The sequence below is a fragment of the Gossypium hirsutum genome, chromosome D11 (assembly GCF_007990345.1).
Source record: "Gossypium hirsutum isolate 1008001.06 chromosome D11, Gossypium_hirsutum_v2.1, whole genome shotgun sequence".
Taxonomy (NCBI): domain Eukaryota; kingdom Viridiplantae; phylum Streptophyta; class Magnoliopsida; order Malvales; family Malvaceae; genus Gossypium; species Gossypium hirsutum.
This window is the reverse complement of record NC_053447.1, coordinates 23501239-23564210: the sequence shown is the minus strand read 5'-3', so window position 1 is coordinate 23564210 and position 62972 is coordinate 23501239. Positions and strand designations below refer to the sequence as shown.

Below are 62972 nucleotides of genomic sequence, written 5' to 3'. Positions count from 1 at the left end.
GTTTTGAAAAAAAATGGGTCATTTTAAGGGTTATGCCAAGTTATAGTTTTGAAAAGCAAACGATGATCGTTTTTGCTACAATGACAATACACAATTTTATCCGAAAACATGTCGGTCAAAATGATGCAGATTTTATGGAATACGAAGACTTTAACTGGGCATAGGAGAATATTATTGATTTAGAAAATACACATGGTCAAGAAAGTGATAATGATGACGACGACGACGATGATGGTGATGATGACGATGAATCAAACAATTCAAGTGGTTTTGAAATGGAATTAATAAGAGATGCTATAACTTTTAGTTTAATGAATTCACTTTAAATTGTAAATGCTATTGTAAGATTTTTAGTATTTATATTTGGTATATAAATATTATCCCTTTTTAAAACTTTAATCCAAATATATGTAATATTTTAATTTTTTAGGTTTATGTTTTCTATGTTATGTTAATATCTAATATGAGTTATATATTTAAATACATTTTAAAATAAAATAATACAAATGTGTTAAAAGCATTAATTAAAAATAAAAAAATAATTTTTATAATAATACAATTGTGTCAATATCTAATTACAAATATTTAATTATTATATTTAAATATTTAAATATAGTTTATATATTCTAATTAAATTTAATAAATAATTAATATTAATTACTTAGAAATATTTAAAATTAATATTATATATTAAAATATTAACAATAAATTATAATAATTATTTTTAATAAATATTTACGAAGCTAGTTGTGTAGTTAATTAGGTTTCGCTTAAGCGAATTTACTTGAATTAAAAGTAATTAGGTATAAGGACTAAATTGAGTATGGGGTGAAAGTTGCATTATAGATTAAAAATAAATTAAAGGGGCCAATGTAGTAATTATACCTATGTTATAAAAATATGCTAAAATATGTTATCTTAATAATTAAGTAAATGTATATATATTATATAATAATAAATTAAAGTATAATAAAACAAAATTAGTATTAAAAAAAAAGAAAGAAAGAAAAAGACATACAAAATTTAGAAAGAAAAAGAAAGAAGGGGAGAAAGGAGAGAACGCGCGGCCAAGGGCTTCAATTTTTCAAATTTCAATTGGTTAGTCAATTTAGTCCCCTTTTCTTGTAATTTTTATGTTTTTGGAATCCCGGTATCTAGGGCAACCCGACCCATGTTGATATTTTAGCAATTATTAAAATTTTAAATATTGTTATTGTTGAATAGTTTAAGTATTAGGGATTAAATTGATAGATTTTTAAGCTAGAAATGAAAAAGGATTAAGTTGTAAAATAAATCATAAATTTTAAGTAATAAGGACTAAACTATAAAAAGTAAAAATTTAGGGGTTTAAGTGAAAATAGGGAGTTAAGTTTAGTTTAAAGTGAAATTTGTATGAAAATATGGAATTAATTGTAAAGAATAAAAATTATTCTCGGTTTAGGGACTAAATTGAAATTTAGGCAAATATTGAGTAAAAATTTAAATATTTAATATGAAATTGAGTTTTGTTGTATTGATGAATTTTAATTGTTTTAATTTTGAAGCTAACATCGTACTGAAATCCTTGACTAAAAAGGGGAAGGATAAAATCAACGTCGAATAGCTCAAAATTCATGATTTGTATTTCTATAATCCGAACTTAGTTGTTAATTGTTATAATTCAATTTAATGCATATGGTAAGTGTTGAGGTGAGTAATTGACATTTTGATAATTGATTGAAATTGATTTATGTGTTAATGTGAAAGTTGGGTATTGATTATTATAAATTGAATTTAATTCATGTGTATATATGTGATTATGTGAAATTAAACCCTATTAACTGTATTGGGCTGAGTCGGCTATAGATGGCATGCCATAGGATAGGAAGAGTTCAGAGATTTCTTTGACTTCGAGTCGATGAGGTACTGGGTGCCAATTTACTTCGACTTAACCGATGAGACACTAGGTGTCTATATAGCACTAGGCGCATATTACTTCAGATTTATCCGCTGAGGCACTGGATGAAAAACGGGTGTGTTAGTTGGATCTGTGTATCCGTCCAATCCCGAGTCATGTTAATAGGGGTAATTAAATAAAACAGTACTATGATTGATATTGGATGATATTGTATGTGAATTGAAAAAGGGATAGTGATTTGAAACATGAAAATGAGATTCATGAGTTATGTACTCATGAATTGGATATTGAATGGATAATGTTATTGTTTAAATGATATGTGGATCAAATTGTGAAAAGCTATTATAGAGCAAGTGATGAGAATTGAGTATGGTATGAAATGATGTATTCATGAGTTGAATATTGAATGACTAATGTCATTGTACAAATAATTCTGGTTTGATATGTGAATAACTATTTATATAGCAATTATGTGAATTGGGACATAGTTTAACAAATGAAATATGATAGCATATGATAGTCATGATACAGGACATTAATATGTGCTTAAAATTCAATTGTGCATATTATATTATCTTGTCTTTAAATATTCGGATTATGGAAATACCATTGAGTTTTACTCAACATACGGTTTTATTTTTCATGCGCAGATTAAGTACTTCACTTTTTATCGTTGATTCAACATCCAACAACGATCCCGAACTCTAATGTGGTGATGTTTATCTTTTGTGTTGGTATGTACCTAGGATGTCTAAATGATAGTTATTTTGTGGATGGATTATAAGTGTAATGTTGGTTTGGTATATACATATAAACATGTGTTTGTGTTTGAAGTCATATTATGGCATGCTAAATTGAACCAAATCTAGATATGTGCATGTGAATTTAAGTTAATGTTTTAGGTAGTTTTGAGTTAGGACAAATTGATGAATTTTGACATGTTTATAATTTTAATTTGGTTGATGTTTTGATGATATAAATGTGGTACCAATGAGGGTACATTGGTTAGGCACCTAGGATGATTATTTTAGCATGTTTTGAATGTGTTTAATCATGTTTTGGACAGGTTAAACAAATGGTTTTCGAGTTGTTTAATGCCCAAGCATGGAGGAATTGGTAAATTTGTTGGTAAAGGCACATTTTAGGTCTATACGGCCAAACACACGGGCGTTTGACTTGGCCATTTGAGACACATGGCTAGCACACGGGTGTGCGAGGTCAATTCAAAGGGTACACGGCCTGGCACACGGGCGTGTGCCTTAGCCGTGTGACCCAAGTCAAAAGTTACATGGCCACAGACACAGGCTGGGGCATGACCATGTGTCCCTACTTTGAATGCCCACACGGCCAGATACACGGGTGTGTGAGGCCTGACCACACGTCTGTGTGAACCCTGCAGTTAAAAGTTTTCTAACTTTTTCCAAAAATTTTCACATGTTCTCTATTTATTCTCAAATCATTTTTAAAGTGTTTTCAAACTCTCAAAGGCTTAATAAGGGACACTATGCATGTTAATGATGAATCATTTTATTATTTGTAAAATGTTTGAAATAAATTATTAGAGTACAATTACTCGGTAATATCTCAAACCTTATTCCAGCGACAGATACGGGTTAGAGGTGTTACATTTAGTGGTATCAGAGCTTGCAAGTTTAGCCGATTCTCAAACTAAATCAAGCTTAGAATTGAGTCTAAAGATACATACCATAATTGAGTCAAATTGAGTCGGGATTTGGATGCTGATCTATATTTTTCTATTTTATAGTTGAAAATGTCAGATGATTATAATGACGATGTTGATCAAGAGATGTATATAGGAGATGATGTCTCCAATAAGTTAGATCGAACCGAATCGGTAACACCAAGTGTTAATCTAGTTAGTACTCAACAACCTAATGTTGAACGAGATAATACTGAGGGAGGAGGTGATTCACAGTTACTTAGAACTACCGTTGATGCTCTTCAGCGTGTGGCGAGAACCACATCCGCTACGGCATCTATACCTACTGTTTGTCGAGCTCCGATTAAAGAGTTGCGTAGATACAGTGCGACTGAATTCTTAGGATTAAAAGGAGTTGATCCTTCTGCAGCTGAAGTTTGGATTGAATCCACTAAATGCATCTTGCAACAACCTGAATGCAACTCGCGTGAAAGTGTAACATGTGATGTTTTCTACTATAAGGAGAAGCATATACCTGGTGGCAGTCAGTGACACGCCATGTATCTGCAGATCAGGCTAATTGGGAATTATTCCAAAATGAATTTCAAAAGAAATATGTTGGTGAATTGTATATTAAATATAGAAGAGAAGATTTTTTGATGTTGAAATAAGGTGGAATGTCCGTGGTTGATTATGAACAAGAGTTTTCGCAACTTAGTAGGTACGCTGTTGAGTTTGTGCCGACTGAAATTGATAGCTGCAAGTGATTTCTGCGTGGTTTACGCGATGAGTTGCAAGTACAGTTAGTATCACACAAAATTACTAAGTTTACTGATCTAGTTGAATGGGCAAGAATGGTAGGACAAGTTCTGGGTTTTGATAAAAGACTAAAAATACTCGTACTGTTGGAAAGCATCCTGGAGCTGCGAGTTCAAATTCACAACCGAAGAGATTAAAAGAATTTCGTGGTAGCTGGAGATCAAATTTTAAGTCAGATAGAACTAATAGAAATCGTGATAGAAAACTGATTGTGTCTACGGGTAGTGTGCGAGGTCGATCCAGGGATACCGATATTTCGAATTGTGAGCAATGTGGGAAAAAAACACTATAGTGAATGCTAAAAATTATCCCGAGGTTGTTTTCGCTATGGATCTACGAAACATTTTGCTAGAGAGTGTCCAAAGAATAAGAAAGCTACAACTGTTACTTCTTAGATATCTATGCCTACTCCTAGAGGTTGCGAGTTGAGTCGAAGTGGTTCATTTTCGAGAGGGGTGCTAGAAAGGGAAATGATGTTGTTACTCATCAGTTGGAGGTCAGAACGCCAGCTTGAGCTTATGTTGTGTGGACTCGTGAGGAAGGCGATGCTAATGACATTGTGACATGTATCTTTTTATTACATTCAGAACCTGTTTATGCTTTGATAGATCTGAGATCTTTCCATTCGTATGTTAATACTGAATAGGTTAAGTCAGGAAGTTTAAAATCTGAGACGTCTAGAGTATCGATAGTAGTGTCTAGTCCATTGGGAGAATCTGTGTTAGTAGATCAAGTGTGTAGGAGATGTTTGTTAGTGATACAAAATATAACCTTCTTTGTTGATTTGTTGATAATGCCGTTTGGCGATTTTGATATGATTTTTGGTATGGATTGGCTTACGGAGCACGGGATGATTCTGGATTGTTGTAAAAATAAGTTTGTTGTTCAGAGTGAAGGCGGTAGTATGATTGAGGTGAATGGTCTTCGAATGAGTGGTTCAACTCGTATCAATTTAGTAATTCGAGTTGATAAACTTCTCAATCAAGGCTCTGAAACTTTTCTAGCCTATGTTATTAATTTGAATTCTAATGATAGTCAGTGCAGTAAAATTTGAACTGTTTGTGATTTCTCTGATGTGTTTCCCTAGGAATTACTGGGATTACCACCAGATCGGGAGGTTGAGTTTGCAATTGAAGTGTTTCTGGCACGGCTTTTGTGTCAATGTCCCCCTATCATATGACACCCACAGAGTTGAAAGAATTAAAAATACAATTGCAAGACTTATTGGATCGTGGCTTTATTCACCCTAGTATATCGCATTGGGGAGCTCCAATGCTTTTTGTCAAAAAGAAATATGGTTCGATGTGACTTTGTATTGACTTTCGGCAATTGAATAAGTTGACGATTAAAAATTGATACCCTCTACCCCGTATTGATGAATTTTTTGATCAACTAAAATAAGCTTCTGTCTTTTCAAAGATTGATTTGAGATCGGGTTACTATCAGTTGAAAGTGAAAGATAGTGATGTACCAAAGACGATATTTCGTACGCGTTATAACCATTATGAATTCTTAGTGACGCCTTTTAAATTGTTGAACGCTCTGGCAACATTTATGGATCTCATGAATCGTACTTTCCAATAGTATTTGGATCAATTTGTGGCAGTTTTTATTGATGATATTTTGATCTATTCGAAATCTGAATCCGAGCATGAGCAACACCTCAGAATTGTGTTGTAAGTGTTACGAGAAAACGGTTACACGAAAAGCTTAGTAAGTGTGAATTTTGGTTACCAGAGGTTGCATTTTTGGGTCATGTTATCTCGGAAGATGAAATTAGAGTTGATTCGAAAAAGATCGAGGCAATTGTTCAGTGGAAAGCACCAAGGAATGTTTCAGAGATTCGTAGTTTTCTTGGACTAGCTGGTTATTATTGAAGATTTGTAAATGGATTTTCAAAGATAGCTTTGTCGATGGTAAAGTTGTTGCATAAGAATGTTCAATTCGTCTTGGAAAATCAATGTCAAGAAAGTTTTGAGAAATTGAAGCAGATGTTGACTGAAGTGCCTATGTTGTTTATAGTGATGCTTCTTTGAGCGGTCTTGGTTGTGTTTTGATGCAAGACGAAAAAGTGACCGCTTATGTGTCTCGTTAGCTAAAATACATGAATGTAATTATCTGACGCACGATTTAGAGCTAGCTGTTGTGGTTTTTACTCTAAAGATTTGAAGACACTACCTGTACGGCGAAAAGTGTCATATCTATACTGATCATAAGAGTTTCAAATACTTCCTATCTCAAAAGGAGTTGAATTTGAGATAACATCATTGGGTAGAGCTTCTGAAAGATTTTGATTGTGTTATTAATTACCACCCTGGTGAAGCTAACATTGTAGCAGACGCATTGAGTAGAAAAGCAGCGATTGAATTACGAACAATGTTTACTCAACTCAGTATCGATGACGATGGAAGCCTATTGGCTGAATTAAAGATCAAACCAGTGATGTTTAATCGGATCAAGTCAGCGCAATTAGATGATGACAAGTTGTCGAAGAAAAGAGAAATAGCTCAGAATGGTATATTAGAAAATTTCAACATTGATGATTGTGGTTGCTTGAGATTTCATAACCAAATCTATGTTCCAAATGTTTCTGATTTAAAAAAGTTGATACTTCATGAAGCTCATGATAGTCCTTTTGTTTTGCATCCTAGAGGAACGAAAATGTATCTCGTTCTACGAGAATCTTATTGGTGGTCAGGAATGAAATGAGACGTGGTCGAATATGTGGCTAAATGTTTAACTTGTCAGCAAGTTAAGGCAGAACATCAGGTTCCTACCGGATTACTTCAGCCTATTTCTATTCCTGAATGAAAATGAGATCGTATCACGATGGATTTTATAACAGGGTTACCTTTATTGGCAAGTAAGAAAAATGTTGTATGGGTGATTGTTGATCGACTTACGAAATCAGCTTACTTCATTGCGGTTAGGATTGATTGATCACTTCAAAAGCTTGTTGAAGCTTATATTCAAGAAATTGTGAGGTTGCACGGTGTCCCTATATCGATAATCTTTGATCGAGATCCATGGTTCACTTTGAGATTTTGGAAACAGTTGTACGAATCTCTTGATACGCGACTTAATTTTAGCAGAGCTTTTCACTTGTAGACTGACGAACAATCTGAGCGTGTTATTGATTTTGAATCGGGATGGGAGTGTTACTTATCTTTGGCCGAATTTGTATACAATAATAGTTTTCAATTGAGTATTCAAATGGCTCCGTAAAAATCTTTATACAGTCGTAGGTGTCGAACACCTGTTTGTTGGATGGAATTGAGTGAAAGAAGAATGATAGGGTCAGAATTAATTCAAGAAACGAAAGACATTGGTAAGAAAATTCGAGATAGATTGAAGACAGCTTTCGATAGATAAAAATCATATGCAGATTTGAAACGTCGAGATATCAAATATTCTGTTGGCGATAAAGTATTTCTTAAAGTTTTGCCTTAGAAGAAAATTTTGAGATTTGGCTGAAAAAGGAAGCTGAGTCCTCGTTTTATCGGACTGTATAAGATAACGGAAAGAGTAAGACCAGTTGCGTATTGTTTAGCTTTGCTTGCGGAACTACAAAAAGTGGATGACGTTTTTCATGTTTCAATGCTTAGAAGATATTGACCGGATCCATCTCAGGTTATTTTGACAGAAGATATTGAGATTCAACTTGATTTGTCATACGAAGAACCGATTGAGATTTTGGCACGTGAGGTGAAAGAGTTGCGTAATAAGCGAGTTCCATTAGTAAAAGTGCTATGGCGTAGTCATAGTGTTGAGGAAGCGACTTTGGAACCGAAAGAGACGATAAGATCTCAGTACCCTCACCTCTTTTCAGGTAAATTTCAGGGACAAAATTTAATTAGGGGGAGAATTGTAACGACCCGATAGTTGTGTAGTTAATTAGGTTTCGGTTAAGTGAATTTACTTGAATTAAAAGTAATTAGGTATAAGGACTAAATTGCATATAGGGTGAAAGTTAAATTATAGATTAAAAATAAATTAAAGTGGCCAATGTAGTAATTATACCTATGTTATAAAAATATGTTAAAATATGTTATCTTAATACTTAAGTAAATGTATATATATTATATAATAATAAACTAAAGTATAATAAAACAAAATTAGTATTAAAAAAAGAAAAGAAAGAAAAAGACATACAAAATTTAGAAAGAAAAAGAAAGAAAGGGAGAAACGAAAGAATACATGACCAAGGGCTCTAATTTTTCAAATTTCAATTGGTTAGTCAATTAAGTCCCCTTTTCTTGTAATTTTTATATTTTTAGAATCCCGATATTTAGGGCAACCCAACCCATGTCGAAATTTTAGCAATTATTAAGATTTTAAATGTTGCTATTATTGAATAGTTTAAGTGTTAGGGATTAAATTGATAGATTTTTAAGCTAGAAATAAAAAAGAATTAAATTATAAATAAATCGTAAATTTTGAGTAATAGGGACTAAATTGTGAAAAATTAAAAATTTTAGGGTTTAAGTGAAAATAGAGAGTTAAATTTAGTTTAAAGTGAAATTTGTATAAAAATATAGAATTAATTGTAAAGAATAAAAATTAGTCTCGGTTTAGGGACTAAATTGAAATTTAGGCAAATATTGAGTAAAAATTTAAATATTCAATATGAAATTAAGTTGTGCTGTATTGATGAATTTTAATTGTTTTAATTCCGTAGCTAACATCGTACTAGAATCCTCGACTAAAACGGGGAAGGATAAAATTGACGTCGAATAGCTCAGAATTCATTGTTTGTATTTCTATAATCCGAACTTAGTTGTTAATTGTTATAATTCAATTTAATGCATATGGTAAGTGTTGCGGTGAGTAATTGACATTTTGATAATTGATTGAAATGAATTTATGTGTTAATGTGAAAGTTGGATATTGATTATTATAGATTGAATTTAATTCATGTGTATATATGTGATTGAATTTAATTCATGTCTATATATGTGATTATATGAAAAATTAGTATTGGATATTGGTTATATCTGAAATGTGAAATTAAACCCTATTAGTTGTATCGTGCTGAGTCGGATATAGATGACATGCCATAGGATAGGAAGAGTTCAAGGATTTCTTCAACTTCGAGTCGATGAGGCACTGGGTGCCAATTTACTTCGATTTAACCGATGAGACACTAGGTGTCAATGTATATAGCGCTGGGCACATATTACTTCAGATTTATCCGATGAGGCATTGGGTGCAAAACTGGTATGGTGGTTAGATCCGTGTATCCGTCCTAGTCCGAGTCGTGTTAATAGGGGTAATTAAATAAAATGATACTATGATTGATATTGGATGATATTATATGTGAATTGAAAAAGAGATAATGATTTGAAACATAAAAATGAGATACATGAGTTATGTATTCATGAATTGGATATTGAATGGATAATGTTATTGTTTAAATGATATGTGGATCAAATTGTGAAAAACTATTATATAGCAAGTGATAAGAATTGAGTATGGTATGAAATGATGTATTCATGAGTTGAGTATTGAATAGCTAATGCCATTGTAAAAATAAATGTGGTTTGATATGTGAATAACTAATTATATATCAATTGTGTGAATTGGGACATTGTTTAACAAATGAAATATGATAGCATATGATAGTCATGATACTGGACATTAATATGTGCTTAAAATTCAATTGTGCATATTATATTATCTTGTCTTTAAATATTCAGATTATAGAAACACCACAGAGTTTTACTCAGCGTACGGTTTTGTTTTTCCGTGCGCAGATTAGGTACTTCACTTTTGATCGCTGATTCAGTATCCAACAACGATCCTGAACTCAAATGTGGTGATGTTTATCTTTTGTGTCGGTATGTACCTAGGATGTCTAAATGATAGTTATTTTGTGGATGAATTATAAATGTAATGTTGGTGTATATACATAGAAACATGTTTTTGTGTTTGAAGCCATATTATGGCATGATAAATTGAACGAAATCTAGATATGTGCATTTGAATTTAAGTTAATGTTTTAGGTAGTTTTGAGTTAGGCCAAATTGATGAATTTTGACATGTTTGTAATTTAATTTGGTTGATGTTTTGATGATATAAATGTGGTACCAATAAGGGTACATTGGTTAGGCACCTAGGATGATTATTTTAGCATGTTTTAAAAAAGTTTGATCATGTTTTGGACAAGTTAAACGAAAGGCTTTTTGTTTAATGCCCAAGCATGGAGGAATTGGTAAATTTGTTGGTAAAGGCACATTTTAGGTCCACACGGCTAGACACGCAACTAGTACACGAGCATAGGAGACCTTTTCAAAGGATACACGGCCTGACACATGGGCGTGTGGCTTGGCCGTGTGACCCAAGTCAGAGAGTTACACGGGCACAGACACGGGCACAGAGTGTGACTCAAATCGTGTCTAAAGTGTTTTCAAACTCTCAATGGCTTAATAAGGGACTCTATACATGTTAATGATGAATCATTTTATTATTTTGGATTTGTTTGAAATGAATGATTAAATTACGATTACTCGGTAATGCCTTGAAACCCTATTCCAGCGACGAATAATGGTTAGGGGTGTTATAGAACTGCTACTGAAAAATGATGAAATGTGAATATTACATGTCTACTGTCACTATCTCTCTGATGAATTGATATTGTTCGTCTTACCTTTGTATTAATGATTGCATGCCTATTGTTACTGTTGAACCGGATACATGTTAAACATGTCTATTGTTACCGTTGAGCCGAATACATGATAAGCATGTCTATTGTTACTGTTGAATCGAATACACGTTAAGCATGTCTATTGTTTCAATATTGTGTTATTACTAGTATGTTATACTGCATTGAACGAGGTGGGACGATTGAAAGGAGGAAGTACTGGCAGTTTAATAATTGGCAACATTGGTGGTTTATCCACGAATTTACTAGCAGCTTTTATCTACAAATTTGTTGCGCACTCACAACCTACTGACAGTTTATTTACAAACATTGGTGGTTCATCCACAAACTTACTTGTAGCTTTTATCTTCAAATGCGTTGTGCATTCACAACCTACTGGTAGTTTATCTACAAACACTGGTGGTTTATCCACAAACTTACTGGCAGTTTTTATCTGCAAATACATTGTGCATTCACAACCAAGTGGCAGTTTATTTGCAAACAATGGTGGTTCATCCATAAACTTAAGTGTTCGGGTTAAAAGAGTTCTAGGGAACTGTTACTATGGAGTGTAGCGGTGGGGTAGGACTTTTTCTGTTAAACTGAAATTGCATTGCATTGAGACTTATAAGCTTGCTCGAATGAACTATTAACTTCTGCTATACTATATGTATGCTATTGCACTGAAATTTGTTATTATGTATGCCTAATTATTATTGAGCACTGATTTTCTTGCAATTGAACTAAGATTGAGCTTCGTAGTTTACCTTTTTTTATTTCCATCTCTATTGATAACCCACCAGGTTAGGACGTAGGCACGACATCTGGAGGATCTCAACTCGGAAAGTTTTTGTTATTTAAAGTATTTTAGGTCTATTATCCACATTTTCTATTATTCAGAGACTGTATTGTTTTATTATTAAATCGTGGTTTGGAACTTAGGTTTTGGTTTTATTTAGCATGCATGATATTTAATTTGTTTTTTTAATGTTGAAATATTTATTTTAATTAATAATGCATGAAATGTATATTTTATTAAAACTAAGCAAAAATCACTTTTCCGCTGCTAAATTATAAATAAATTTTGAGCATTGAATGAATTAGAAATTAACTAAATTTTCTACTAAAATGAACAAATGTTTTAATATGACTGTTTTAAAAACCCCGATAGCTTATTGGGCCATTTCGGTGGCCAATGTAATCATTTGAATTCAGGTCTAACGTCTAGACCGAGTTGAGGAGGTTACAAAAATAGAGTAAAAAAGAATAAATAAAATAAATACTATAATTTAATAGAAAGTAAGAGTTATTAATCAAAAGTAGAGCTAAAGTAGATACCGAGAAAAGAAATATGTGTAGTGAATTTTTAGTAAGGACTAAAAGTTAATTTTTAGTAAGGATTAAAATTGAATAAAAAAAAGGTGGTGTAATAATAAATTACTTGAGATGAATGAGAGGCACAGAAAACATATAGATTAAATCGAATAAAAATGAAAAATATCAAGACTAAAGCGTAGTTGTGTCATTTTGCAGAAAAGGACCCATTTGTAATTGAACCATGATTAAATAAATATCATAAGATTTAATGATTAATTTGGAAAAATAAATATATTAATTGTTCATTTAAGAAAAATGAAGAAGAAAAACTTCATGATTAAGGGTCTGTTTGTTAGGGTGAAAATGTTTTCCGGAAAATATTTTCCAGATTTTATGGTGTTTGTTTTGTTGGAAAATGAATTCCTATAGGAAAACATTTTCCAAAACGCGAGGAAATCATTTCAGCCTTTCCGGAAAATGTCTTACCGATTTCTAAGCTGTAAGACATTTTCCACAACCCCTCTCTTCACTCTCTTCACCCTAATGAAGAATCCCTCTTCGTTTGTCACCTCATCATCTCTGCCTCGTCTTCTCTGCTGGTTCACCTCTTCTTGTTAGCTTGCTAAAAAATTACAGCCTCTTTTGTCACCTCTTCTCATGATTCATCGAAGGTAGACTTCTACTCACATTCTTGCTTGATTGCAAGCTCTAGGATTTAATTGTTAGGGGTTTCTACATATTTGTATTAGTGTTCTTCTGCTCGAGTTTGGTTTGTAGTGGATGTGTTAGTTTCTGCAAGTTTTTGAAGTTGGTTTTTGAAACTGGTGGATAGCAAATTATTTGAATATGATATTAATATTTTTTTTAAATTGTTCATTGATAAAATATATTTTTTGAAAGGAATATAAACTTAATGAAGACAACAAAAAACCAAAATCACAATCAAGCTCACCCAGATCTTTCAGTTTTTCAAACAACCAAGAATTCATGAACTTCTAAAGTTTTTTTTAATTAAAAAAGAAATTTTGGTTTAGGCAAATGTGGCTGGTTTACTCTTTCTAGTCTGCTTGTGTTTGGCTACTCAGACAAATCTTTTTCCTTTTTTGTTTCTATTCCTATTCTTTAGGTCCTTTTGTTCAGTGAAGAAGAACTCTCTCTATATATAAAAGAGATATTTTTGGTTTTTTTAATATTTATTTTTGGGGTTGAAGAAAATAAGCAGCAGGTTCTTTTGAAGAAGGTTGGTTTCTTTTCTTTTTGGTATAAAATATGTTTTTTTTCTTTATTTTTAAAGCTTTAGAATTTTAAGTTCTTTTGTGTTTGAAAGTGGAAAATATTTTAACTTTTTGATTGTCTTGAGCATACATTGAAAATTTAAGGTTCTTCTTTTTTTCCCTTGTTTGAATAGAATGGATAAGGCTTTCGTGTTATGGATTCTAAGTTGATAATAATCCTTTGGAGGTGTTGTGAAAGGAGATAAATTAAAATTCTTTTTTTGTTAAGTTTTGGCATTAATTTTGGAATTGAGCTTAGAAAAGATCACTTTAGTTATTTTCTTTTTCTGCTGAAATGAAGCAATTCTAGTGTAAAAGAGAAAGAGAAAAAAGAAAAAGACCTTGACTTGTACTTGATAAGTTATTAAATAAACTTGAAGTTTCAGAATTGTTAAAGCATGTTTCATTACCTTTGGTGTAGACAAGATATTCCATATTTTGAAAAGAGGAATTTAACTTTAAAAGAAGTGGTGGATGACAAACCATACTCCGAGAAGCACATGCTAGCCTTTATGCCATGCATACTAAAGGAAACAAGATGTATTGGGATGTAAAGACATTAAGCACTGTGTCAGAGATCAATTTTTCTTGAAAGTGTCCCTATGGCGAAAAGTGTTAAGGTTCGGAAGAAAGGGCATGTTAAGTCCTAGGCTCATAAGACCTTATAAAATCCTTAAAGAAGATAGTACAATTGCATATCAATTAGAATTACCTCCAAAAATGGACTGTATACACGATGCTTTCCATGTCTCCATGTTAAGACGATATCGATCCGACCTTTCCCATATTGTACCAATTGAAAAGATCGAAGTGGGACCGAAATTGTCCTTTGAGGAAGAACCCATAAAAATTCTAGACTGCGATGTCAAGGTTCTAACAAGGAAATGAATTCCTCTTGTCAAAGTTCTATGACGAAACCATGGCACAGAAGAGGCCACATGGGAACCGGAGGACGTGTTTCGTCAACAATATCCTTATCTGTTTGAATAAGGTAAATTTTGAGGACGAAATTTCTTTGAGGGGAGAGTTGTCACACCCCAAAATATAAGGGGTTAATTGAAATGATTAACAAAGTAATGACCTAGGCTAAATGGTTAAGTAGCTAGTGCACTCCCTAAGAGGTCCTAGGTTCAATCCACTCTTCTCTTATTTCTTTTTTTTTTTTTAATTTCAGCAAACTAAGATAAAAACCACTTGGAATAAATATTATTTGGAGTAGAAACTTAAAAGAATGGGTAGCAATCCAATAGTTAATATTTCACACCCATTTACTTACCCAAGTTCGAGCCACCATTTACCCAATTCCATTTCTTTTTTTTCAACAATAGAGGTAAATTACTAAACAGCCCCTCAAAGGTTGAAAATCCTAGGTATTTAGCCATATTCCTAATTGCATTATAAATTCGCTTTCTTTTCCAAATCCAATTCAAGTTGTTTTTCAACCAAAATCGTAATCGCCATTAGAAACATTCTTTAATCATTGTCAAGAATCAATATGTACATCTCAATCCTGATGTTTGATCTCAAATCCTTATAAAATTTATATCTAAGGAAAATCTTGCAATCAATTAAACATTCTTTAACAGTTCTTGCCAAAATCTTTCATTAATATCGTTGAATCTTGATACCCAATGTTAATACATGTGAAATTTTTCGTTGAATAACCTAATTTAGGCGAATTGAACCATTCTTGATCACGAGGAACAACGTTTGAGCTCTTGGTTAAAGGTGTTTGTTCTTTTACAAGCAAATCGGGGCATATTGTGCCTAGGATTAGGGTCACATGGCAAGCCACACAGGCGTGTGGACCACATGGCCCCTCACACGATCATGTGCCACTAAAACCCTAGCCTAGTTCGAATCTCACATGGTCAAGAAATTTTCACACGACCTGCCACACTGCCTAGTCTCCCTTGTAGCTTAATTTTGTAATTTGCACAAACACAGTCTGTTACATGACCGTATGCCCCCTATTTATAGTTTTGCCCAGAATTTTTTGAATTGTTTAGTTTAGTCTCTAAATTGTTTTTAGTGTTTTATCTCATTCAATTGAGTCTCTAATATTATGAATAATATTGGAATCCATGATCTGATTGACTAAATTGTTCTTGTATATGCATGATATGTAATTCGTACACGTTTACTATCATTGAATCATTGATAAATATTGTATTGTTACTCGTACCACTGTGTTTCCAATTGCATGATCAGCATGACTACTATTACTGATAAACTGAATACATGTCATACATGTCTACTACTACTGTTAGTCTGACGACATGCTAAGCATGTCTACTGTTTCTATATTGTACTGTTATTAGCATTTCATACTGCATTGCATGGGGTGGGACACTTTGAAAGAAGGAAGTACTGGTAGTTTATCTGCAAACACTGGTGGTTTGTCCACAAACTTATTGGCAAATTTTATCTGTAAACCTGTTGTGTATTTACAACTACTGGTAGCGTATTAACCAGCAAACACTGGTGGTTTATCCATAATTTTTATTGGCAACTTTTATCTGCAAACCCATTGTATACTCACTACTAATGGCAGTGTATTAACCTGCAACACTAGTGGTTTATCCACAAAACAGAGTTTTTAGGATATAAGAGTTTTGGAGAACTCTTTCTGTGGAGTGCGATAGTGAGGTAGGACCTTTTATTGTTAAACTGAAATTGCATTGCATTACATCAGCACGCACAAGCATGCTTGAATTAAGTGTAAGAAATTCTATCACATTGTATGATTATTACTATACTTAAAACGATTATTATGAATGCTTGGTTTATTATACATCTACACTGATTTCTCTTGTGATGGAACTCACACTAAGCTTTATAGCTCACTCGCCTTTTATATCTATCTCTACAGATACGGACACGACATTCGAAAGATCTCAGCTAGATTTTGATTTATTAAAACACTTTAGGTTTATTACTTGATATTTTTATTATTCATAGATTGTAATGCTCTATTTTTCGAATTGTGGCATGAGATTAAAAATTTAAGGTTTTCTTTTATTATACCATGCATGACATTTAATTTGTTTTTTATAAAATGTTGAAACGCGGGTTTTAAATTAATTATGCACGAAACATATATGTTATTAAAACTGAATAAATATCACTTTTTCGGTACTAGGTTATAATTTAATTTTGAGTAATAATTAAATAATAAATTAACTAAGTTTCAAAGGTACTCACCGTTTGTAACGGTCCGTTTTCAGTGAAATCAAAATAGTAGTTTTGGGACCACAAATCTAAAGTAAAAAATTTTATTTTAATATTATATTAATATCTACAACATGATAATGTGATAGTATAAAAATTTCGTTAAGAAATTTTAACGTTTACATGCTCAATTTGTGAAAAAGGACTAAATCGCATAAAGTGCGAAAGTTGTGTTCTAATAGCTAAATGTATTAAATAGCTATAAAACTTTAAATGAGGTCCTGATATGGTAATTAGACCATTAAATGAGTTAGTGGATGTGCATGACTTGGTAAATATGAAATTATTAAAGTGAGGTAAGGGTAATTTGGTAAAAAGGCAAATAAAGATCAAATAAACAAAAAAATTAAAGTTACCATCTTTATTCATCTTCCCCAACCGAAATTTACAGTAACAAGGAATGATTTGGGAGCTTGAAACTTTTGGTTAATAAATCTCTTTCATGTAAGTGATTTTTAAGCCCGTTTTTGATGATTTTTATGTTTTCGGGATCGTTGTAGCTTAATCTAGCTAAATAAGGGACTAATTTGCGATATGATTGAAATTATAAGGTTTTTCCATGAGAGAATTTTAGTTGCTCTTGAAGTTTAATGGAAGAAATGAACCCTGTTGTAACACCCCTTACTCGTGTCCGACGCCGAGATAGGATACGAGGCATTACCAGTCTTAAACACAAGCAACCATACAAAATCGGGCCATAAAATTTCATTCAATTTAAAACTATTTATACACATGCATACCGTCCCTTATAAGGGCCTACGAGGCTCTAAACATACGCCGGAAGTGGTTCGGAACTAAACCATAAACTTTGGAACACTAAGAAAATTTTCATGTTTTGGAGGGTCACACGCCCATGTAGCTCGGGACACACTCGTGTCCTCAGCCCGTGTAACTCTTTGCTTATGATGTCATCAACAAATGAGGGTCCCACAACTCATATCACAAGAATTTTACATATAATTAACATATATATAGGCTTACAACCAATTAGCCAATATAAGCCAAGTTATGCGGCTACACATAAATCAAACCTTTAACCAGTACAAGCCAAAACATTTGGCCAAAACATAATAACTCATACACAAAATGACTGAGTCCCTATTCATTCCATAAACTTAAAATGCTTGAATACGTTGATACCGATCAATAGCTTGATAGTGTGATAGAATCTTCGATGATCTCCAACCTGAGCTAGTATCTGTGACACTATAGGAAAATCAAAGAAAGGGGGTAAGCTATATAGCTTAGTAAGTTGATATGTAAGTAATAAGAGATCTGTTAATATGCTTTTACCAATCCTCACAATTTGTTCTCAAGATAATACAATCATCATTGCACATAGTTCCACTATTTACTCATGTTCACATCAAGTTGTCTACTCGAGTCATAGTCACTAAATTATTTATATCTTGTTCTACAGAACTCCAAATTAAGATCTGCTTAATTTTTCCAAAACTAGACTCACATATCTTATTACCATAAAATTTTTAGAATTTTTGGTTTAGCCAATAAGTACAGTTAATTCTTCAAATTCATCCTTGTTCTGCTGTCTAATAGTTCCGACCTTTCTTCTCTGAAAATTTATTTTATCTCTTAGTACGGGATTCAGATGATGTTCCTGATTGTTTCTCTTGAAAACAAACTCATTAATAATGTTAATCATATAAATTCTAACCCATAATTTTTTTTATACAATTTTTAATGATTTTCCAAAGTCAGAATAGGGGATTCTGAAATCATTCTTACCTTATCTCACAAAAATTCAAATATCTCATAATATGAGATTCTTTTGCTTACACCGTTTCTTCTATGTGAAACTAGACTCAATAAGATTTAATTTCATGTCTTATTAAGCCTCTAATGTGATTCCCACAATTTTTTGTGATTTTTCAAAATTATACAACTGCTGCTGTCCAAAACTATTTTATTGCAAATTTTACTCATTCATGATTTCTTTGTATTAACATTTATTTCGACACACATAACACCAAAGCATATCCATAACTAGTCATTCCAATAGCTAATCATTATCATATATTCACATGTCATTCATTTCCCAATTTTACCTATACATCAACAACAAAAACTTAAACATATCATGTCTCAATTTAATTTGGCCTAAAAGCTTCACACATTCATCAATCAAATTTACCACATATTTATACCTCATAAGTATAGACCTATAATCACAAGGTTATCACAAGATCATTCTCATAAGTATGACTTACTCATTTACATTCTTTCCAAAATGTCCAATATGCATCGAGTTCATTACTCATGAATTTTTCGTACATACATGTATCCTTTCAACATGATCATACCTTGTCTTTTCTTTGACATAATCTTTGGATTACCCGTCGAACCACTTGGAACACTAAGGATACTTGGGAAAACTCATACATAATGTATCGTACCAATGCCATGTCCCAGACATAGTCTTACATAGAAATCTCGTATCGATGCCAATAGCCTAGCTATGGTCTTACACAAAATCTCAAATCGATGTCAATAGCCCAGCTATGGTCTTACACGAAATCTCAAATCGATGCCAATAGCCCAGCTATGGTCTTACACGAAATCTCAAATCGATGCCAATAGCCCAGCTATGGTCTTACACGAAATCTCAAATCGATGCCAATAGCCCAGCTATGGTCTTACACAAAATCTCAGATCGATGCCAATAGCTCAGTTATGGTCTTACACGAAATCACGCATCAGAAGTCCTAATATCATGAAATCAATATCCAGTACATTTACTAAGGTTCATTCGGAGCTTTTGACTTCGTAATTAAATCAGGGCTGAGAATGGGTTAGCAAGTAAAGACAGTTTTAGAAGAGATATCAGATTTTTCTGAAGATCATTCGGATTACGCAATATTGCTATTAAAGAAGAAATTAATCTTGACTAATCGACTTATCCAGATATGATATCTAAAGAAGGTATTAATCAGAATTTCTTCTAATTTGATTTCGTTAATGAATGGAATAATGTAGGATATCTAAAGAAATCAAATTAGAATATGACAAAATCAAATTGTAAAGATATCTGAGAGCAACAATTATTCTATTATGTTCGGTAGAAAATTAGAAAAAATTTGACTAATCTACTTATCCACATTATTCCATTCATTAACGAAATCTAAAGACAGTTATTGGAATAATGCTTTAATTGTAAAGATATCTGAGAGCAACAATTATAGTTGAGTAGAATATGACGATCTCTTCTAGGTATTCTAAGTGTTCAATTATTCTCAGAGGTATATGTAGTTGTTCATTTTTAGATGTAATTCTTATCATTTCAGAATGCTAGCTGACCATAATGTTAGTCGAAAGCATTAATAGTCTGGTTGGTTTATGATCGGCATTGCTCTATTTTTCTTTGGCATTCTATTCCATTATGTTCGGTAGAAAATTCGACGGTAAAATTCATATGATGATATTATTCTGTTTCTACTGGTTGTTACTCTGTTTTATATATATGGAAATTATAGTCTTTATCACAATTGAATTCCAATGAGTATGAGCGGTGTTTTTCTTCTGGATTTTTCTCTAAGGAATCAACAAGATCTTTATCATTCAATATGGGATGTGTTCTCGAAAATCCAGTATAGCTTCACATCTTGGATTTCATTATCTCGGTTCTCTCATCATTCTTATTGGTTAAGTTATCAAACATGACTCATCTGTAAAGGATATTCATTGGCCGAAGATAATTATATCTATTATGGTTATAATTTCTGTTCTATTAGCTAAAGGAATTAAACAGCTATAGAACTTTAAAGTGGAGGTCCTTATATGGTAATTAGACCATTAAATGAGTTAGTGGATGTGCATGGCTTGGTAAATATGAAATTATTAACGTTAGGTATGGGTAATTTGGTAAAAAGGCAAATAAAGATAAAATAAACAAAAAAAATTAAAGCTACCAACTTTATTCATCTTCCCCAACCAAAATTTCCATCAAAAAGGAAGGCTTTGAGAGCTTGAAACTTTTGGTTAATAAATCTCTTGCATGTAAGTGAATTTTAAGCCCGTTTTTTATGATTTTTATGTTTTCATAATCGTTGTAGCATAATCTAGCTAAATAGGGGACTACTTTGCGATATGATTGAAAGTCTAGGGTTTTTCCATGAGAGAATTTTAGTTGTTCTTGAAGTTTAATGGAAGAAAATTAATCCTTGTTGTTAAATAAACAACTTTTGTTGAGTGAATTTTGATGAAATTGTTAATTAGGGGTTCAATTGAGAAACATGAGAATGATGTGTTAAATGTGTGAATTTGTGGAATATATGGGCTACTATAAGCACATATAAAATTTGGCTAGGCTTGGGTGTAGTGAAATTGCATGAATTTCATTTTACGAGCCTAGGAACTAAATTATAAAGAAGTCAAATGTTTAGGGGAAAATGATAATTTTTCCATAACATGAAATTAGATTGAATTGAATTGAATTGAATAATGATTAAATGAGTTAAATTTTATTATATAGATCAAGAAAAACGACATACGAAATTAGATCGAGGGAAAGACAAAGTTATCGATTAAACGATCGTTTTCTATCGTACGAGTTTGAGGTAAGTTCATATGCTAATAAGCACTAAATTATATGTGTTTTAAATGCTTTATAATTATAATTGTGAAGATACAACTCTAGGGAAATGTTCGACGAAGTATCGACGACGTAGATATCCCGGTTGAACCTTAGGAATCGATAGGATACAAATGACAGTCATTAGGGGTTACCGTGTTTTGGGTGCTAGTTTCGTACATCCTACCAGTGGCTGAGTTTTTGGCATGTGTTGCGGTTACTTTATAGCTAGTGTGAGCAGCACCGTGTAGCTACGTCTTGACTAACAGCTTGTGTGAGCAGACCCAGTTATGGCTCGAGAGTGAGCATCGATATGAGATGTGTGATAGAGGTGGTTTTGACCACGTATTGGCACTTAGTGTGCGAGATACCCGAGTATCCGATAGTATTCCAAGTGATTCAACTGGTACAGTGATGATACGAGGTTATACAATTTCAATACGAACTAGTACAGGTATTTACATGGAAATGGTTCGTACACGATATATGGATATACGGTATAGATGCTACATGTACATGAAATTTGATAACTGTTGATTTCATACATGATTCACAGTTTTTATATGAATACATGGTTAATTTGGATGATTGATATATGTTTAGCCATATGTTTAAATTATAAATGCACATAAGTAGTGTGTACTTATGTCATGATATTTTGAAATAAATTGGCTAGTTATTGTGATATTTAACATTGAGAGGTTATTGTTGTTTAGGCTAAAGCCAAGACATGTTGGATTGACTTAATGGATTATGCTTATAAATTGAAGTGGTAAACTTTCTTTTTGAGTTACGAACTTACTAAGCATTAGATGCTTACTTTGTGTTAATTTCTTTGTGTACCTAGATATCAGAAGCTCATTCGGGTTGGAAATTGTCAGAGATTTCATCACATTATCTATTGGCTATTTTGGTGCTTATGGTTTTATAATTTTGGTTATTATGGCATGTATAAGTTATTTTAGCTAATGATAGGCTATATGTTTTGTTGTGTTTTAGCCATTTGATTGGCTTGAATTTGGTATATTTTGTAATGTAAATATGTAATTAGCATTATGGTATTTGATATATGGTTGTCATGTGAATGACTTGGTTGTAAAATGGTGTTTTGAATACCAAATGATTGATTTTGATAAATGGCATACATGTTAAGTTATAGGCACAATGATGCATATATGTGTTTGATCATATAGGCATGTTTGAGATATATATAGTTTGCATGATAACAAGTGGTCAATTGAAGTACTTATGGTCATTGTGTTGTATGTGTGGATATTACATGATTCAAGCTTGATATTGGTTGGTTTGAATGCCTAATTATGCCATGGTTGTATGCATATGGTTGTGGTTAGTTTGGTACCCATTTGGGTGAGAAATGTGGCTTGGAAAATGGCCTATTTTTATCCACACGGGTGTGTGTCTCAGCCGTGTGTGACATATGGCCAGGTGACACAACCGTGTACCCCTTGATACTTCTTTAGAAACCAAGTAAATAGCTTAACACGGTCTAGCACACGGGCGTGTGGCTTGGCCATGTGGCGCAAGTTAGTATACCCACCAGTTTTCACATTGCTTAGAACACGGCCTGGCACACGGGCATGTGAGGCCATTTCGAAGGGTACACAGCCGTGCACACAGGCGTGTAGGTTGGCCCTGCGACCAAATTCAGTGAGTTACACAGGGTCGGACACGAGCTGGGACACAACCGTGTATCCCCATTTCGAATGCCCACACAGCCTGAGACATGGGCGTGTCTCTTGGCCGTGTGAAACACACAGCCTGGTCACACGGGCATGTGCCCCTTGTACTTTGAAAAATTTTAGTGTTTTCCTAAAAATTTCTTGAGTACCCGGTTTAGTCCCGAACTATTTTTAATGTTTATTTTGGGCCTCGAGGGCTCGTATTAGGGACCTTATGAATGGTTTTTTTTATTTGAATGAGAATTGTACATGAAATGTTTGAATGATTGAGGTATAAGTTCGGTAATGCTCCACAACCCTGTTTCGGCGTCGGATACGGGTTAGGGGTGTTACATCGTTACGAGAATAATGTTAAATTACTTGGTTTTTATTTTCTTCTGAAAATAAACTAAATTTTTGTCTAAAGATAAACAAACATTTTTAAAATGACTGTTTTATAAAGCTTACTAGGCCATTTCGGTAGCTAATATAATCTTTCGAATTCGGGTTTAACATTTAGGCCAGGTTTGAGAGGTTACAAAATTAAACTAAAAAATCAATTGAACTAGCAGTTGAACTGATTTTGAACTACTCTAACCAATTGGTTCCCAAAAAGATTGGTCAAACTGGTTTAAAGCAAATAAATTATTAAAAATAAATTAAAAATTATAAAAATCAGTTCAACTACTAGTTCAATTGGTTTTTTAGCCCAGTTCAACTAATCTGTATTGATTCGTGGGTTGACCAAATTTTTACCTCTCATCGAATTGATACCTCAGTTGGTTCTTGAGCCAATCAGTTTGGTCTAATTCAGATAAAATTGAATTTTGGAAAAATTTTATATTTTTACAATATTTTTTTAATCTTTTTTATTTTTATTTTTAAAAAGTTTTTATTTTTCATATTTTTTATGTCTTAAAAATTCTAATTTTTAATTTTGTATGTTTTTTGTTTAAAATAAGAAAAAAAATTTATGTACTTTTAAAGGGTATGGACCAAATTGACAAAAAACTATAACTTTTAAGGGTTAAAAAAGCTTACAAATTTTAGAAAATCCGATTAACCCGCAAACCAATATGGACTAGTTGAATTGGGCTAAAAAATCAATTGAACTAACAATTGTACCTTTTTTAGTATTTTTTTTATTTTTTTAATTTGGACCAGTTGGACCAATCATTATGGGAACCAATTGGTCAAACAAGTTAAAAATCGGTTCAACCGAGTTTTTAGATTAGTTCAAGTAGTCTGTACAGGTTTGTGGGCCAATTGATTTTTTTACCTCTCACTAGACTAGTTTAGATAACATTGAATTTTGATTTTTTTTTATATTTTTAAAATTACTTTTTATTTTTATTTTTTTGAATTTTAAAGGGTTTTTATATTTCATAATTATTTTAGTTTTAAAAGAATTACAATCTTTAAATTTTTATGTTTTATTTAAAATATGAGAAAAAAAAATTTATGTACATTTAAAGGGTAAGGATCAAATTGATAAAAAATTGTGAATGTTAAGGACTAAAAAAATTATTTTACTTTTGATATTGTTTACTTTAGCAGCAAAATTTAAAAGAAGTAGAGTGACTCATCCTCTCAACATTAAAATATAAAGACTAATTTTAAATTTTAAAAATTTGTTAATTGAACACAAACTTCTGTTGAAATCAGTAGTAAAGTTTATTGGATTAGAAATTTGAAAAACAATTAATGTAGTGAAATAGTAACAGACCTACTAATATGCATGAGAAACCTTTTTAGTTGTACGAAATCCAAGCGAGCTTTTTCTTTAACATTTTTTTGTTCCTTCTATTTCTCCTCTCCACTTTTTTTTTTCTTTTGTTTGCCTTTAAATGGATATGAAAGTACAAGGATAATTGAAGAAATTATTTATAGCGTTCTTCGTTGTGATTTATGAGCAAGTGGCATGTTATTTAATAGCAAAGATATTCGAAGTCATATTTGAAGACAAGAAAATTACTAAAATATGATCTTCACTTCCATCACTAGTTTAAAATGACAAATTCACAGAAAGAAAATCGCCACTATTACGGACTTGGCTACACATAAGTATTTTATTCATTGTTTAACATATCCTATTACTAAAAGTCATTTCCTCTTATCCTTGTAAGGAGAACGACAGCCCTGGGAAGACTCAGGAAACACAGCTTCTCAGAAAGAAGCTTTAGATTTGTAATTACAAAGTCTGTTCTGCAACACCCACCTCTGCCAAAGCTCATCTGAATCTTCTAATGGATCCTCTCCTGCAGTACCTCTTTAGCATATGTTGCACCCTTTTTGCCCTTTTCAGTTGCATATACTTTTATCAGTCTTCAAAGAAACCAAGCAGAAGCTGTAGTGCTCCACAAGCCGGTGGTGCTTTACCTATCATTGGTCACATGCACCTCTTTGGTGGTCAGCAGCTCACACACAAAACCTTAGGTGGCATGGCTGACAAATACGGACCTGTCTTCTCCTTAAGGCTAGGATCACACGAAGTGTTGGTTTTAAATAGTTGGGAAATGGCCAAAGAATGTTTCACTGTCCATGATAAAGTTTTCTCCACTAGACCAAGCATTACTGCTTCAAAGATTCTAGGCTATGATTTTGCTATGTTCGGGTTTGCTCCTTATGGACCTTATTGGCGTGAGATTCGCAAGATAACTACGATTGAGCTTCTATCTAACCACCGGATTGATATGCTCAAACATATACGAGTTTCAGAGGTAAAGAGTGCAATAAGAGAATTGTACAAGTCATGGCTTAGCAAAGGTAACGGAGGAAGTGGACTATCCGTGGATATGAAGCAGTGGTTTGGGGATCTAACTCATAATATTGCTTTGAGAATGGTTGGGGGGAAAAGATACTTCGGACCAAACGCTGATTGTGAGGAAGCTGAAGCACGAAGATGCGAGACGGTAATGAGAGATTTTGTTCATCTGTTCGGAGTGTTCGTGTTGTCTGATGCAATACCATTTCTTAGATGGTTGGATTTCCTAGGATATGAGAAAGCCATGAAAAGAACAGCAAAAGAATTGGACAGTATTGTAGGAGGGTGGCTGGAGGAGCATAAACAAAAGAGGCTCATGGGTGGAGGGGTGATAAAAGAGCAGGATTTCATGGATGTGATGCTCAACATCCTGGAAGACGCCAACATTACTTGTTACAACGCCGACACAATCAACAAGGCTACTTGCTTGGTAAGAACTCTCAACACCCTACCAAATTAATCTTGTTCATTACACAAATGTCAAAGCTGTCCTTTTTATAATTCCTAATCACATTCATCTATCTGTGAAAATGGGATCTTAAGAAAAACCAATTCTAATAACTATATCTTGTTCTGGCAGAATTTAGTCTTAGCAGGGAGTGACACAACCATGGTCACTCTCACTTGGGCCTTGTCTTTGCTATTAAATAATCCGCACGCGCTAAAAAGGGCCCAGGATGAGCTAGACATGCACGTCGGCAAGCACAGACTGTTAGAAGAATCTGATGTTAGAAACATGGTCTACCTTCAAGCCATTGTCAAGGAAACATTGCGCTTATACCCACCAGAGCCAGTCATTAGCCTTCGGGCTGCATCGGAAGATTGCAATCTCTCAACAGGCTACCGCATTCCATCTGGTACACAACTGATGGTAAATGCCTGGAAGATTCAACGTGACGAGCGTGTATGGCCAGAACCCCATGATTTTCAGCCTGAGAGATTTTTGACCACCAATAAGGATATGGATTTTCAAGGCCAAACTTTTGAACTCATCCCATTTGGCTCAGGACGAAGATCGTGCCCTGGGGTGTCATTAGCCCTCAAGATGCTGCACTTTATCTTGGGCAGCTTCTTGCACAGTTTCAAAGTTGCGACGCTATCAGAGCTCAAAGATGTAGATATGACAGAAAGCCCTGGGTTAACAAATCTGAAAGCAACACCTCTTGAGGTTCTCATCACTCCACGTCTTGATTCCAAGCTTTACGTGTGATAGGCAAAGAATTCATATATTTAGCTGAAAGAAAAAAGTATACACTGTGCGACTACTATGGTGAAATAGATGCATGTTTCAAGCATCTTGTAGACCTGCACTCTGTTATTATTGTTATGTACTTATGGCTTTCCCACTTGTCTATGATTCAATCTGAGTAGCACTCCATCTAACAATCAAAAAGTCTTAGTATCCACCAAGTCATAATATCTTAGAATTAGAGCATGAACAAGTTCATAAGCTACATAGAATACTACTGTCATGTGTCATCATCAACAAAATATTGATGATTCAAGAACTAATTTTCTCGAAAATATGGCCTATAAGGTGCTTCAGAAGATCTTGAACAGTATCATCAGAGAAATCCAAATCCTAAAAATCTCAACTACTTCCTACATACATATTGTCAGAACTCAGAACCAAGCAGTGCGAGTCTGTGTCCGCGAGAACTTTTTCAAGGGGACAATCTCATCCAAAACTCGAAATATGTATGTAGTGCTCCACAAGTATCATGAGATCCCAAGTTGTTATCCAAGACAAATTTGGCCCATCCTCTGGTGAATGCTGTTCCCCATATGGAGCTTCTGATTCTTACATCCCATACCTTGTTTTGAGGAGGGACTCTCAACAAAGTTCTTCTAACATCACCAAACATGTACCTCTGATGCCATCTTTTAGGAATTGTCTGCATTGAAGGGATTTCGATCAGATTGCTGATCCAAGACAAAGTTCAAGATTGAATAATTAAGAAAGATGAACAGCTAGACATAGTTGATTGCTGTAATAAACTTTTAATCTTGATTTTGAACGGCTAGGCATAGAAAATGGGTCAAGATTTTACTACTTGAAAAGACTTGTAAACATGAGAATCCTTCATTACAAGGGTAAACGAGGGTCTTGTTGATGGATACTGTCTGGACAATTTGCGAGGTCTTTGCTTCTCCTCCTCTGTTATCTCTCGCCTTTTCAATATGAAATACAGACTATATGATCCTTGCAAATCTTCCGGTACCAAAAATGAAAGCAAATGTGAGTTTTAGCATATAGAAGCAGAACAAACCAAACTACATCTACAATATTTTTATTCTAAAGCTATCTACTGGAGGCTCCTTACTTTGTTCTACACAGTCCTCCATTGCACACCCTGGGGCTCCATCCAGTTCATCGATCGATACTTCCCCTTCAACAGCAGATTTTATAACTCGAGGCCGCTTTTTCTCTGTTGCCTTAGATTGATGATGGTTATTAGTGTCAACAGCTTTTGAGCTCGGTCTTCCTCTTCTCGTCTTGATCTTTTTTTGCTTATGGATTTTCTCCAAATCTATAATGTCTTCATAGTCATCTCCATCAATCAATACTTCCCTCTCGACAGCAGATTTGCCAACTTTTGAGCTCGAGGCTGCTTGTCCTCCCTTGCCTTCGATTGATGACGATTATCAGCGTCAACAGCTTTTGAACTTGGTCTTCCTCTTCCCTTCTTGATCTTCCTTTTCTGTATATGGGGTTTCTCCAAGTCTATAATATCTTCACAGTCTTCTCCATCTTCCTTGTCTAACACGCATCCGTCATTTGAACAGGCATTGGTGTGTTCCCTAACAAAGTATGATCCTTCTCGCACACACCCACTTGAATCAAATATAACTACATTGAACGCCGAGTTGCCAATATAGCGGAAAACAAGCAGATCAGCCTTTTCCAACCTATGCTCCTCTACAAAAGTTGGCCAACCATTTTGAAAAACCACGTGGTTAAACATTTTCTCGACTTCCACAGTCCACATGAATCCGCTTGGACCTCTACGGTGGATTGTTCCCAACAATTTCTCTCTGAAATTTTCCGTAAACTTTTTGGGTACCCTCTGCAAAAACATTAAGTAAAAAAAGTTGGCAACCAAAAGACATTAACAGGGAAGCAAGTATCTAATTTATGTTGAAGGGTTCATTATTTGTCATTTACCAGATGATTTCTAAAATCACCAACCAATATTTTGAAAAACTGGTGCCTGTTGGATTCGAATTCTTTCCAATACTTGTTTTTCTCCAACACCCTGCACTTTTGAGTCGTTGCTGCCATTCCTGATATATACATGAAATGCAGAGTAATGATGAGATCAAACTTGGGTTTCTAATTTCTATTACCAAAACAAAAGATTGAATTAATGTAACTTAACTGGTGCAAAAAAAAAAGGTCTAGTTAGTGGTCGTTGGTACACAAAAAAACAAGAACAGCTTCTTGAAAAAAGAAAACACAAGAGATCTTTATAAGAGGATCTTAAAAAGAGATTAGGAGTTAAAACCCTTATACTAAAAGTTTAGAGCCTTCTTACTTGGAGGAAAATGTTGCATAAACTTAAAAAGGCTAACACAAATTTCAAACTCTCACAATCTTCCTTAATAAAATATAGTAGCAGAACCCTTTGTTTAAAAGAAAAAAGTACATATGATATGAAAGTGACGAGAAAAGAGAAAGTAAGAACTTGGTTTTGCATTAAGCTTGAAGATTTAATCTTTGAGCAGCATTGAAGAAAGCTGAGTTTCACCTTGTTCTAAAGCAAAAGAGAAAAGTTCTCTTGCAATGTTTAAAAGAGAGACCAAAACCCATAAAAGGCAAACTGAAAAAAATTACCAGTACGGAGAGAAAAGGTAAAGACAGGTTGTTTAGCGGGTTCTTTTCACATCTTTATTGCAGAATTTATTATTTATTAATATAAATATGTAAAGAAGTCTTTTGGAGTAGGTTTTTTCAAGGATTAGATTGATATTCACGGTATGGATTTCAGAAATATAAATTGATTATGAAATAGCTGAGGATAATATTTAATCTAAAGATGTTTAGTTGTGAATAATAATTTTTTCAAAAAAAAATATTATATAATAAAAATTTAAATGAAAAACGACACATTTAGATGATAAAATCTTAATTTTAAAATATCATTTAATTAATATATATAATATGACACAAAATTAAATTATAAATCTAAAAATTCATCTTGTCTCTAAAATGTCAATGAATCAACAATACCTAAATGTGCTCAGATATGAACTTAAGGATACCAATCTGAGAAACGATAACAGAACCAAAAAGATTGGCCACCAAAGCAACATCACGAACACTCAACCTATGAACCCATCCGCCAACAAATCCACCTAAAAAGCTATCTCCGCCACCTGTTGGATTAATTTGGTTAGCCCCAAATGGCTCTATTTTTGTTGGGTTTTGAATCGAATTAAATAACTTTGAATCAATTCAAACAACAAAAGAATCGAATCAATCAATCAATTCAAAAATGGCTATAAAAGACAAAGAACAAAGAAAAAAAATGAGAAGCTAAAAACATTTTTCATCGTCCATTTCAAAAGGAATTATTACTTTAAGTTACAAACTTTATCAAATACATAACTCTCACTAACAACATTGAAACTTACAACAAACATTACACGTATACTTAAACATACTGACTTATTAATCAAATCAATACCTAAACACAAACTTATCAGCTAACTAGCCTTTATACATCATCAAAACAAGTTACAACTGAACTAGACTAGTTTACCATGTAATTTTATCCTACTTGCATGTAACCATGCTTCAACTACATGGTTTTGTGTTAAGAAATGGCTTACATGCAGCTAAGTTTTTTGTTGCATCATGTTGTAGCAGGATAACATTGCTAACCTTGTTTGTATTTTGTTACTTAGTACATTTCAACTAAGTTAGTAATGTGTTAGTTTTTTTGTTAGGTGCTGATTGACTTGATTAAATCAACTTATCTATGTCTACAAGTAAGTTTTATAAGTTTCAAGATAAATTAATGGTGTTAGATATGTTTTAGGTGATTTTTTTGCTTCCAATCAAGTTGATTGCTTGTTTAAAAGCATGTAAACTTCAGTTATCAAGATGATGAACTTTTCAGCATTTTTTCTTTTCGCTTTGGTTCTTTGATAAGCAGTTTCATTTTAAGTTGAAAGTCTGACTCCTTTGTTGTGTGCTACAAGTCATTGAAGCTTGTTGCTTAAACATTTTCTTTGTTTTCATCTCTATTTCATAACACCAACAATTGGTATCTAGAGCCAACTTCTTAGAAGGCCTTTTCTCTTTTCTGTTCTCAAGTCAACATGTCTTTATCCAGTTTCTCTCAAACTCCACCACTAGTGTTTAATGGTGAAAGCTACCACATTTAGGTAGTAAAAATGAAGACCTACCTGCAAGCATTTGACTTATGGGAGGTTGTCAATGCTAATCTTGGACCACCACCTTTGAGAGCTAACCACACAATAGCTCAGATCTGGCAATACTCTGATGATAGAACCAAGAGGTACAAGGCAATGTCATGCCTTCAAAACAATGTGTCAGACTTGATTTTCACAAAGATTATAGCCTGTGATACTCCAAAGCAGGCTTGGGACAAGTTTAAAGAGGAGTTTCAAGGCACTAAAAAAACAAGACAACAACAACTTATCAACTTAAGGAGGGACTTTGAAAACTTAAAAATGAAGGAGACCGAGACAATTAAGCAATATTCAGCCAAGATCATGGTTGTTATGAACAATATAAGACTACTTGGGGACCAATTCAGTGAAAGGTTATTGCAACCTTACTTGTGAGATATGAAGCCAAGATTTCTTCCTTGGAAGACTCGAGAGATTTGTCAACAATCTCCTTAACTGAGCTAATTAATGCTCTCTATGCTCAGGAACAAAGAAGAGCAAGCAAACAGGAGGAGCATCATGAAGGTGCATTTCAAGCCATGAGAAAACCAACCTCGAACTCCTCTAGTTACAAAGGGAAGAAAAGTTGGGCAGACAACAAAGAGAAGTCTAAAAGAGATGGAGGAAGGAGAAAATATCCATCATGCTCTCATTGTAAAAGGACTACTCATTTAGAAGCATACTGCTGGTACAGGCCTGATGTGCAATGCAAAGCTTGTAAATAGTTAGGCCATGTTGAAAAAGTTTACAAGAATAGGGGCCAACAAAAACAACAGCAAGTATTTGTTGTTTCTTGTTTAGCAATCAGGAGAAAGAACACAAAAAGATGGTTGATTGATAGTAGATGTACCAACCACATGACTCCTGATGCTAGTATCTTCAAGTGGATCTGATACGGAATGCGCGCGGACCAAGATCGAGTTGCCAAGTCACGAGAAACTCCTACGAAAGCTCTAAACGAACAGATCTGAAATCAAACAAAGAACGAGATTAAATCTGGAAAAATTAAAATCTGGAATAAGAACCCTAAAAATCAGCAAGATCTAATCAAGGAACGAAACACTTATGAAAGAGGTTTCTTGAAACCAAGAACACGAAATTGATTCCCAAGAATGAACTCCCACAGGCCGAATCTGCCAAGAACACCAAAACCGTAAGTAGATTGAAACAATCAGATTTTTAATTGGAAGATTAGGGATTTGGGCGGCAAAAAAGAAAAGAAAAGAAAGAAATAGGTGAAATTGAACAGTTCAAGAAGTGAATTTAAGTTGCGATTCGGTCCAATTGAACACCCAATATGAATTGCCCAAATTTCAGCAGCCGAATTTCACCCAACAAGAAGAAATAGAAAACGGCAAGAACCCTAAATTTTGGGGAATTTTGAGTCGACTATATGTGGCCAAAAAAAAGAACCGATTAAATGAAGAGTTCTTGGAGTTTGAATCAAGGCTGAAACACAAACAAGAACAGCAAAATATTAGATGATGAATCGGCACAAGTAGGAATAAAGAAACAAATCGAAACAGCAAGAAATAAAGAAAAGTCCTAAGAACCCTTGAATTCCCGAAAGAATTCACAAATTCCTTCAAACGGCTCTAATCTCCCCTCCAAAGAATATCGATGGCAAGAAGAAGGTTGAAGATGGCTCCCACAATCAAAAGATTGTTAAAACAACTTCTAAAGAAAACTCAAGAGAGAATTCTTGGAGAAAACCCCAAAGAAAATTCTGCACTCAACAAATCTGAAATTTGATAGAAAAAAATAATAATAAGATGTTTTTACAAAGGGTGGCTGGCCAATGCTTATATAGGCCTCCAACAAATCCTAATCTCACAAGTAACTAATAAAAATTAAACCTAATTAATAAAATAACAAGGTAAATTCGGCCATGCACTTATATGGGCTGTTTTGGGCCGAATTTTACATGTAATTCTCCTAAAGATTAAAAAATTAAATTAAACAAGTAGGATGTTTACGAATTGGGCCCTTTGACATTTTGGCCTGATTTTCAACTAAGTATGAAGAAATTTCTTGATTGGGCTGGATTTTGGTTATTGGGCCTCGCCTTCAAGAATTTGGGCTCGTGATCCATCTCCTACCAAAATTGGGTCGTTGACGCTCGTAATGGAGATCCAATGTGTTTTGGCTGCAAGATTTGGTTTCTTGGACCAAGATTTCCAAGATTTGAAATCTTGATTTTCTTGATTCTTGAAATCTCTTCGAACAGCAAAATTGGGCCAAGATTCGATTTCTTGATTTTCTTGAAAATAAGAAAGTGAATCTTGATTTTCTTGTTCTCTCGTGTATGAATCTAAAGCCTTGCTAACAAGCTCTTGAATGGTCCCATTTAGTTTGGACCGCATTTGTCGGGCCTTTGATCTCGTTATTGGGCCTTGTGGCAATTTGAGCCCATCACGTTCTTGAACTTGGATTGGGCCTTTATGACTCGTATCATTCCCCCTTCCTCAAAAAGATTCGTCCTCGAATCTGAAAAATCAAATGGGGACAAGTCAGCCACATTAAAAGTAGAACTTACATTGTACTCACCAGGTAGATCAATTTTATAGGCATTATCGTTGATCCGCTCAAGTACTTGGAAAGGCCTATCGCCCCTTGGGTCCAACTTAGTCTTCCTTTTTGTAGGAAATCGTTCTTTCCTCAAATGGACCCAAACCCAATCTCCGGGTTCTAGTAGAACCCGTTTGCGCCCCTTGTTTGCTTTGTTGGTGTTGGCATCATTTGTTTTGGCTATTCGCTGTCTAGCCTTCTCATGTAAGGATTTCACCAACTCAGCTTTCTGTTCGCCATCTAAATTCATAACGTGTTCAAGAGGTAATGGCGCAAGATCAAGTACTGTTAGTGGGTTAAAACCATAAACAAGTTCAAATGGGGAATAACCAGTTGTAGAATGAATAGATCTATTATATGCAAATTCAACGAATGGTAGGCATTCTTTCCAATTTCTAATGTTCTTTCCCACAACAGCTCGTAATAGAGTCCCTAAGATTCGATTAACTACTTCAGTTTGACCATCAGTTTGGGGGTGACATGTAGTAGAATAAAGCAATTTAGTACCAAGCTTACCCCACATACCTTCCAAAAGTGGCTAAGGAATTTGACATCTCTATCAGAAACAATTGTTTTAGGGATGCCATGAAGTCTTACCACTTCTTTAAAGAATAAGTCTGCCACATGTGTAGCATCATCTGTTTTGTGACAAGGAATAAAATGTGACATCTTTGAAAACCTGTCAACAACAACAAATATACTATCTCTTCCTTTTTTTGTTCGAGGCAAACCTAAAATAAAATCCATGGATAAATCTACCCAAGGTGAAGTAGGAATCGGTAGAGGAGTGTAAAGGCCATGAGGCATTACCTTAGATTTTGCTTGTTTGCATGTAATGCACTTGGAACATACCTTTTCCACATCCTGCTTCATATGTGGCCAATGGAAGTGTTCTTGCAATATGTCTAGTGTTTTGGCCACTCCAAAATGTCCCATTAGTCCCCCACTATGGGCTTCATGAATCAACAATTCTCTCATGGAACACTTTGGTATGCATAACCTGTTTAAACGAAAAAGAAAGCCATCTACAAGATAAAATTTTTCAAAAGCAGTATGTCCACAATTCTTATAGATATGGCTGAAATCAGTATCATCATCATATAACTCTTTAATATGTTCAAACCCTAAGAATTTAGCATTCAATGTCGTTATTAAAGTATATCGTCTAGACAAAGTATCTGCGACTACATTATCTTTACCTGTTTTATATTGAATCACATAAGGGAATGTTTCAATGAATTCTACCCATCGGGCATGTCTTTTACTTAACTTACCTTGTCCCTTTAACCATTTAAGAGACTCATGATCTGTATGTATGACAAACTCATTAGGCAGCAAATAATGTTGCCATACTTGAAGTGCACGAACTAATGCCAATAGTTCTTTGTCATAAGTCGAGTAATTTAACTGTGCACCGTTCAATTTCTCACTAAAATAAGCAATAGGTTGCTTATCTTGCATTAAAACGGCGCCGATTCCAATTCCTGAAGCATCACACTCAAGTTCAAAAGTGTTAGCAAAATCAGGTAATTTCAGCAAAGGAGCAGAACATAACTTAGCTTTTAGAGTTTGAAAAGCTTTTTCTTGGGTTTCACCCCATTTGAAACCCACTGATTTCTTTATAACTTCAGTCAATGGGGCAGCAATAGTAGAGAAATATTTCACAAATCGTCTATAAAAACTGGCTAAACCATGGAAAGATCTCACCTCAGTTACCGATTTAGGAGTCGGCCACTCCTTAATTGCCTTAACTTTGTCCTCGTCGACATGAATACCTTGAGCACTAACTATGAAACCTAAGAATATTAGTTTATCACAACAGAATGTGCATTTATCAAGGTTGGCAAATAATCTTTCAGTTCGTAGAATATCCAAAACGGTTCGAACATGGAAAACATGATCATCTAATGACTTTGAGTAAATTAAAATATCATCAAAGTAAACTACTACAAATTTACCCAAATGTAGCCTCAAAACATGATTCATTAATCTCATAAATGTACTAGGTGCATTAGTAAGGCCGAAAGGCATAACTAACCATTCATACAATCCAAATTTTGTTTTAAAAGCTGTTTTCCATTCATCCCCTTCCCTCATTCGAATTTGATGATAACCGCTTTTTAAATCAATTTTTGTAAATATTATTGAACCATGTAATTCATCAAGCATATCATCAAGTCTAGGGATTGGGTGTCGATACTTTACCGTTATTTTGTTGATTGGGCGACAATCAACACACATACGAAACGTACCATCTTTCTTTGGCACCAATAAGACAGGAACAGCACAAGGACTTAGGCTCTCACGAATGTACCCTTTGTCTAGTAATTCCTCCACTTGCCTTTGCAATTCCTTTGCCTCCTCGGGATTGCATCTATAAGCTAGTTGATTTGGGATTGAAGCTCCGGGTACTAAGTCAATTTGATGTTCTATCCCTCGTAAAGGTGGTAAACCTTTAGGGGCCTCACTAAAAACATCCTCATAATCCTGCAAAAGAGATTGAAACACACTAGGCAAATTTTCGTTAATGTTAGATAAAGATAAATAATTTTGCCTAAACCTCACAAGGATACAAGGCTGTTTATTAAGTAGGGCTCTCTTCACATCTTTTTTTGTTGCCAAAAGATTTTTTCCGCTCATTTTACCACTAGAGGAGTCACTCACCTTTGGGCTTTTTAAATTTTGACTTTTTCCACTACTATTAGCCTCTTTTCTCTCTGTCTTTTGTACTTGCTCTTTCTCCCTTACCCCCTCACAAATTTTATCATCCTCAATTGATCTTTATATACATCAGTAGGATTTAAAGGAGCAAAAGTGAATTTCTTGCCTTTAAATACAAGGGAGTATCGATTAAGTTTACCTTGGTGTGTAACATCGCGATCAAATTGCCAAGGTCGTCCAAGGAGCAAGTGTGCCACATGCATGGGGACTACATCACACCATACGTCATCCTCATAATTGCCGAGTTTAAAAGTGACCAAGGACTGCTTCGTAACTTTAACTTCGAAACATTCATTAAGCCACTGAAGGTGATATGGCTTAGGGTGTTTGGTACAAGGCAACTTTAAAGAATCCACCAAATAACTACTCACTACATTCGAGCAACTCCCACTATCAATAATGAGTGAACATAAGTTACCTTTAATAAAACACCGAGAATGGAAAATATTGGTCCTTTGGCTCTCATCATCTTTTATCTGAATGTTAAGGGTTCGACCAACTACAAGGCATTGAAAATTAGCAAAGTCCCCTTCCTTTGGTGGTTCGACCAACTCGTCGCCATTATCACTGTCATCCACAAGTTCTGGCATATCTGGATCTGTATTATCAGAGTCGGAAGTGTACTCACCGTTATCTTTTAGAAGAAGTAATCTCGTGTTAGGGCATTCTCTACTATAATGACCACGCCCTTTGCACTTAAAGCATTCAATCTCACGAGTCCTCTTCGCACTCGAATCACCTAAATTGGGCTGCTTAGAAGGTGTTTGCGTTTTTGCAGGAGCCCCTTTTTTCCAATCTGATTGTTTACTTCCATTACTCAAAGAAGACTTGTTAGTAACAAAAGGTGGTTTTGAACTCTTAAAATCAGAATTGGAATTGTTACCTCGATAATATTGTGAAGTAGATAAGGACCCAAACCTTTGTTCCTTTAATTGTTGTTCGATCTCAATGGCTTTGTGAACTGCTTCTTCCAAATCAATGTAAGTTTGTAGCCTCAATGTATTAGCTATCGGCCTGTTCAAACCATCAATGAATCGAACCATAGTTGTTTCTTCATCTTCCTCCACATTAGCTCTCTGAATGAGCATCTCCATCTCTTTAAAATATTCATCCACCGTCCTACTACCTTGGATAAGTCTTCTCAACTTTGTTTTAATTTCTCTATAGTAGTGAGGTGGAATAAACCTTTTACGCATAATCTGTTTCAACTCATCCCATGTCGAAATCTCACCTTCATAATTCCGATGGCGGTTTACCCCAAGTTGAGTCCACCAACTTAATGCATAATCAGAAAATTCCAGTGTTGCTAACGCTACCTTTTCATCATCCGGACATTTATAATACCGAAACATGAGTTCAATCTTAGATTCCCATTCACAATAAGCGTCAGGATCATTCTTACAACGAAATTGGGGAATTGTGAATTTCGGTTTTGCCAAAGAAGGTTGTCCACGATCATGAAAATCATCATCCATTCTAGGGACACGTCGAGGGCCGCGCCTATGGGGCTGGTTATTCCTATCTTCCCTGATTGGATCTCGATATTGAAGTTCTTGATTCATTCGTACCTCATTCAAAGTAGTATTCAATGCTTGAAGGGTAGCATTTATTTGTGTGATTGCAGCAGCGTGTCCTTCTAACTGTTGTTGGACTTCCATAAGTGTATCATTATGGTCATCTTTAGACATCTTCCAAAAAAAAACTGCAAAAATAAACACTCAACACTCAAAAATAAAAGTTATCAAACCTCACCGTTAATCACTCAAAAAGAAAAAATCAAATTCTCAATGAGGTCGAATTCAATCTTGTGAGTTCTTTATCAGAGTTTATATCAACCAATTAGAGAGTTTGAACCAAACTACCAAAGAATCCTAATTTGCACTAGGATGCCAAAAACTGACGAGACACCAATTGATTCGTGTTGCACCGAGGAAGAAGTTGTGCTCACGTTTAAATCCTACTAACACAAGAAACAAGAAGGTGTTAGATAACGTAAAGGAAGAATAAAGGTAAACAAATGAAAACCTACAGCTAAGAATCAATAAAAATTGCTGAAAACAGAAAACCCGAAAAACTGCGGAGTAACTTGACAACTTCGTTCGAGGTGTTCCCGATCTCCAAAAATCACGAAATTAAATCTGGAGTGTCCTTATATATTGAATTTTTGATCTGAAAATTTTGGGCACCAAATTCAACCTGCTGAATCTTTTTTTAAATTTTTATTGAATTTCATCTTTTTTTATTTTTTTGACTTTTTTGACTAATTTTTTTGCGGTAATAATTTTTTTATATTCAATCACAGTGCCAAAAACATGTATGTAAAATTTCAGATCAATCGGACAACGTTTACCCACTCAAATGAAATTTTTTTGAACAATTTTTCTGGGTAAAACTGCTGTTTATGCTTTAAAAAAATAGAGATCAGTTTAGAAATCAACCAAGAACACCCAAAACGCCCAAAATCTGATACCAAATGATACGGAATGCGCGCGGACCAAGATCGAGTTGCCAAGTCACGAGAAACTCCTACGAAAGCTCTAAACGAACAGATCTGAAATCAAACAAAGAACGAGATTAAATCTGGAAAAATTAAAATCTGGAATAAGAACCCTAAAAATCAGCAAGATCTAATCAAGGAACGAAACACTTATGAAAGAGGTTTCTTGAAACCAAGAACACGAAATTGATTCCCAAGAATGAACTCCCACAAGCCGAATCTGCCAAGAACACCAAAACCGTAAGTAGATTGAAACAATCAGATTTTTAATTGGAAGATTAGGGATTTGGGCGGCAAAAAAGAAAAGAAAAGAAAGAAATAGGTGAAATTGAACAGTTCAAGAAGTGAATTTAAGTTGCGATTCGGTCCAATTGAACACCCAATATGAATTGCCCAAATTTCAGCAGCCGAATTTCACCCAACAAGAAGAAATAGAAAACGGCAAGAACCCTAAATTTTGGGGAATTTTGAGTCGACTATATGTGGCCAAAAAAAAGAACCGATTAAATGAAGAGTTCTTGGAGTTTGAATCAAGGCTGAAACACAAACAAGAACAGCAAAATATTAGATGATGAATCGGCACAAGTAGGAATAAAGAAACAAATCGAAACAGCAAGAAATAAAGAAAAGTCCTAAGAACCCTTGAATTCCCGAAAGAATTCACAAATTCCTTCAAACGGCTCTAATCTCCCCTCCAAAGAATATCGATGGCAAGAAGAAGGTTGAAGATGGCTCCCACAATCAAAAGATTGTTAAAACAACTTCTAAAGAAAACTCAAGAGAGAATTCTTGGAGAAAACCCCAAAGAAAATTCTGCACTCAACAAATCTGAAATTTGATAGAAAAAAATAATAATAAGATGTTTTTACAAAGGGTGGCTGGCCAATGCTTATATAGGCCTCCAACAAATCCTAATCTCACAAGTAACTAATAAAAATTAAACCTAATTAATAAAATAACAAGGTAAATTCGGCCATGCACTTATATGGGCTGTTTTGGGCCGAATTTTACATGTAATTCTCCTAAAGATTAAAAAATTAAATTAAACAAGTAGGATGTTTACGAATTGGGCCCTTTGACATTTTGGCCTGATTTTCAACTAAGTATGAAGAAATTTCTTGATTGGGCTGGATTTTGGTTATTGGGCCTCGCCTTCAAGAATTTGGGCTCGTGATCCATCTCCTACCAAAATTGGGTCGTTGACGCTCGTAATGGAGATCCAATGTGTTTTGGCTGCAAGATTTGGTTTCTTGGACCAAGATTTCCAAGATTTGAAATCTTGATTTTCTTGATTCTTGAAATCTCTTCGAACAGCAAAATTGGGCCAAGATTCGATTTCTTGATTTTCTTGAAAACAAGAAAGTGAATCTTGATTTTCTTGTTCTCTCGTGTATGAATCTAAGGCCTTGCTAACAAGCTCTTGAATGGTCCCATTTAGTTTGGACCGCATTTGTCGGGCCTTTGATCTCGTTATTGGGCCTTGTGGCAATTTGAGCCCATCACGTTCTTGAACTTGGATTGGGCCTTTATGACTCGTATCAGGATCGACTGCAACTTCAACTCAAAAGTGAAAGTTGGCAATGGACAGTACATCAAGGAAGAGGGAAAAGGAGATGTGATGATTAACACTCCTTCAGGTACCAAACTTGTTTCAAATGTTCTTTTAGTACCTGAAATAGACAGAAATCTGCTAAGTATTGTTCAATTACTTGAGAATGGGTATTCGACAGTGTTCAAGAACAAAGAATTCCCGATTAGTGATCCAAGTGAATTTAAGCTTATGTTAGTAGTCATGATTGATAGGATCTTTGTTGTTGACTGGAATAAGGAAACTTCTAATGCTTATACAACTGCCTTAGATGAGTCAAAATTGTGGCATAGGAGGATGGGTCATGTCAATTATGGATCATTACTATAACACCCCTAACCCGTATCTATCGCCAAATTAGGGTTATGAGGCATTACCGTATAAGACACAATTCAGCACAATCATTTATCATCTTTTCATGCACCAAAGAATAACAATACATTTGTAACATTACTAAACTAGAATGTCCACGAATCATTTATACTAGATTCGAATATATGAATCATAAAGCCAATCCACATCAAAAGTTTAATTAAACTAACACATGAAAACCAAATTCAAACCATACGTCAAAATTTATAATATTCATACATGTGCACCACTTAAACAACTAACTAAACATATTTTACTATTATAAAACATCATATCGTAATACATATACATTATAATTCCATTAGCTGAATTTTGTGTCTATATAGTAAGGCATTTGAACACCTAAATAAACATCAATCATATGTCACTTTCATATACTCAACTTACAACAATACATCCATTAAAAAAAAACTTACCCACTTGCACATATGTAAACCACAACCAACCATATCAATTCATAACATTAACTAATATCAATATAAATTATTTCATGAGTTTTGTACATGTACATATTAACTTAAGTTGAACTATACCACACGGCAAAATAGGCAAAATTATACAAGTACATACAAGCATTTCTAAATGACCGAATTTCAATTGTAAAACTAACCAATTCATACACTGCCCACTTGTAACACCTCTTACCTGAGACCGTTTTCGGAGTCGAGCATGAGGCATTACTTAGCTTATCTTACTAATTCGGAGCATAAAAACTTGGTTTGAAAATTTATTTCACTATTTACAGCAAATCTGTCCACCTGCGCAGCAGTCACTTATTTAATTATAAATCGAGTTACAAAACTCAAAATTTTGATCTGTAAATTTTCCCTGAAACTAGACTCATATATATTTTCACCATAAATTTTTCAGAATTTTTGGTTTAGCCAATTAGTACAGTTTATTAGTTAAAGTCTCCCATGTTTCAGTGACCGACCATCCTGACCTCTTGTCACTAAAATTCAATTATCTCTTTGTACAGACTTCATATGGTGCTTCCACTTATTTCTCCTGAAAATAGACTCATCAAGAAATCTATAAATATAAATTATAACTCATAATTCCTTCTGTGAAATTTTTAATGAATTTCTAAATCAGAATAGGGGACCTCAAAACCATTCTGACCCTGTCTCACTAAAATTCAAATATCTAAAAATATACAACTCCTATTCTTACTCTATTTTTTTCATGGGAAAGTAGACTCATTCAGCTTTAATTTAGTATCTCATTCAGCTTCTAATTCAATTTCCACAATATTTGATGATTTTTCAAAGTTACCTAAATGCATATATCCAAAAACTGTTCCATTACAAATTTTTAAAAAAATTCAATATAACCCCTTTATAATTATCTAACCTTCCCTGCAAATTTAAATCACAACCAATTCCAGTATTTCAACTACTTCATTTAAATACTAATGAAGTTCAGCCAATCAACCATTTCAAACTAAAAGCATGTATATATTTCGATATCTAACACAACCATAACATTCAAATTTATTTTGCATACTTAGTCATTCATACTAATACTTTTTACTTCAATTCCCTATACATGCCATATAAATCCAAAAAGTTGCTTAACAAAATCTACCGAAGTAAATCTGGATAGTGTGATCGTTGTTGTAGCTCCGATCCTCTGAAATATATATATACGTCAATCTACAAGAAACAGTAAACACACACACCAGTAAGCTTACAGAAAGCTTAGTAAGTTCACAGGCTCATAATAAAATATTACCAAAATTTCACTAACAACATTAACAAACAAATAAAAATTCAGCATTTCCTGCCAACCCTAATCTCAAATAATAAATATATTCAATCGAGCTCAATATCAGATGTCAACTTCTATTCCGACATTTAGTTTCAATTGCACTTACAAATACCTGTCAAATTAAGGATCGTCTTACGGAATTGAGTACATCGTTTACCCGGTGCCACAATTTGCTTGAATATTTCACATTGCCTCAGTATGGTTTTCTTCACGGAAACACCATACCTACTTTTCACAACTCAGTATGGTTTTCTTCACCGAAACACCATACCTACTTTTCACAACTCAGTATGATTTTCTTCACCGAAACACCATACTTACTTTTCACAACTCAGTATGGTTTTCTTCACGGAAACACCATACCTACTTTTCATAACTCAGTATGGTTTTCTTCACCGAAACACCATACCTACTTTTCACAACTCAGTATGGTTTTCTTCACCGAAACACCATACCTACTTTTCACAACTCAGTATGATTTTCTTCACCGAAACACCATACTTACTTTTCACACTTTGCCATGGATCCACCATGGACTTATCCGTCAATTCGTCGTTGGTTGCCAAACATGTATACTCAATCCTGCGTATCCCTTAATTTGAACTAACAATCTCATCTTATTCTCATTTTTACCATAATCATAATTCAGTAACAATATACGAATTTATACAATATATCATTTCCACATTAACAATTAATCATAAAAATTCAGCCATATGAACTTACCTGGGCCGATTTGAAGAAGTTGTAAAAGTTCAGAAACTAGTTCGATACTTTCTCTTTTTCGCGTTTATCTTCGGATTCCCGATATGGTGTAAAAATATGAAAAACCAGCTTGTTTCAGACCTCCTATGGCGTTTTTGCTGATAAATTATGAAGAGATCTCTAGATTTTTCACTTTTATCTTTGTTTTATATATTTAATTTGTAAAATTTCCAATTTTGCCTTTATTTCTCCTTACTTTCTGCTGATTTTTCTTGCCCAACCGTCCAGCCCATATAATTTGGGCCTAATTGCTTTTTAAATCCCTCCTTATTAGTCACTTAAGCTATTCAATCACAATTTTAACAAATTTTGCACTATTCTCAATTTAGTCCTTTTTAATTAATTGACTATCCAAACGTTATAATTTTCTAACGAAACTTTTTTACTAACTCAATGACACTCCATAAATGTTTTTAAAAATATTTATGGCTTGCTTATGAATTCGAGGTCTCGAAACCTCGTTTTAGACCCAATTTACCTATTAAATTCTTTTTAAATCGCAAAAATTCACTAAATCACAAAATTCACTAATTCAAAAGTTCTTCTAAATTTACACTTGACCCATAATTATTAATTTATTAATTTTTAAGACTCACTAGTCAGATTTAGTGATCTCAAATCACTGTTTCCGACACCACTGAAAATTAGGTTATTACACCACTTGACTATCCTTAACCATTTTCTAAGTTCAATAATCAAATTTAAACATGCCAAAATTTCATATACACAACCAAATCCATTAATCCAATATTCGATCATCAAATTTAGCCTAAAAAAATTCATGCCATTTTCATCTTGAATCGTACCTAAAAAGAACTCACTCATTCAAGCATATAATATGTGCATGCTTAACCATTACAAACAGATTTAAATAACCTTTACACAATCGAACATAAATTCATCAATTCACCTCATCACTGAGCCGAATCACAAGACCAACCACAAATGCACATCAAATCATGTATCAAGCTTAATAAATGAGCTATTTATAAGTCATTCATATCATTACTCAACCAAGCATATAACTAAAACACCATTTATACATGTCATGGAACATACTTACCAAAATATGTGTATACCATGACCAAAATTACACAACCATCAACTAACTCATTAATCAAACCAAACCATATAACCAAATACCACACATATATACACCATGAAATATATTCCATAATAAGCTATTGCCATGACCGAAAACACATAAGCATTAATATCAAGATTAAGCCATTTTCGCATGGCTAAATATATACATACATTTCAAAACCAAACATATCAAGCTAGACTATACATGCCATATATCTTAAACACAAGTTTTCATTCAAGATACCAAAATGGATATCGGTAGTGTGAAGACGTTCCTCGATGATCCCGAACTCGAGCTAGCTTTAAATATCTAAAAAAACAGAGAAAGAATACACAAAGTAAGCTTTGAAAACTTAGTAAGCCATAAATAAATAAATCATCTCAAGTTTATTAGTAATTCAATTCAACTAGGCCAAAATTTAACCAATCTAAACCACATAAACACTCATCACACTTGGAAATTCATAAAATCACATTAAGTACCTTGCCTACCTTTACTTATCATAAACATATAAATTTCATACATACCTGATTCATTTAGCTTAATTTCACCATCATTCTCAACTTGTCATTTCTCGTTGAACCGTTCGGAATCAAATAGGATACTCAAATAGCTCTAAAAGCTCGTACAATGCCAACGTCCCAGACGTGGTCTTACATGTAATCAAATATCGATGCCACTGTCCCAGACAGGGTCTTACACGAAATCATATACGATGTCGATGTCCCAGACATGGTCTTACACGTAAATCTCAAATCGATGCCAACGTCCCAAACTTGGTCTTACACGAAAACACATCTCAGAATCCTATGTCATGACATATGTATCCCAACTATTCCTATGATTCATAGGGACTTTCGGACGTCATAATTCGATCAATTTAAGCTTAATACTAGTCACACCATGCTTATATTAGTTCGGCAATATGTCAAATATATGCATACCAATTCGGCAACATTTAAAACATATACATTTGAATTTAACAACATTTATTTACTTATGAACTTACCTCGTACGGAGACGAACGGACCGGAACGACTATTCGACTACTTTTAAAACATTTAAAACATATACTTTTAAACATTTTTCAATCATTAGTTGATTTTTAGGGGATTGGGAATAAATGATATAGATGCCGGCTATGAAATGTCCAAAATCTCTAAATATTGTTATTTTAAATTATTTAGGTAAATATTTTTACATTTGTTGTAAATATTTTATTCTTTTAGATTATTTTGATAAAATAATCAGACCATCACATTAAATGTAGGAGTGTCCCGTCAAAACCCGATAAAGGTAGTACAGAAATGCGCTCCAAAGTTGTATGGGATGGGCAACCAAAATTTCCTGTTTGCAGATTGAGGCACAGCTATATTGTCTTTTTTGGTACGATGCTGTCAGTTGTGGTCAGAGAGGATATGTTTTCCTTTTCGTGTACATCAATCAATGTATGACTAAGGGTGAGTTTGGATGGACGGTGCGTTTACCTGCGGTTAGTGTAAAAACAGCGGTGGGAGTGAGATTAGATACTGTAGCGATACTATAGCGTGAGACAAAAAGTAAGCTAAATGCACCGCACCCAATCGCCCATCCAAACCCACCCTAAGAGAAATAAAGTAAAAATTGGAAATAGACGCTGACAAACCTTCCTATTTTATGAATCTCACACCCTTTGTGTATTGTAATTTTCAGATCTTGAAATTGAAAATTAACTGAGCAAAAGAAACTCAAAGTAATATTTGTTTAAAGTTTGCTTTGATTATTAAAATTTTATTTCATTTTTTTTATCACTAAAATTGTAATTAGTTTATTTTAAATTAACTAATTTAATGTATTAATGTCAACTTTAATATATAATTAAATTAAAATTAATTTTAAAGCATTTACCAGTATTTGCATGGAAATTGATTTAAAAATAAATAATATAATATAACACAATATATTTCATTATCCTTCATGAATTTTATTAAAATAAACTTATATATGTTAACTTGAAAATACATTATATTTAAAATAGATTTATATTAAAATATAATTTAACTAATAATAATTAAATAATTTTTAAAAAAATTATATTTTTTTCATTATTGTGTGATTAAAATGTCTTAAATATAAAGTAATGAAAATAACAAAAATAAATAAATAAATAGAATAATAAGTTATTAATAGAAGACAAGTTCATCTTTTGCGTAAATAAATTTTAAATGTGCCTCAAAGAGAAAAGTGGATATTTTCTTGGAAACGAGCTTTGATATTGTATTTGAGGAGCCTGGCTAGGGCCGGCCTACAATCTAGCCATCAAACGAATCTGGTGAATGGTGCACAAAGCGGCATTTACACAATGTATTGTACAAAAATATATCTTCTCCTCCCTGTATATGATATGTTGATTTACTATTCCATTGGAATTTGTATGCTAGTAACCAAATAAAAGCACCATAACAACACAATCGATGTGATGCCCTAAAACGGGGCAAGGCACATAAGCTCCCTCGTCTCTTGCGCATTTACATGGGCAGAGTATGTACAGGACCTTTTCTATGGGCTAGAAATTAGACAGGAGGACCTAGTTGCAGTGCAATAAAATGAGTGCTTACTTGAGCTGAAGTTGGTCCTTTCTTCATCCCATTTCAGAATCTCCCTACTGCATCAACGCCTTTGGGTTCCAATCCTTTTAATATGGGAAACATACATCTTCCTCCCTGTGAGCAATTAATAAAGCCTCTTGAACTTGACTGCGATATGACGGAATGCCATCTGTCCCTTCGTACGATTATCTGCAACCTGGGAAGCTTGGGTTTTAACTCAATATGTGCTTGGTTTCAATCTTACACAGGGAAAGGTACCGATACTTTTCTTGATCATACATGGCAACTTCCAAGTTCAAACCAAAAAGAAATGCCTAACCCTGCCTTTCATTAATTGATGTCTGTTTTTTAGTCGCAAATGCTGCTTAAATTCTTTTATTAGCTATGTTGAGCTCGTTGAATTAATTGCCCAAGACTTGTACATTCAAAGCATGCATTTAAAGAGAATTTGACAAGTTTCTTATGAGTTGATGATTCAGAAGAAATCCATCACCTGGTATTTATATAGAATTCAAGTTCAGCACTGTTTGTGGAAGGAAATGTTAGTCAATATATACATTTTTATGGATTTGATTGACTCTTGTATGAAGTATGAACATCTTAATTAAATGCCTATTATCTTTGAAAACCTAACAACCAAATCAAGTCCTTAGAATCCACTATTCCTTTATTTGGCCAACTCCGCCTTGGGAAGAGAAAGCGGGATTCGCTGGCAATGTGGCCGGTAGATGTTTGGTGTTCGATGATGAGTAAGACTGCTGCCGCCATTGTGTCATCGGCGGGGCTCGTTCTGATATGCGCCACATCTTGACCGACTTATCTAGGCTACCACTGTAAAGAATCCACCGCTCTTGACCAGGGATTGATTCATCAGGATCTCTTTCTATTGCCAAGCACTTAACGGGACCGGCATGGCCGTCTAACATGGACAAGCAGAAATGCTCACCCCCTGATCTTTTCCATACGGTAATCCCCATATCAGCTGATCCACTGATCACAAGGTTCCCTGCTGTTACCAAGCAAAGAACAGCCAGTTTGTGCCCTCTCAAAGCACCACCGTGGAAGAGATGGTTGTCACCTTCCCAAAAGTTAACCACTCCATCCGATGACCCGCAGTAAACCATTGTAGCAACAAGGTCCAAAGCCAATGCCGTAACCGCACATTCTTGTTTCAGCAATGTCTGTGAAAAGATATGCTTGGTTCCTTTCTCTTGTAACTCTCTGCTCCAAATCTTGACCGTTCCATCAGCTGAGCCTGTAAACACTAACCCATCGAAGCCTGCAGCAATGGAATTCACTGCATCATCGTGGGATTGAACGGATTCCAAGCATTTCGAATCCAAAACTCTCCAAACTTTGAATGTTTTATCCCAAGATGCCGAGTAAAGCAACGTTTTATCTTCATTCAAACTAAGGCAAGATATAGCATCGATGTGTTTGAGCCATACGGCCTTACGATTGCTGTTCACTTCAACATAACTACTTGGCTTCATGGAGCTTATTAAATAATCTTTAAAAGCTGGTAATGTACCAACTCGTTTATGAACACCTGAGTTTTTGTTAGCAATCTTCCAAACCCGAATCTTCCCATCTTGATGACCCGTAAAGATCTTCTCTCCAGCAATGACTATGGTTTTAACCAATCCACTGTTGGATTTAAACCCAGAAAACTCCTTCTGGTTCCTCCAAACTCTAATGTTCTTGCTATGGGAACCCGTGTATAACAAATCCCCAGAGGCAGCCAAGGAATATATATGCCCTTCTTCACGTACCAACGAACCCATGAGCACGTTAGGAGTGACGTTGTTGGTGTCTTCAACAGCCGAAGCATATAAATGAGTGGATTCGTGAGACGACCATGGAGATTTCCTGAAAGGAGACGTTGAACAGTCGTCATTGTAATGCGGAGGAGAGTCACCGTCGACTGCCATTAAAGAATTATCTTTGCTTTCCTCTTCACCGAGAAGCTTGTTTAATTTGTTCTAAGATTGTTTCCATGTTTTCCCATAAGATGGAGTTGCTTTGTTAACGTTGGAAATTTGGTGGTAATGAATGTTTATAGGGGACAAGATTTAGGGTGGATGAAACATGAGTATATTGAAAATTAGCATAATTATCACTATTTTTAAGGCAAGTCATTCCCTGAGTTTTGGGGGAATGAAGCTTCTTCTTTTTTTTTCCTAAATGGGATAAATAATTGACATATTGAATCGCTTTAGCAATTTAGTTATATTTCTCTAAAATAAATTTTTTAATGTGTTTCATAGTTTTGCAAAACTATTTTATTTATTGTTCAAATCCAGTATAACATTTCGAAGTAAAGAAATATTTATAAAATGGCTCCACTTCTTCTTTTTAGAAAAATAAAAAAATAATTTAAAATTAAGATAATAAATCATAATAATTTTATTTAAATATTTCAAATATCCATTATTGTTACCCTTGTCAGTCGATAAAGTAAATCGCACCGGAGACGATGGCTCAAACTTCATTAGAAAGCCCAAATGAGGGACCGTCTGATGAGTCTATTTCAAGACTCAATTGACTTATTGGGAAAATTAATTCAAATTGATAGGCGTTAGTTTCATAATTGAAAGAAATGAGTCCACCTAGTTTCACCAATTCCATCGGTTGCCTGTTTGCATTAATTGGGTTTAGAGTTAGGTTGGGTTAGGATAATACATTTCTTATTGGATAATGGGGAGGATTAAATTGGATTGGTTTTGAATCTTTTGATTGACTGAATAACTTAATTATTAATTTTTTTTTATTTAATTCTGTAATTTTTCAAATTTTTTTGCATTTCCACATAACACTCTCAACAGCTAAAAAAAGAAAAAATGTTAATTCATATGAAGTGAAATTAATAGTTTTTTTTAATATTTTGACATTAATTAACCTGTTTGTATTTGGTTGGCTGTACTTTTTTATTCCATAATTGATTTTAAAAAATTGACATGTGTTTTATTTTTTAAATATTTTACTACATATCTGTAGAACATTTGTCGACCTCTAACCCTACTTGTAGAATCTAAAAACTCTACTAATAGTATATTTGATATTTTCTCTTAATTCGAAACATAAAGTAACATTTTAAGCATTATTGTAACTTAATTTAAAGAGTTACACTTAACTTCTGATTTCAAATCTTAGTGACACATTAAATGCATGGGTCAAATTAAACTATAAAAGTAGTAAACATAAAATTAAAAATACCACGTCATAGTAAAAATACTATATCATATTTAAACTAATGATGCATTATTTAATTAAATCAATTTCTTAAAACTTTCAAACAATATCATTCTACTTGTTTTTCTAACAAAAACTCTTTATACTCATTTTAAAGGTACAATCATCAAAATTTGCTCTATAATCCGAAATAAAGGAAATGGGTAAACTATTTAGATAGTAATCTAAGTTTTAACACGTTTTTATTTTGATTATCTATTTTTTATTAATTTAGTCACTCTCATTTACTCAATTTCATTTTTTAGTCTCTCTCTGCTAAAATGCGTTGGTCACCATACGAAAATATTGATTTGGCATTCTTTCGACTGGTATAATAACATTTTAGCCCTTAACATTTAACATAATCTGTCAATTTAGTTCTAATTTTTTAAAACAAATTTAGATTCAATGTTTTTACATTCTTTTAATTTAATAAAAATTCAAAAAATAACTTGAAAAAAAAATCTCAAAATACATAAAAAAATTTAAAAAAAGAAAAGAAAATTACAAAAAATATTAAAATTTCAAAAACTTATAATAAAATTATAAAAATATATATTAAAAATTATAAAAATATATTTAAAAAAACATAAAATTTATTGTTGAGGCATACAATATTGGTGATAATCAAATCAGCCTTCAAATCCTGAAATCATGAGTAAAGTTAAAGTAGTATTTGAAAAAATACCTAATAAATGGATTTGGGTGTAATTGCTTGTAATTATATACATGTGACATGTTTGGGTAACCATTACAATCAATGGGTCTCACTAAATTGGGTGTAATTAAAGTAATTATGTGGATAATTACACTCGAATTTAATTACCCTATGGCTTTCCAAACACTTATACATGGTTTAAGTTATAAAAAATTATATTATAAGCATGAACACGTATGAGTGTTTAGGATGATTATAGTAAAAAATTTCTAAAGTTATCGAAAAAAGTATATTATAAAAGATAACCTGTGTTATAAAAGACTAAACATGTTATAATATACTTATTTATAAAAGATTTTGACCCAAAAGTATGAACATAACTTATATACTTGTACACGCTATACGTTATAAAAAATAATATACTTATATTATAATAATAAAAAGTGTGAAAAAAAAGATTTGACTACTCACTAACTCTTTCATTTGAGACATTCAAAGTTTCAAAATGCTGTTGGGAAAATTTTTGTTACTCTAAAAATAGATTTTGTAACGACCTAATTTTCAATAGTGTATTAAAAACTCGATTATGGAGCCAAATGCTAAAACGAGATGGTTAGGTCTAGAAGTGAAAATTCATGTGTTATCTACAATAATAATAGATTAAATTATTTAGTAGAATTAGAACGAATTGATTGATAATTAGAGTGTAGAGACTAAATTGTTAAAGTATAATCATTATTGAATTTTTAATTTAGAAAATGAAAAGGGATTTAGTTAGAAATTAAGTGAGAGAGTATAAAACAATTTGACCAGATGTATGTTGAATTAGTGGGTTGGAATGATTAAGTTTACTATCAATCACATTATAATAGATTAAGTGGGGGAGAGAAAACATAAGTCATTTTTATCACTTGACAACGTTGGAACGTCAAAAACGGAAGGAAAGAAAAAAATAACCATCGAACAGTTTTTATGAATTGTGCTTTTAATAATTCAGCTTCGATTACTTATTTCGAACAATTGAATACATATAATTGAATACAAAATAAATGTTCAAGTAAACGTATTTTTCTTTAAAAACTTGAGATGATGAAATTGATATTGTGATTATGAATAATTGAATTTCTGCTTCTTAAATGTATATGTTAGATGTATATTGTAATACCCCTTAACTCGACACGTTAATCGGATTAAAGTCTCGGAATATCACATTCGTCTACACTAGGTTCATACCGTTTACAAATGTTATACTTGCACTTAAAGTTTAGATTTACCCACTAGTCAATACAATTTTTTTTAATTTTTTATTCATTTTTTTATTTTATTCAAAATGTAAAGTATTGATACCAATTTATTGGTATCGGTATCTTGGCTCCATGTATCGATACCTTTTTATGGTATTGATACCAAATTTAGCTTCAATATTTTAGAAAATTTGATACCCACAACAAGGTAATGGTACTAAATTATCCAATATCGATACCCTAATCAGTTTTGAGCTTCAATGTTTGAAAATAAATCAATCGAAATCAATAGTATCGATACATTCACTAAAGTATTGGTACATTGTAACAAGTATCGATACTTTAACTTAGGTATCAATACCTATATAATGTTTGATGTTTAAAAAATACAGAACTGGCTCATACCATAAACGACCTGCAGTAAGCTACACCATTTTCAACCATTACCAATTTCTTCTATAATTATAAGCTATTAAGAGCATACCCAAAATACAACAATTCATCATCAAGGTTCATTACCCCAAAAGTTTAATTCCCAAACTCATAAAGTTCTTCCAATGGTTCTATGTACATGCCAAGACTATACCAAAATGTAAAATTCCATACTTCCTTTGGCCGGGAGATGTGATGAGATGAGTCGGAGTTGTTTCTCGCCTACTTTCCTCAAAATCTTCTACACCTACACGTTGAAAGAAACGTGTTAAGCTCAAGGAACTTAATAAGTATATCAAGAGTAATTATAGGTAGTTAGAATTTATTCATTGAATGTAACACCTCAAACCCGGCCTAGACGTTATCACCAGATCTAGAGAGGTTACCACGATTCAATTGAAAATTCAGAAGCCATTTGAGACTTGTAAAAATAGCACTAGCTTTTGATAAACAAAAATTCTATTTTATTTAGAAAAATACTTCTCTTAACTATTTCATTAAATTTTTTTATTATATATATTTATAAAACACTTAAATTTGCAACGAAATTTCTTAGTTAAATTCAGCTTTAGAAAAGGCGGTTTGTTATTGAAAATCCAACATTTTGCAATAGAAGTAATATCTTCTAAACGTTAAAACAACTTTAAAATGGAAAATAAAATCCAAACTTTAAAAACAATCCCCAAAAGTCCAAAAAAAGGTCCACGAGCAAAACAGATTTAATACGAACAAGTTAAAAGAAATGCAATAATAATAAATAATCGAGCTTCCGTTGCACTAATTCGTCCTAAGTCTATGGATTACCTGAGAACAAACAAATAGAAAGTGAGCTTACGAGATTAGTGTGTAACTTATTTCAAAAAATAAATCAGATACACATGATTCATCAGATATTATAGCAGATAAGTGTTCAAGTACCAATTAGATATATTTCATATACAGATACAGAAACAAATGCATAAATACAAATTCAGATATTAAATACCCATCCAACCCCACACACCACTGATTGATCGCGAGTCGCTTTTCAGAAAATTTACAGTCTAGCTGCCAGATCATTACGCGGTAATCCACCAGAAACAGATACACGTGATTGAGCCACCAAATAAGACAAACAAATTAAATTGCCAACACTTCCTTCATAGTCATAATCCCCCCAATACACGTGTAAAATTAAACAGATATCAAAAGCGTGTATGACATGCATGCTATACATATTATATTTAGGTCATATTAGCATAAAGCACATCATGCTATTACATATAACATATATCTCATGCATTTATAAGTCACATTTAACATAATAGAGCACCAGAAGTCATGGATTATAGACAAATTAATACCATACAGACCCTACGAAAGGGCTAAATTTGATTTGCACAGTAAATATGATCCTAGGGTAAAATTTTGAGAATTGGGCCCACGCATCGTATGGCCCACACGACCTCACACACACCCGTGTGTGTAACAACCCATTTTTAGTGGTGTCAAAAATAGTGGTTTTGGGACCACGGTTCCAACGAGGGAGTAAATATTTTAATATTTATTTAAGGTCTATGGGGTTATATTAGAGTTGTATTAAAGTTTCGTTAAAAAATTTTGAAGTTTAAATAGTTAATTAAGTAAAAATGACTAAATTGCAATAGAAGCAAAAGTTAAATCCTATTAGTTTAATGGGTTATTTGGATATGGAAAGGAAAGCTAATGAACTTATATGGTAATTATACCATATATGTTGATAGTGGACAAATATGGACATGTTTATGTTAGTATTTAAGTTATAATATGAGGGCGAAAGAGTAAATAATCAAATAAACATGAAATAAATAAAACAAAGGCTATCATCTTCTTTCTCTTTTTCTAGTTTAACCGAAAACACCATTGAAGGTGTAACACCCATAACCCAAATCCGTCGCTAGAATAGGGTTATGTAGCATTACCAGAGATTACGGAACAGATAATAGATATTTTACGACATACAATGTTCATATCATAATTCAATTATTAAGTCCCTTATAAGAGCCCTAAATGTAACAACCTGATTTTCAGTGGTGTTGGAAATAGTGGTTCGAGGCCACTAAATCCGAAGAGTAAGTTCGTAAATATTATTATTTAATATTTACGAGTCAAATATGATTTTTTTTAAAAAAAATACATTCTCGGGACTCCATTCCGGTAAATCGGATTTGTAAATATTTATTAGCTAGTTGTGTAGTTAATTAGGTTTTGATTAGGTGAGTTTGACTTAATTAAGGTTAATTAGATAAAAGGACTAAATTAAATTGATTGTGAAAATTTAATTATGAAATAGAAAAAAATTTAAAGGGATCAAAGAAGCAATTATGCCATTACTTAAAGTTGAGGCGGAGATATTTATTTAAAAATCTAAAGTTAAAAAATATTATAATATAATAATATTATTACTTAAAAGTTAAGTATATATTATATTATATTATATTATATTATATTATATTATATTATATTATATTATATTATATTATATTATATTATAAAAACAAACAAATAGAAAAGAAGGAAGAAACAAATTTGAAAAACGAAACAGAGAAGGAAAGAAGGAAAGAAACAAAAGGGAAAATTGGAGTTTTGAAGTTCTAAGCTTAATTTGGTAAGTCAAATTAGTCCATTTTCTTATAATTTTGATGTTTTTGGAATCCTAAAACAAAATACTACTTGATTTAAGTTGAAATTTTGAAAGTTAGTAATTTTTTTTAGATGTTGTTCATGTTGAATTAATCGATGAATTAAGGGTTAAATTGATTGAATTTAAAGTTAGGAGTTAGTAAATAGTTTATTTGTAAAATAAAACATAAGTTTTGAATAGTAGGGACTAAATTGAGAGAATTTCAAAATTAGGGATTTATGGTGAAATTAGAGAGTGAAATTAGTTTAAAGTGGGAATGGAATGAAAATATGAAATTAGTTTTGAGAATAAAAGTTAGTCTCGGTTCAAGGACTAAATTGAAATTTAGGAAAATATTGAGTAAAAATTGAAATATTTAATGTGAGATTGAATGGTGTTGTATTGATGATTTTTAATTGTTTTAATTCTGTAGCTAGCATTGTACCAGAATTCTCGACTAAAAAGGGGAAAAATATAGTTGACGAGGAATAGCTCGGAATTCCTGGTTTGTATTTCTATAATTCGAATCTAATTATTAATTGTTGTATTTTGATTAAATGTTATAGTAAGTGATTGAGGTGAGAATTATTGTGTTTTACAATTGAAATGGTTTGTCTTGATATGTGATGAAATTATATTGGTTGAATTGAATTGGAATATATATATTATGAATATATATGTGTGTAAATGTGAAATTGTGCAAATATGATAATTGGATTATTTTTTATATGTATAAAATTCAGTTTCAATGCCCAAGTAGACGGAATTTAAAACTACTGGGATATTAGTGGCATGCCATTAAGGAACTTTAGCGCGCTCTCTGATTATTAGCACATTGGTGCTTTCTGATTACTAGCACAACAGTGCTCTCCGTTTAGCACATCTGTGCTCTTTGTTTAGCACTTTAGTGCTCTCTGTTCATTAGTGCATAATAATGCACCTCTGTATTTGTTCTGTATATCCGGTGTGTTCTATAAAATCTACTTTGGGCTAAGAATATGAGATAGTAAACTGAAAATAGAATGTGAAATATGTTGTAAATACATGGAATACACAAGTTATATATTCATAAATTGATTGTGGAATGGATAGTGCCATTTTTTAAATGATACGTGAATAAATTATGGAAAGGTATTATATATAGCAAGTGATGACAATTGAGTATTGTGTGATTTTAAATGTTCAATTGTGCTTAACATTTTATTATACATATTTTATTATTCAGATTATAGAAATACCACTGAGTTTTTACTCAGCGTACGGTTTTGTTTTCCGTGCGCAGGTTAAGTACTTAAGTTTGATCGCTAATTCAGCATCCAACAACGATCCCAAACTCAAATATGGTGATGTTTATTTCTTTGTGTCGGCATGTACCTAGAGTGTCTAAATATTAGTTATTTTGTGGTTTGATTGTAAATGAAGTTATAAGATCTATTTTGGAGAGTTTATAATTTGGATTAAAATGATGATTTGATGACTTGTTTTGATGATATAAAATGTTTGAGATTTCTGTCTGTTTGATCTGTAATCTTCGGTAATGCTCCGTAACTCAGTTTCGATAGGGGATACGGGTTGGGGGTGTTACACTCAAGGCTCAAAATATACATTAGAATCGAGTAAGAATTAAATCAAGAAATTAGAGAATTTTTCACAAAATCTTAAAAATTTTCTAAGGTGCAGGGGACACACGCCCGTGTGGCTAGGCCATGTGTCTCACATGGTCGGGAGACACTCCTGTGTCTCAGGCCGTGTAGGTATTCGAAGTAGGGACACACGGCCGTGTCCTAGCCCGTGTCCAAATTAGGGTGGCTACTGACTTGGGTCACACTGCCAAGCCACACGCCCATGTGCTAGGCCGTGTGAGCATATTAACTTGTATAATTAAGGTGCAGGGTTCACACGGTCAAGTCACATGCCCGTATGCTAGACTGTGTGCCACAGATGATAGAGACACACGCCTGCGTCTCTGCCCATGTGAAAATACCTAAACATTCTGTTTCTAAAATTTAAATATGCAGGGGACACAAGGCCAAACCACACGCCCGTATGCATGGTCGTGTGTCACACATAGCTAAGACACACTCCCGTGTCTCTACCCGCGTGGACGAAAATAGGCTATTTTTCTCACCCAATCTTGATATTAACCTATGCACAACCATTTCCACTCTCACAAATCACTACAAGACCTTCAATTCAAGCCAATATCAAGTTTTTATAACTAACATATCATCACATATATTCAAATATCTTAACTTACCAAATTAACTCCTTACACCTATGTGCATATTTTACTAAATTCAATAGTTCAAACCATGTCTCAATAATCCTATTAATTAACCATCATCTAAACAATTCAAACATACTTCATACATGATTAGTCCATACTCAGATAAGTTGATTTGAAATATAAATAAAGTATAACTCTTAATATTTACACAAACCAACTTTACTTAAAACCATTACAACCCTATACATGCCATATAAACCAAAGTTTACATTGCAAAATCTATCGGATTAAGTTGGATAGTGTGGCTTGGTGTGTTGATCCGATCTCCCAACCTCACGTTAATCTATAAGAGCATTAAACAACACAAGTAAGCTTAATGAAGCTTAGAAAGTTTGATAGGTTAAACATAGATCTTACCGAACTTAATATAATAAATTTCATAGTAAATTATTCATACATTCTCCCTGTCAAACACAACATAATTTGATGAACACACTTCCTTCAAATCAATATCAATAATATTATTAAATTTCCAACATTAATTTCTTACGTCACTTGTCAAATCTTACTGAATTGAAGAACGGCTTACGGATATGAGTACATCATATTTAAAAGCCCGAAGGCTGCACTAAAACACATAAGTGCTAACAGAAACCCATAAAAGGTTGAATGGAGACTCATAGGAGCTGAACGGAAACCCATAAGGGTTAAATAGAAACTCATATGAGTTAACAGAAGCTCGTGAGAGCTAAACAGAAAGTAAACACGAAAGTTCGCAACAAATGCTGAACCTCGGTTTACTTGGGTACATTTGTCATCAATTCATCCCTTGCATATACCGTCAATTCATCCTTTGCATTTTACCGTCAATTCATCCTTTGCATTTTACCATCAATTCATCATTTTTCCACAGAACGATTGTACTCAATCCCGCGTTCCACTTGTTTTGAACATTTAATTCAATTTCTTATTTTTAACAATAATCTTATTTTCAACAATAGATATGAACAAATACATAATATCATTCATTAATTTAATAAATAAATATTAAAATTTAACCATACGAACTTACCTGGGTTGAATTGTAGGATTTGTAGTAGTTCAGAGACTATTATGCTAATTTTCCTTTTTCACGACTATCTACGAGCTCTTAATCTATAATGTAAAATTATTCATTCGTTAGCATATATTTCAATTTCAATTCACTTCATAATTAATACCCCTCAAATTTCTAAATTACACAATTACCCTAATTTTTACAGTTTTTAAAATTTAGTTCCTCACCAATTAGCCCATCAAATAAGTTAATTTTTTTCAATTGAAAATTTATCTAAATATTCTAAGCTATCATACAGCCTTTGATCAATAGAATTTAGTATCAAAACCTAATATTTAATCTTTTTACAATTTGGTCCTAAAATCAATATTTATCAAAACCACTTGATAAAATCATCATATAACAAAATTAAAGCTTCAATTCCATGTTATTTCATCAAAAATATCCAACATCCATCAATGGTAACATTCAAAATTACCCATAAAATCAAATACTAATGAAATAGATAGTTAGACATAATTGTAAAAGTCTTAAAAACACAAAAAGTACAAGAAAATAGCAAGAATTGAACTCGCATGAAGTAAAAATATGAGAAAACAGCTTTAGGAGCTCTTTTATGGCTGTTTTTGGCTGAAGATTGATGAAGAAATGTCTAGAAATTCAATTTGGACATTGTTTTATTTTTATCTTAATTTCCCAAATGACCATTTTGTCCCTAAATTACCTAATTTCAAGATTTTTCTCTGCTTATGCCACCTCAGCCTTCTAATAGGTGTCTAATTGCCTTTATGGTCCTCCTTTATTCAACACTTAAGCTATTTAATCACTATTTCTTTAATTAGCAAGTTTTACATCTTTTTCAATTTAGTCCTTTTTTAATTAAATATCAAAATGTTAAAATTTTCTAACGAAACTTTAATACTACCTTAATGACACTCCGTAAATGTTTATAAAAATATTTACGGCTCGGTTTGTAGAATCGAGGTCTCGATACCTCATTTTCAAAACCAGTTAACCTAATAATTCATTCTAAAACACAATTCACTATTTCAAAAGTCTTTTTAAAATCACATTTGACTTGTAATTACTAAATAATAAAATTTACGAACTTACTCGTCAGATTTGGTGGTCTCAAATCACTGTTTCTGACGCCACTAAAAATCGAAAAATTATAGAAGAGGGAGAAAAACTTCAATTTTTGTTAATTCACTTGCATGGTATGTATTCAAGTTCCGTTTTTAGTAATTTTTATGTTTTTTAGTTCGTTTTAACTTAAACTACTTAGTTCAAGGGTTAAATTGCAAAACTATTTAAGGTTGAGGGATATGCCATGAATGAAATCGATATGGTTGTGATGTTAATTGATAGTATATTAATTTTGATTGTTAAATGATCATGATTTGTTAAATGGATTTTGATTAATGTAATGTTTAGGGATTAAATTGCTTAATTTAATATTTTCATCTATATTGTATGAAATAATGGAAAAATGTAGATTATTTAAGCTTAGGGAAGAATTGGTTATCATGGGTTTAAGTTAAAATGGTTAAATTTCAAGTTACGAGCTTAAGGACCAAGTTGTGAAAAAGTTAAAATAGGAGAGGTAATTTTGTAATTTCATGATAATATGAATTATAGCTTGAATTGAATACTTAAGGTTATTTGAAGTACTTAATTGAATAAAATAATCTATTTAGATCAAGATAAGCAACAACCAGACTTAAATCGAGAAAAAACAAAAGCTTTGGAATAGTCTTCAACTCTACTTTTGGCGACTATAGTTATTGAGGTAAGCTTGTATGAATTATAATCTTATTAATGATAGTTTGATTGATTATATTTTATATTATGTTAGTTATAAACTGACTTGAAAAAAAAAATAGATTGATGTCTTGAATAATTGATTGTTAATTAATCCCGTTTGAACCTTCAGAATTTTTAGGATACAAATACATGTCATTAGGGATTTCATGTTTCAAGTGTTGGTTTGAATGTCTTACCGATGGCTGAGGTCCTGCATTTGTTGCGGATTCTCTACAGATTGTATGAGTAGTATCGTGTAGCTAACATTTCGACCCACGACTCGTGTGAGCAGACCCATTTCACGGCTCGTGTGAGTACTATTGAAAAGGAAAAGTTACGATTATATGGAAAGGCACACTCTGTGTGAGCATTCTCGAGTATCCAATGAAATTCTAGATGGTTCAATGGGTAAGTAAATGTTAATGGCAAGGTGTGTATACAATTGGATAATTGATCATAATCTTATGAAAAGGTAAATTTGATGAATGCAAATGATTTGAATGGAACAAAATAAGTATGTGATGAATGATATATATATGGAGATTCACTTATGATATGGCTGATTTTCTATATGTGTTATACAGGAGCTTACTAACTAGTGAGTTTGGTGGTGTATATAGGATTTTATTAAGCTTATGAGTACAGTAATGATGTTATGCATATTTCATAAAATGAGTTTAAGAATGGTAAGTTTATGTTTGATTTTATACGAGCCTATTAAGCACTAGTTGCTTACGTAGTTATTTTCCTCTGTTTTGTAGACTGTCAGAAGCTTGATTGGCTGGAAGCTTGTCAGAGTTCTGTCACACTATCCAACAATCACTTCGGTAGTTTTTGAGTTATTTTGGCTAAGTTTATAAATGGCATGTATAGGAATTTATATGATGGTAGTTTTTGAATATGCTAATGATCAATTTGGTATGAATATGTCTTTTATGTATACATTTTGTTTGTGTGGACTTATGGTGTTTTAGAAAGTTTTTGTACTTTTGTCACTTTTAAGTACTTTGTAATATTTGGTGTAGTTGGTTTGTTTATATATTAGAAGCCATATGAATATGGTTATTTTGGTATGTTTTTATGAAATTTGAATGGTTTGACAATTGATGTCATTAGGTAGCTAAATTGACTATGTTTTATACTTGAGTTGTGGCATTATAGATTTGTTTTGATTGAAGTTGTTTTGCTATAAATGAGGTGCCTTTGAATGACATACTGGTTAGGAGAATTAGATTGAATGAATTGACATATTTATATGTGTTTGAAATGTGTTTAGGTCTATTGAATGTATGCACAAATGGAGTAGATGGTTAGGCAAGTTTTGGACTTAAAATGGCTTATTTATAGGGTCAAATTGTGGAGCACATGGGCTGTCACACAGTCTAAGGTTCAACTGGGACTCGATAACCGTCATTGCATCGATTTAATTATACATTGATCATTTGACATTATAAATAACATAATAAACATTTAATTCAAATAACATCATAACAATTACAATTCATACGAACTTACCTCGACAATTAGGGGCGTGAAGGTTATAACGAGCTATTCCGAAGCTTTTGCTTTGGCCTCGGTGTAGGTCCATACGTGGCCTATCTTGATCTAAATAGACAATTTCAATCCATTTAATACTTATAGTATTCAACTTAGTCCTTATTTCATATTTATGCAAAATTACTATTTTGCCCCTAATATTTTAACTTTTCACAATTTAGTCCTTAAGCTCATAAATTGAAATTGAAGCATTCTAATCCTACCAGTTTCTTAAGGGACTTAAACCAACCCATACAAATCATCCTTTCATAAATTTAACATGAACTTTTACTATTTTTACAAATCAATCCCTATATGTAAATTTCATCAAAAATCACTTTATAAAACTTGTTTATTTCTCAACAAAGGTTCATAATCTAGAATTTAACATTAATAACCATTAAATAAAATTCATGGCATAACCCTCAAACTTTAGCAGTTTTACAAATTGATCCTCGGGCTAGCTATATTAAGGGTGGGTTTGGATGGACGATTGGGTGCAGTGCGGTGCATTTAGCTTACTTTTTTCTCATGCTACAGTATCGCTACAGTATCTAATCTCACTGCCACCGCTATTTTTACACTAACCGCAGGTAAAAGCATCGCCCATCCAAACTCACACTAAGCCAAAACGACCTCAAAAACATAGAAATCATTAAAAATAAGTCCAAAATGGACTTGCATACAAGGTGGAAGTCTAAACAAAGCTCAAACCCTATATCCATGGTGATTTTTAGTGGTGAAATGAAAATGGGGAAGAAGATGAATGTAATTCTTTTAGTTATTTTACTTTATTTACCAAATTACCATTTTACCCTAATTAATAATAATAAATTACATCAATAACTTGTCCATGCACATCCACAATCACCTTAATTGGTTTATTTACCATTCAAGTCC

At 33.1% G+C, this 62972-nt stretch overlaps 4 protein-coding genes across 12 annotated transcripts; 2 read left to right on the top strand and 2 right to left on the bottom strand.

Annotated features, from left to right (window-relative positions):
• The first annotated feature begins 25101 nt into the window (after positions 1–25101).
• Positions 25102–27215, top strand: LOC107913125 (cytochrome P450 CYP82D47). The gene is made up of 2 exons (XM_016841591.2): positions 25102–26299; positions 26450–27215. Exons 1-2 carry the CDS (start codon positions 25352–25354, stop codon positions 27077–27079), a joined length of 1578 nt encoding a protein of 525 aa, XP_016697080.2. The 5' UTR covers positions 25102–25351; the 3' UTR covers positions 27080–27215.
• A 56-nt stretch (positions 27216–27271) lies between these two features.
• LOC107913126 (putative B3 domain-containing protein Os03g0621600) lies at positions 27272–29782 on the bottom strand. Of its 9 annotated transcripts, none has more exons than XR_005921279.1 (5): positions 29619–29712; positions 29036–29154; positions 28194–28937; positions 27960–28081; positions 27272–27764 (listed from the first exon to the last, which is right to left on the bottom strand). XR_005921279.1 is itself a non-coding variant. In XM_041106528.1 (4 exons), the coding sequence occupies exons 3-4, from the start codon at positions 29150–29152 to the stop codon at positions 28431–28433; spliced, it is 624 nt and encodes a 207-aa protein (XP_040962462.1). In that variant the 5' UTR covers positions 29153–29154; positions 29250–29310; positions 29406–29669; the 3' UTR covers positions 27272–28430. The 9 variants fall into 9 exon arrangements, 3 of the variants coding, with proteins under 3 accessions (XP_040962462.1, XP_040962463.1, XP_040962461.1); XR_005921276.1 differs by having other exon boundaries at positions 27921–28081; positions 29406–29670; XR_005921275.1 differs by having other exon boundaries at positions 29406–29670.
• Positions 29783–31269: 1487 nt separating this feature from the next.
• LOC107911079 (uncharacterized) lies at positions 31270–40991 on the top strand. The gene is made up of 3 exons (XM_016838972.1): positions 31270–31614; positions 31773–31975; positions 40616–40991. Exons 1-3 carry the CDS (start codon positions 31270–31272, stop codon positions 40989–40991), a joined length of 924 nt encoding a protein of 307 aa, XP_016694461.1.
• A 6595-nt stretch (positions 40992–47586) lies between these two features.
• Positions 47587–49242, bottom strand: LOC107911371 (protein JINGUBANG). Its single transcript, XM_016839214.2, has one exon. The coding sequence runs from the start codon at positions 49172–49174 to the stop codon at positions 47903–47905; it is 1272 nt and encodes a 423-aa protein (XP_016694703.2). The 5' UTR covers positions 49175–49242; the 3' UTR covers positions 47587–47902.
• Positions 49243–62972: the final 13730 nt, after the last annotated feature.

Bases quoted from the DNA above. Each gene is read 5' to 3' on its own strand.
- LOC107913125 (XM_016841591.2), top strand. From the start codon at position 25,352: ATGGATCCTCTCCTGCAGTACCTCTTTAGCATATGTTGCACCCTTTTT. The intron at 26,300-26,449 runs GTAAGAACTCTC...TTGTTCTGGCAG, and splicing joins TCAACAAGGCTACTTGCTTG to AATTTAGTCTTAGCAGGGAG.
- LOC107913126 (XM_041106527.1), bottom strand. The intron at 28,938-29,035 runs GTAAATGACAAA...ATGTTTTTGCAG, and splicing joins GTGATTTTAGAAATCATCTG to AGGGTACCCAAAAAGTTTAC.
- LOC107911079 (XM_016838972.1), top strand. From the start codon at position 31,270: ATGAAGACCTACCTGCAAGCATTTGACTTATGGGAGGTTGTCAATGCT. The intron at 31,615-31,772 runs GTTGTTATGAAC...CTCTATGCTCAG, and splicing joins AATATTCAGCCAAGATCATG to GAACAAAGAAGAGCAAGCAA. The intron at 31,976-40,615 runs GTACAGGCCTGA...GACTCGTATCAG, and splicing joins CATTTAGAAGCATACTGCTG to GATCGACTGCAACTTCAACT.
- LOC107911371 (XM_016839214.2), bottom strand. From the start codon at position 49,174: ATGGCAGTCGACGGTGACTCTCCTCCGCATTACAATGACGACTGTTCA.